Below are 72,089 nucleotides of genomic sequence, written 5' to 3'. Positions count from 1 at the left end.
ACATTTCCATCTGGATAATTTTATTCTAACCCGCTACAGTGCAGTAATCATTTATTACCGAGGTGCCCCCGCCATCTTAAAATTTGGGCGCCATCTTAAAATCGTGTAATAATGTAGCTAGAAAAGCGGGAAAAAATCCAAAATTCATCAAAAAAATCACTCATTAACTTACATATTGATTCGATTCGCTCCAGTACTTGGTTCGATACTCGATCGATGCAATAATGTTTAATTTTATAAAAAAAATATAAATTTCAATAAACCACGTTCAACAATCTTAAAGAGACTTTAAATCCTCTACTACCATCATCCTATCAGACATCAAGCCCAACATATTGGAAAATTCGTAATAATTAACCTAGAAATTCAGGAAAAAGTTAAAAATGCATTAAATAAATTTGGAAACAATATACTGATTAATTAGGTCGACTAAGGTCCTTAGCACGATCCTGGACGAAGCTAAAATAAATTTAATTTAAATACCAGAAAAGTGTAAGGTCCGAGAAATAAAACACCACAAAGTCTATTACAAACATAATATTTATTACACAATATATATCCTACTACAGGATCACTTGCGAAAGCCAGCATTCTTATAAACATTTAGCCCTGCATAGACGTGCAATGACTACTTTTTAGCTCCAACAGCTCCAAATGATCCAATGTCTCCAACAGCTCCAAATGCTACAACAGCCTCCAAATGCTCCAAAGGCTCCAAATGCTTCAAAAGGCTCCAAATGCTCCAACAGCTCCAAATGTCTCCAACAGCTCCAAATAGGCTCCAAATGCTCCAACAGCCTCCAAATGCTTAACACAACTCCAAATGCTTCAATAGGCTCCAAATTCTCCAACAGACTCCAAATGCTTAAGACAGCTCGAAATGCTCCAAATGGCTCCAACAGCTCCAAATGACTACAAATGCTCCAAAAGGCTCCAAATGCTACAACAGCCTCCGAATGCTCCAAAGGTTCCAAATGCTCCAAATGGCTCCAACAGCTCCATCTTCAATTGGTTCCAACTGATTCCAATTACTTTTCTTATCGAACTTGGCATGATTACTGACATGATTTTATTAGTATACATTTTGACTGGCAGTGGTAACGTTTTTTACACATTTCAGTTATAAGTTCTATTTAGAAATCAGATTTCGATAAATGGTAGATACCATCTTGAAGAAAATATATTAATTTATCTTCAAGTTTATACACATACATTTAATTCAAGCCATTATTGTATGAAGCCAGCTTCCCTCAGTTCTTTGAGTATGAAGGATATTTATTTAATGTTCGAATAGTTTCCTGCACAAAGCGATCCATGTAGTAGTCGTAGCCTGTCAACCAATATGTTAGGATCTTCCCATGAGGTATAATCAATCTCTTCTGCTGCGTTCATCATCCTTGCATGTTTATAATAAATGTTATCTCTGGTGTCTATCGTTTCAACACCAACCACGAGGTCACTTTTGTCATCTTGCCAGTGATTATCACAAGCTTGATCAGGATAATTTATTTTATTACGACGTTTCCATCGTTTTTGTCTCAAGCCACCATCACAGTCTTCGCTCTTGCATGATTTTGGTGCTTCAGCACAGTACTCAATCATGTCAGCCTTAGATGTGTCACCACAATCTTCAATCATGCCAGCTTCAGATGACTCATCAAAGTCTTCGACCTTGTAAGCTTCAGGTGGTTCTCCATCTTTCACATTTTCATGGAGACGACTAGATAATGGAGTAAATATCTTTTCATTTCTAATGTGGTTACAACTTCTTTCGTTTGTTTTAAATTTTAAATTATTATCTTGATCTAGATCAGTAATTTTAGCATTAGCTTTTTCGCCTTCGTTCCTCTTCCGCGATGTTGTTGCCCAGTCTTCGTTATCTTTATTCATCTTAATTGTACAGGTCTTGTAATGTCTATCCAAGTAATATCTTCTACCAAAGGATTTCTGACACTGACTGCAATATAATGGTTTTTGACAAGGACACACATTACACTCGCTTCTCTCATGTCGTTTAGCATTTTTTCTCAAGGTAAACACTTTGCTACAGTATCTACAGTGATGACGTTTTGATACAGCAACAAATCCCGAATCAGGACTCATATAAGTTACTGAAACTAATGCCAGATGCAAACTAAGAGTTTAAATTAGATATATTACTTAAATAGAACATTTTAATTATTTATTCAGCGAGAATTAACTTATCTCATTCTAAGGTACTTATTGCAAGTAGTTCTGCTTTTTAACAACAGATGTCGCCACATGTTACTTGCAGGTAAATAATATTTAGTTCTTTTATGAGGGATGCGGGATGCTCACTAACGATCGCAAAAGAAGGATGGTTTGCTAGGCTCCAAGGAGAAGGAAGTTCGTCCTTCCTGTTAGTGCTTCTTAGATTTCTCAGAGATTATAATTATTATTTGACTGAGTAATGATTTTTTTTTAAAGTTCCACCTGATAAAAATATTACAAGTGGTGATTAAGTTGCAGAAGTTCACTAATTAAATGCAAATTTGAATAAAAATGACATGCCTCATTAAGTAAAAAAATCCTTCATGCAGAGATCAATTTCTCATCAGTAACCAGAAGCACTCGGAGAAAACCATCAGATGTCTAGTCAGGAATAATCAGAAGCACCCAAAAAAAGCCATCAAAATATTGTCAAGAATAATCAGGAGCAACGGAGATAACCACCATAATATTGTCAAGAATAATCGGAAGCACCCAGAGAAAACCATCAAAATATTGTCAAGAATAATCAGGAGCACACGGAGAAAACCACCATAATATTGTCAAAAATAATCGGAAGCACTCGGAGAAAACCATCAGATGTCTAGGCGGGAATAATCAGAAGCACCCAGTTAAAACCATCAAAATATTGTCAAGAATAATCAGGAGCACTCGGAGAAATCCACCATAATATTGTCAAGAATAATCGGAAGCACTCGGAGAAAACCATCAGATGTCTAGTCAGGAATAATCAGAAACACCCAGAGAAAACCATCAAAATATTGTCAAGAATAATCAGGAGCACCTGGAGAAAACTACCATAATATTGACAAGAATAAAACTGATTCTGGCTTGTACTAGAACTCTAACTTTGCACATCAATGAGAAGTTCACAAGCTAGCAGAATGTTTGAAATTTTTCGTTTTTATTTTTAATTTTTTATTAATTCTTTTTTTTTTTTTGTATTTTATGATATCAAAGAAAACTTGTGGTGTTTATCTCCGTTGCTCCTGATTATTCTTGACAATATTTTGATGGTTTTCTCCTAGTGCTTCTGGTTACTGATGAGAAATTGATCTCTGCATGAAGGATTTTTTTACTTAATGAGGCATGTCATTTTTATTCAAGGTTGCATTTAATTAGTGAACTTCTGCTACTTAATCAACACTTGTAATATTTTTAGCAGGTGGAAATTTTTAAAAAAAAATCATTACTCAGTCGAATAATAATAATAATCTCTGAGAAATCTAAGAAGCACTAACAGGAAGGACGAACTTCCTTCTCCTTGGAGTCTAGCGAAGCCATCCTTCTTTTGCGATCGTTAGTGAGCATCCCGCATCCCGCATAAAAGAACTAAATATTATTTACGTGCAAGTAACATGTGGCGACATCTGTTGTTGAAAAGCAGAACTACTTGCAACAAGTACCTTTGAATGAGATAAATTAATTCTCGCTGATTAAATAATTAAAAAATTCTATTTAAGTAATATATCTAAATTAAAACTCTTAGTTTGCATCTGGCATTAGTTTCAGTAACTAATATGAGTACTGATTCGGGATTTGTTGCTGTATCAAAACGTCATCACTGTATATACTGTAGCAAAGTGTTTACCTTGAGAAAGAATGTTAAACGACATAAGAGAAGCGAGTGTAATGTGTGTCCTTGTAAAAACCATTTCATTGCAGTCAGTATCAGAAATCCTTTGGTAGAAGATATTACTTGGATAGACATTACAAGACCTGTACAATTAAGATGAATAAAGATAACGAAGACTGGGCTACAAGATCGCGGAAGAGGAATGAAGGCGAAAAAGCTAATGCTAAAATTACTGATCTAGATCAAGATAATAATTTAAAATTTAAAACAAACGAAGGAAGTTGTAAACACATTAGAAATGAAAAGATATTTACTCCAATATCTAGTCGTCTCCATGAAAATGTGAAAGATGGAGAACCACCTGAAGCTTACAAGGTCGAAGACTTTGATGAGTTATCTGAAGCTTGCATGATTGAAGATTGTGGTGACACATCTGAGGCTGACATGATTGAGTACTGTACTGAAGCACCTACAGCAGGCAAGATCGAAGACTGTGATGGCGGTCTGAGACCAAAACGATGGAAACGGCGTAATAAAATAAATTATCCTAATCTAGTTTGTGATGATGACATGATTGAAGTCTGTGGTGACACATTAGAAGCTGGCATGAACGAAGACTGTGGTGACACATCTTAGGCTGACATGATTGAGTACTGTGCTGAAGCACCAAAAGCATGCAAGAGCGAAGACTGTGATGGTGGCTTGAGACCAAAACGATGGAAACGTCGTAATAAAATAAATTATCCTGATCAAGCTTGTGATAATCACTGGCAAGATGACAAAATTGACCTCGTGGTTGGTGTTGAAACGATAGACACCAGAGATAATAATATTTATTATAAACATGCAAGGATGATGAACGCAGCAGAAGAGATTGATTATACCTCATGGGAAGATCCTAACATATTGGTTGACAGGCTACGACTACTACATGGATCGCTTTGTGCAGGAAACTATTCGAACATTAAAGAAATATCTTTTATACTCAAAGAACTGAGGGAAGCTGGCTACATACAATAATGGCTTAAATTAAATGTATGTGTATAAACTTGAAGATAAATTAATATATTTTCTTTCCAGATGGTATCACCCATTTATCGAAATCTGATTTCTAAATAGAACTTATAACTGAAAGGTGTAAAAAACGTTACCACTGCCAGTCAAAATGTATACTGATAAAGTCATGTCAGTAATCATGCCAAGTTCGATAAGAAAAGTAATTGGAATCAGTTGGAAACAATTGAAGATGGAGCTGTTGGAGCCATTTGGAGCATTTGGAGCTTTTGGGACATTTGGAGGCTGTTGTAGCATTTGGAGCCTTTTGGAGCATTTGTAGTCATTTGGAGCTGTTGGAGCCATTTAAAGCATTTCGAGCTGTCTTAAGCATTTGGAGGCTGTAGGAGCATTTGGAGCCTTTTTGGAGCTGTTGGAGCCATTTGGAGCATTTTGAGCCATTTGGAGCATTTGGAGCTGTTGGAGCATTTGAAGCCTTTTGAAGCATATGGAGCCTTTTGTAGCATTTAGGAGCTGTTTGAGCCATTTAGAGTATTTGGAGCTGTTAGAGCCATTTGGAGCTTTTGGAGCCATTTGGTGTCATTTGGAGCATTTGGAGCTGTTGGAGCCATATTGAGCATTTGGAGCTGTTGGAGACATTTGGAGCATTTGGAGATGTTGAAGCTAAGAAGTAGTCATTGCACGTCTATGCAGGGCTAAATGTTTATAAGAATGCTTGTTTTCGCAAGTGATCCTGTAGTAGGATAGATATTTGTAATAAATATTATGTTTGTAAAAGACTTTATGGTGTTTTATTTCTCGAACCTTACTCTGTTTTGGTATTTAAATTAAATTTATTTTAGCTTCGTCCAGGATCGTGCTAAGGACCTTAGTCGACCTAATTAATCAGTATATTGTTTGCAAATTTATTTAATGCATTTTTAACTTTTTCCTGAATTTCTAGGTTAATTATTACGAATTTTCCAATATGTTAAGCTTGATGTCTGATAGGATGATGGTAGTAGAGGATTTAAAGTCTTTTTAAGATTGTTGAACGTGGTTTATTGAAATTTATATTTTTTTCATAAAATTAAACATTATTGCATCGATCGAGTATCGAACCAAGTACTGGAGCGAATCGAATCAATATGTAAGTTAATAAGTGATTTTTTTGATGAATTTTGGATTTTTTCCCGCTTTTCTAGCTACATTATTACACGATTTCAAGATGGCGCCCAAATTTCAAGATAGTAGGGGCGCCTCGGTAATAAATGATTACAGCACTGTAGCGGGTTAGAATAAAATTATCCAGATGGAAATGTACTCTATAATACGAGTACACACACAAGATGGTGTACTCCAGCAGGTGGTAGCTCCTGGTAGCATGTACTGAACATAAAATGTTGTATCCATGATGGTCGACAATGACAAAGTTAAATTTCAAGGACAAAGTCAAATTTTAAGGTCAAGGTCAAATTTCAAGTTCAAGGTCAAAGTTCAAGGCCAAGGTTAAAGTTCAAGGTTAAAGTCAAGGTCAAGGTCAAATTTCAAGGTTAAGGGCTAATTGCAATGTCAAGGCCAAGGTTAAGGTCAAGGTCAAATTTCAAGGTCAAGGTCAAAGGTGTGGTGACCAGATAATTATACTAACAAGGTATCAGCACATTATAGCAGACGAAAACAAGATGTTGATCTCCATCGGGTGATTTCAAGATGGCGGCCGTCACGAAAAGTGCAACGGTGGTTTTAAAGATTTTTATATTATTTAATTAGTTTGATTAATTTTTTTAATGATTTTTAAATTTTTTCCCGAATCTCTAGCATTAAAATTACGCATTTTCAAGATGGCGGACATGATGTCATTCAAGGTGAAGATATATATACTTTGACATAAGTGGTGGGAGTCAGTCTGCTAGCAGCCACCATGGGGGGAAGGATCGGTCGTCATTTTTATTTTTTGCCCTCGTTGGGTTCGAACCGAGGACTCCGAGCTCCGTGTCGTAAATGTATGTTTATAAAATATTTTTATTAAAATTTAATAATTGAATTTTTTTTTAAATTTAAAAAAAAATCATTAAAATCGGATAATAAATTAAAAAGTTAAAGATGGTGGTCGTAACGGAAATTGCAACGGTGACGTCATAATCCACGATGACGTCAGAGGCTTATCTGAGGCTGTAGACATGGATGCTTAAGCCTCTATATGTACATTTTTAGCTGCTGGTATTTTTAAGGAATAAAATGGGAAATTTTTCTCTCGAAAATGGGAATTTTTAATTTATCAAAATTTTTGAGATTTTTTGGCGGAATTGTTTTCCACAAAAATGTAGATTTTGGCGATTTTTGAGTAATTTTGGGCAATTTTTGCCCAATTTTGACTAGTTTTGAGGGTCAAAGGTCAATGTCCTACTTGTTCTGTTACGCTGTGTCCCGTTACGCTCATTCAAGATGGCCGTCATGGCGTCAGAAACAGAGATGTGGCTTGGCACCTCTGGCACCTCCTGCGAAATCCTGTGCCAGGAAATACATTCCTATACTACTTGCGAGCGAAAGCATCTACTTGACAAACCGAGAAGAAGCTTGTGAATGTTGTCGAAGGTGGCCATGCCACTCTGTCCGCTGCTTTCTATGGATTGAAATACACTCGTCCGTTTTCTAGATGTACTGCCAAATGTACAATTGTGGGGTGTCCTTCGTAGATCGCAAAGTAAAATATGTGCCAATTCGCCTCGTTGCTGCTGACATAGAAACCCATCTGATACCGAGATACTTCGTCGTTTGCATTTGTTACAGCGAATATAGCCATATCGCTGCCTTTATTCACATATTTACATATGCACGGGATCGACTTGACGGAGTTACAGTATTCCGCATAGATGTGAGCCTCAAAAGCCTTGGACAATATAGGCGAATATGGAACAATCCAACGATTGTCCACTTTAGCATCTTGCCCTTTGACCTTTACAACTGCAAATCGCTCATTGTTGGTAACTGATCGCCAACGATACAGGGGGTATCCGTCATTGCCTGTGATAATATCATCAATCAGGTCTCTCGGGTATCGCTTGGAACACTTACCATCGATCATACAGGGCGAGTCGTAGTTGAAAACTCCGCAAGGTCCATGGACCATATTCTTAGTCACCACTGCATGAAATTTCGGATCAACAGCTTCATCCGGAATTTAGTCTGAGATGATTGAATCGATTTCATTCGGTATAATTTGTTCTACAAACCAAACCAAAATGTGCTCATGAGGCAGACCACGCTTTTGCCATTCAATGGAGTACATCCAGCAACGAACTTGAACATACACACGGTTCTTTATGATGAAATCCACCAGAGATTTTAATTTTTGTTTAAAAACTCTGGCAGTAATGTCATGTCTATCAACTTAAGTTTGGCTGGGTAGCAGTTCATTCTTGATTTGTATCCACTGGGGGGTCTCATGTGAATGTTATAATTAGGTCTGGGCGGCCATATTGTCTAAAGCCTCAATTCCACTGAGGCAACATTTTGGCAACATGAAGCATGCGGCTGACGACAGCTGTCGCCGTGTAGAGCATGCGGCTTGTCGTCTGCGGGAGGGTACGGTGCCGCATGCTACATGTGTTGCCGTGTGTCGCATGCGCTCCTTGTCGAATCGTGTAGCATGTCACAAACGCAATTACACTGAATCGACAGTTTCCTGGCAGATTCCGGTCAACAAGGATGTCTGTACAGACTATTGCGGCTGCAGCTTATATCGTGATTGCGAATGTTTGCAGGAGGAAACGGCCCTGGTGGTGGAGGCGCGAATTATACATTAGACCACAAGAGAGACCGAACGAATTTTATGACAAATTGTGCGCTGACGACAACGCACACTTCAGAAATTTTGTGAGGATGAGTCAGGAAGACTTCGACATTTTGCTACAGAAGATTATTATAACAAAGTGCGACACCAACTTCCGTGAAGAAATTCCAACAAAAGTGCTATTAACGATAACACTCAGATTTTTCGCAAGTGGGGACAGTTACGCGTCTCTGATGTACTTGTTTCGTGTTTCGGAACCCAGCATCTCACGAATCGTACCAGAAGTCTGCAGGGCTCTTACAGAGGTGATGAAACATGTGAAAGTAAGTAAACAAAAATATACGCGTTAGTTTACATTACCATTTATATGTATATATATCAATTTGTACTTTTGCGATGAAAGTGACAATCACATTATACACAATATTACATATGAATACCTGAAAATAATTTATGGACACTAAAGAGTAAAGAGTAAACTAACATTTCACACAAACACGTTTATGTAAAGGAAAAAGGAGTTATATGTTTAAAATACAACCTCTGCAAATCACAATATAGTTGAAACCTATATAAGAGAATGGAAATGTTTACAAAACATTTATTATGAATAGAAGTAAACCTGTAAACTGTACATGAAAGGAGCTGACATTACAATACAATAAATATCTGGATATATGACTTACTCTTCAAAATGTTTTTGTTACGAATGTGCTTTATTACTGCTTTCCAGATTACAAACAGTCCTGAAGATTGGAAAACTTTAGCACAAGAATTCCACACTGCATGGAACTATTCGCACTGCATAGGCGCCGTGGATGGCAAACATGTACCTACTTATTCGTTGCCCAAACAACACTGACAGTCAGTTTTATAATTATAAGTGAACCTTCAGCATGGATTTGATGGCAGTTGTCGATGCCATAAAAATAAATAAATAAATAAATAAATATATACATACACACACACACACACACACACATATATATATATATATATATATATATATATATATATATATATATATATATATGCAAACATCGGATGTCAGGGTAGGATATCAGACGGTGGTGTTTTCCGACAAAATGATTTCTACAAGAATCTTTCCAAGAAAGAATTGTCTCTTCCACTTCCTGTGGCTCTTTCAGGTAGGACAAAACCATCACCCTATGTCCTCGTTACTGACGATGCATTCCCCTTGTAAGTGCACATTATGAAACCATATGCTGGTTGCCACGACAAAGGTTCACCCCAAAGAATCTACAATTACAAACATTCACGTGCACGTCGGATAGTAGAACACTGCTTTGGATTGATGTCGAGTGTTTTCCGAGTGTTTCTAAAGCCAATGGAGATAAGTGTAGAAAATGCAGTTACTGTAACCACGACCTGTATATATCTGCACAACTTTCTTCGGAATAGTGAAACCTCAAGACACCTTTACTCGCCTCAGGGAACATTCAACATCGATACTCAAGATGATAGAACCATTCCAGGTTCGTGGCGCAGTGTAATCGAAGGCGATACAGGAATGACGCCCGTGAAAAACATACGACGACGGAATACTCAAGAGGCAAAAGACATTAGGGATGAGTTCATGGAGTACTTCATGACAGTTGAGGGCCGTGTACCATGGCAGGACAGGTATGCTAAAGGTACATGTGTGTGAACGCCATCACAAGAAGAAGTAATCGTAATTGTTATAATTGTGGTTTGTTTTCTTTTTTTGTTTTGCATTTAATCCTTTCAAAAATGTGTGCTCTGTATTGACAATTTCCATGCCTTGAAGCGTTTTTGTACATATTTACGCATAATAATACTACACAATTACTGACCAAATATGTTTACTATGTTTCTGTTGTTTCATTCATTAAAATTCTCAGAAAAATAACCCAAGGATACGTACAAATATCTACATGTATTTTTTTCACACCATAGCGCCGACGGTACTTCGGTTATGTAAACTGTGTTCCGTGCATTGTTGCATGTACAGGTTCACCCAGCCTTAGCTATTTAAAACATTTAGGGCTTCTTTCAATATGCTTCGATCACAGACACTTTACAACTGTATAACCAAGGGCGTAGGAGGTGGGGTGTTTTGTGGGGGTGTTGGCCTCACAAAACATTAAACATATTAAATCTAAACATTTAAGGTACATTTCCTTGTAGAAAATACAGTGTTTAGGTTGCAACATCTGCTGAAATAGCCCATTTTTACAACCTGGAAATTAACAATTTTTGGGGACCAGGGGGGTGTGTGCCACGACTTACGTATCTTCCTTATTTTTATCTTTTAAAGGAGAGGTCTCTGTTATGCATATATTCCTAGGTTAAAACCCCTCTCCACATGCACAACTCCTGGCTACGCCAATGTAACTCTACACTACTGGCTAGAGGAAGACCTCAGGCTCTGCACCGTCACATGCCGTGGATATGGTTTGTCTTGGAACATCGGTGTCGAGAAGGTGAGCAGATCATACCCGAACCACACTTTTTCTTTCACTGGTGATCCGCCACTTCCCTTTTGCAGTCTTTTGCGCTCTCGATGGAAGGCTGAACGCAGGTTTTTAATATTATTTTTCACTTCCTCAACACTGCACTCGTACTGATTTGCAAACTGCTTAAAAGTATACATTTTCAGTTTATTGTTTTTGTACTCTCCTAAAGTTACATTCCATAGTTCAGGGGCATTACGATAGTCTTCTATAAACTGCACTTTTTTTTCGTTGGGCCATTCCATCTTGTCGCCCAAAATTTGCCGCACCGATCCACACACTGCCGGATCGAGGGCGACACTGTTCGACAGCCCGATTTTTGTGGCATGCGGCAATATTGTCGGCCCGACAGGGGGCGACATGTGGCATGCGTCACTGTCGCATGCCACATGACGCACTGTGTTGCCTCAGTTGAAAGCCAACAGCCTGTGCGTCATTGTCGTATGTCGCATGTCGCCCAAAATGTTGCCTTAATGGAATTGAGGCTTAACATACGACATAGCATCTTGTGCGTATTCGTGCATGTGGCATGGGCTTCCAATGTAAGTGGCCGGTAAAATTGTCATTCTTCCTACGTTGTTTGCATCGCCGTCGTAATTAATCGCATCGCGGAGATGAATGTATTCTTCAGATCGGAGCTGCTTTTGGTTCAAACGAATATATGTCAATCGCTCAGTCTCAACTTTTACATACATGTCAACTGCGAACTGGTGGAAAATATGGCGATACTTCAAAATGTGATTTATTTTGCCTTCACGAATCATAAGTCTGTATGAATAAAAATTCATAGCACTTACTTTTTTATTGGTTTCAGCGCCTGTTCGTTGATTAACCATTTTTATGTTGAAATGGTATCCGTCCTCGCCCTGCCAAAAGATCAATGAATATTGTAGCACATCGTAAGTCCTGTGCGTTTCTAACACGTCAATCAATTCATTGTTCCGACGATGTAGCATGATATCTCTAGATTTCACATTTTCTCCGACAATAACAACATCCACTTCATCGATTGTCGGCGAATTGAACCTTCTTGCGTGTTCACCCAAAGGCTATTTGTCAGCCCTGATTACAATATTATTCCAGTCGGACGACATCCGATCCAATGCAATTTTGAACAATTTGATCAATTCGTTGTTCTGATGAAGAAACGTTTGCAATTCTCTGACAATTACTTGCTTAATTACCGGATTGTGAACACAACGCTAATTACTTCCGCATCCAAATTTTCCATAAAATTAATTTGAAAGAATTGATGGTCCACATCCGGTGGTGGTACGGGCGCTCCTACTAAATGATATATTTGCCCTTGAATCTTGAAAGTGGACATGAAATTGTCTCATACAATGTGTGTTGCGCCAAAATACGTAATTTGAAAACAACTATTGTATTTTTGGATGTTGGCCAGAAAATGGTTAGAATCACTTCCCGTTCCAGAAACTAATGAGTGCAATGGCTCTGGTGGCGGGATCAATTGAGGCAATTTCACTTTTCCATCCGCACAACATAACCCAGAAGATTCACCACTTTACTTCAACGCCTTGCAATGCGGACAAACGACTGACATTTCTCCAATAGTTACTGACATGTACGCACCGTAATCGATTTAGGGATCGTAATGGAATGCAGCTCGTTCCAGGTTCACAGGAGCACCGAATTTTGTCGTGCTCGCTGGCGTTGTGTTTTATGTGCACGAATTCGTTGCATTCTTAATCTATTCGCTTGTCGTTCATTTTCAGTCGCTCTCGAACGTAATTCGGACATGCCAATATGACTATTTTCATTATCCGTCTCTCGCTTGTCATCGGTATGGTTTGCACGTGAAGTAGCTCGCTGCGCATTTGACTGACTTCGACGACCTATGTCAGCTCGTCCTCTCCTTGGCATTGTAATGAACCCTGTCAAACGACACGGAATTGTTTTCACAGTCACTCAAATCTGTCGATCTTAGGGCTACCTTGAGATATTTACAATATTGACATTCCTAAACTAATTTCTCGAGTCTCGCTAAAACACATTTTAATGAATTAGGGCCTAGTGATTATGTCTAAGCATGCAAAGTCAATTAACCTAAATAGTAAAAAAAACGTATTAACCTTATTAACCAAATAAATAAAACCTAAATAAACAAGTTAAACCTTACTATTCAAAAAATCTTAAAAAAACAATAAAAACTTACTAACCAAAAGCCTTGATGTAATGATTGATCAAAATGAATGTTCGCAAAATGTAATTATATTCGCTTTAACCAAATCTATTCTCAAAATCCGCCACTTTTTTTTTAAAAAAACAATTTTTTAAATGTAATAGAATCCACACAACTGCATGAAATGAATAACAGTTATGCATGGAGCAGCGAACTTACCTTGAAATCATCACAATATTGAAATCATTAAACAAATTCCTCGAATCTCGTTAAAACTCATTTGAATTTATTTGTGGTTTTGTCTAAGCCTGCAAAGTTAATTTGCCTTAAAAGAATGGCTGATCAAAATGTATGGTTTCAAATTTTAATTAAATTCGCTGTAACCAAATATGTTCTTAAAATCCACTACCATTTTTACGAAGAAAATAGAAAGATTTTAAATGTAATAGATTTCACACAACCACAGGGAATGAATAACAGATATTTTTACACTATTTCCACAAATACTTACCAATGAAATATTCACAATTTATATCAAACTTCGCTAAGCGGACGGGTCTCGCCAAGGAGAAGGATAAGAAGTTGACAAATCTATGACGGCCAAGGAGAAATGACACCAACACGCCAAAAATCGACAAGCGGCAAGTTTGGTTTTATATTAAAGTGTTTATTAATATATTTTAAACAATTAATTATTTCTGGATAAAATATACCCTATGTCCTTTACTGTACCCCTGACAACGTGTATGCAAAATTTCATGATGATGGTTCTGTAGTTAAGGCGCGAAAGAGTAACAAAAAAAAACAAAAAAAATGGGTTTTTCTAGTTTTCCCCCCTAAACCACTCCTGAATTAAGGCGAACAAAACAAAACAAAAATTATTAAAATCGGTCCAACCGTTTTCGAGTTTTAGCCAGACTAACGCACTGCGATTCATTTTTATATATGAGATTGGTAATTTTATTTATTTATTTTTTATTTTTCTGTGATTTTTCGGATAGGAAGGAAAACTTGCGTTTGTTTTCTCCGTGTGCTCCTGATTAATCCTGCCAATATATTGTTGGTTTTATCCGAGTGCTCCTGATTATACCTGGCTAGATATCTGTTGATGATCTCCGAGTAAATTTGGTTTTTTGTGAGAAATCGATCTCTGCATGAAATATTTTTTACTTAATGTTTCATGCAATTTTATTCAGAGTTACATTTAATTAGTGAATTTCTGCTACTTGATCAGCACTTACAATATTTTTATCAGGTGGAGTTCGAACCAATAATATCATTACTGAATCCAATAATGCGTGATAAGACGGTTAAGAAACACTATAATACAGGACGAACTTCCTTCTCCTTGATGTCTAGCAAAGCCCTCCTTCACTCGCGATCGCGAAAGAGCATCCCGCATCCCACATAAGAAAGAATAATATTTGCCACAACGCAACAGGTGACGTCATCTGTTGTTCAAAGGCAGAATTACTTGCGACAAGTTTCTTGTATGAGATAAATAACTGTCGATGATGAAATATTTATAAAATTGCATTTAGATAATTCTTCAAATTGAGAACATTCAGTTTGCATCTAACATTTGTCACAGAAGCTACAATGGATCCTGGTTTGTTGTCTGCGGCTGAATCGGAAGGACGCCGCTGTAGATACTGCAGCAAGAATTTTTACCTGAGAAGGAATTCTAGTTGTCACGAGAAGAATGATTGTGTTAAAAACCCACAACGATAAAGGTTAAGCTGTAATCGGTGTAGCAGGTTGTTAACACGAATTGAGAGCTTAAAAAGACACGGTAGAACATGTAAATCCCAGCCCACTAACGGGATAGAGAAGATTGTTAAATACACTACATGAAGGAAGACCGATATAGGGAGCTCACCCGATCGCGACGAAGAACTTAAATTGAAGGATTTGATGGTTTAAGGAAGACTGAAACTAATGGAAGTATCATAACCGTGAAAAGTGAAAATACAATCAAGCCCATATTCAGTAGACCCTTCATACTTTTTGAATAATGATGAACACTTAAAAATGAAGATTTTAGACGATAAAGAATTTTCTACGTAAACGATTTCGAGTTCTTAAAGTAATTCTATGGAAATTTCGACAGTGACTCTGAAGCTGGTGACGCAATCAAAGACTGTGCTGAAGCATCTAAAGCATGCAATATTTAAGACTGTGATGAAGCCATGAGACCAAAACGATGGAAAGGTTGTAATAAAATATATTATTCTGATAAAGCTTACTTTGATCGCTGGGACAAAAGTGATATTAAAAGTATTTATAATAAACATGCAAGGTATATGGCAGTGGAAGAGATTAATTACTAATCATGGGAATATCCTAACATATAGTTTGACATGTTAATATTTCTACTTGCTTCGCTTTGTGCTGGAAACTATTCGCACATCAAAGAAGTAGCCCTAATACTCAAATAACTGAGAGAAGCTGGTTTCATACTGTAATGAGTTTTTTACCTGCATTTTTATAAATAAAAAAAAAATTTATTTTGAAGATTTTAAAACTGATTGTTGTTTGTAGCAAGGTTCTGACCGTGCTAACTGCTATTATTTTTGTAGCAGCAAACCACGGTCTGATTACCATCTTTGCCTTGCTGGGTGGATCTTTAGGTTTCACCAGTTTATTAGAAATGAACAAAAACAAGGTGTGATTCCGTCTGAAATATAATTACTCCATACGGTGGAAACTTATAACAGATACAAGAAAATATTAACGTACAATATTAATTACATTCTTAAACAGCTCTCAGGTATATTGAAAAAAATTATAGGCCGGCCGTACATGGAATTATCAAAGTTTCATTTACTAAAAATACACAAACCAATAAAAAAGTACAAATATGTTTAAATAATCCCAGTATATATACTTAAAGTCCAGAAATTATGTTTATCTAATTAACTGCATCTGACGACGTAATTTAAAGAAAGTTCAGAAAAGGGCCAAAAGATACAAAAGCACCGGAGGTCGTGGCTTAGTTTCCCGGAGATCACGCGGGTACATGATGCCAGGGCGCTTTTGTCCTGTTGTGGAAAGGAGATGAAAATGCCAATTCGGCGTCCGGTTCTCGGACCCTGTCTGGAACTGTCCGAATCAAAACTGATCAGAACTTGTACACAGACAGTATACGGGGCAGAAAATGCCCGGAAAAGTTAAGGGGAGGTTGGGGAAAGTCGCGGATTGTCACTCACCAGACAGGGGAGTTGGCTTCTATTTACAGATGCGTCGCCCTCCAGGAACTGGATCCCGCGAATACGCGGCTGGGCGCGGTTGATTTCTTCATTTCAAAAGAAATAAATTTAAAAGAAAAATAACTATTACACTTGTACTATGCAGACGGACTAAACTACATAAAGAAGATTATAGGGATAGCATCCCTTATTTAAGCGACTACATAGTCGGTTGCGGCCGGATGTAAGTCTTGCAGTGTCTCGTCGACTCACCGATAATCGCAAAAAGGTCCGTCTGCAGTCGCGACACGAAGTGTCCCGCGGAGAACCGCGTCTCGTAATTAAAAGTAAATCTTGATTCATTTTGGGGGGGAGGGGGCTGGGAGTCTGGACCGAAAGGTCCCGAAGTTCCCCGAGTGGCCGTCATAAAAAAACTCTGACTGATGTCTCGAAGTTGGTAGCACTGGCCGACTTTAGCGCTACCTGTTGAGAGGTGTCTGAAATAAAAAAGAATCGACTCGCCCAAGGCGTCTGCTTTACCAAGGGAATAAAGGGCGCAGTCTAGTGCTACACTCTGGCGGCCTACAGGGTAAGTTGGCTGGGCGGTTAGCGAGTTTGCCGCTAGATATCGGGTGCGGTCCATCTTGGCACACACATTTTTTATGCGAGGCGTCCTTGGAGACGGTCGCTGTCTGCTGGGGTGTATGACCGGTCATTGGTCTTAGGCGAATTCTTAGAACTCAAGAAGGGGGGGGGGGGGGGTAAACGCAACTACGCTGGGAACAAGCGTCCATGACGTGCTTCCAGGGGAGTGAACCTAATACGTATTCGTGACAGTAAAGGCTATGGTCAGCTTGCCTCTGAGAAATGGTAACAGCTCGTCCAGAGCTGCTGTAGGCGGTTTTAGTCATGAAGTGAAGTAACGTTACAGGCCTGGGACGTGCCTGTAAGCGAGGGAAATTTTAAACGAGCTGCCAACAAAGTATTAGATCTGCAAAATATCAGATACGTCTCTGGGAAAGGTGCTTCAGACTACTGGCACAAAGTTTAACTTAGGAGAGTACACCAGACTAACAAAGTGTAAATCGCCCTTTAGTAACGAAATTATAAAGAAAAATAAAATTTCCAAATATAATTTAAAATTATAGAAAAATATAGAAAAAATTGTCGAAATGCCTTATTTCCGGCACAGTTATTTCACGAATTTTGATTTCAATGCCTGAGTTCACACTACTGCTTGTTCTATGTCTGCATTGCATGCCCATGTGTGTGTAATGTGGGTCCAAGTGTGTAATGTGGGTTAATTTCGTTCCTTTGTGTACTGTATCTAATGTGTGTTCATTTCGTTTCTACTGTGTGTAATATGTTTTCATTCTGTTTCCTGTGTGTATTGTGTGTTCATTCCGTTTGCTGTTTGTACAGTATGTTAATTCCGTTTCCTGTGCGTACTGTGTTTTCATTCCGTGTGTACTGTATCTAACGAGTGTTCATTCCGTGTATACTGTATCTAACGAGTGTTCATTCCGTGTATACTGTATCTAACGAGTGTTCATTCCGTGTATACTGTGTGTCATTCCGTGTAGTATACTGTATGTTCATTCTGTGAATACTGTGTGTTAGTTACATTTCCTGTGTGCACTGTGTGTTCATCCTGTGTCCCGTGTGTGTACTGTGTGTTCTGTATGTTCAGTGTGTGCTTTTTTTGTTGAAGGTGTGTCTTTTCGTTAAATGAGCGTAGTCAAATCTGTAGTAGCTCTGTAGTAGCTCTGAATATTTACTTGTCCAAAACCTCTTTGTCTTGATAAAATATTTTTCAAGGATTCGTGGACCTTTTGTAGCATAAAAACCTGATCCGTCGGTCTAAATTCTTGTTATTGATTTTATAGATACTTAAGGTATGACAGTTCGAAGTCTTTGTATTTACTAGCTGAAATATGTTATATTAGCAATCGACGAAGATGGTCATGAGGTTAGGAAATATTTGTTCTATACGACTGACACTGTTCATGTCCTGGTCTCGCGGTCCGAAGACACTTGGCCTAAATGTATAGCATTTTACATGAACTGGTCGGAATGCATTCTAAGTATCAAAAAATTATACTTACATGTTAGGCATAGCGACACAGTATTTAATTTGTTGGACACGTATTTTGTATAGAGTTGTTTCTTTTGGAGTGAATGATTAATAAACTCCACGAAAGGTAGTGAGAAACAGAATATAAAATTTATTTTAAGGTTTAGTTTGGCTTTTTATTGACCAATAATCAAACCAAGGACGAAAATCCATCGCGCCAATCATTATTTAAATAATGGAATTTCTGGATGAATTTTGAAAATTTCTCCGAATTTCTAGGTCAATAATTACGATTTTTACAATATGGCTTACATAACGACAGAAGGCTGGTAGGTAAGGAACCTAAGTTGCTTTTAGGATTTTGAAAACGTTTTATTTAATTAGAATTTTTTTTATAGTATTACAATATTTGCATCGGTCAAGGATCGAAGTAACGACAGGAATCCATCAAATCAATCAGTAAATAAATGAGTTATTTTTTAAATGAATTTTGTACTTTTTCCCGAATTTCTAGGTAAATCATTACTAGTTTGAACAAAACCGGACATATTGGCTTTTAGGAGGCTGTTTGTCTAGGAAACTAAGCTTATTTGAGGACTTTCCATAGTATTTTATTGAATGAGAGTATTTTTTGCATAAAATAATTTTTTTTGCGTCGCTCAGGGATCGAACCAAGGATAGCAACTATACATATTAATCAGTATATTAACTGCAAATTTAAATGAATTTTGGACTTTTTCGCGAATTTATAGCTAAATAATTACGAATTTCCAAGATGGCACCCAAATGTCAAAATGGTGGATGCCACAGTTGCAATAAATGATTAAAGCACTCTAGTGGACCAAAATTAAACTAATATGATGGTAATGCACTCTTGCAGATGGCATGTTTACTTAATGACACTTGCACTCATTATATCGATTACTGAAAACAAGATGGCGACAGCACTATCTAGCATACGCCATGTGTACTAAATAGCGCTCCTGGTAGCAAGTATTGAAAAAAAATATGTCGGCTTTGTCTAGAAACAGGAATTGCAATTATTCCTTCAAATTAAAAAAAAAATACAAGTCCGAATATGTGTTATTTTTATATACCATATTTAATTCTCAGTCTGGCAACTGTCTCGATGGTCGAGTGGTTAAACCGTACCTAGAGGTTAGATATGCAAGGGTTCTAATCACAGTGCTTTCAGTGTATTGTAAAAAATTAAATTCAATATGTCAATAAGGACCATATTAGCTCTTGTAGGTAATGAAACTTTGACACTATGTCATGAGACAGAGCAATGCTGGCGCTCGCTAGGAGCAAACAGAGGAAACAAAGCTGTCGGTATCCAAGATGGCGGCCACCAGCAGAACAGAAAAAAACCAAGATGGTGAACATGTCATCATCCAATATGGCGGCCTCCAGCAGATGAAAACCAAATGGAGGACGTTATATCAGTATAAAAAAAATGGCTTAAAAAAATACCCAAGAATGGAACATTTTGTTAAAATTCAATATGGCGACTTAAACGAAAATTGCAATGTTCTATCATCCAATATGGTGACCGTAACGAAAAGTTCAACTGTGATGTCATAATTAAAAATGGCAGAAATTTATAGAAAACTAAATGGCGGAATTTAAATTGATAGAAAAATCGAGAAAACATAATTGCAGATCCTAGATGGTGGATCCAAAATGGCTGCCGTAGTCAAGGTCAAGGTCATCCAAGATGGCCACCGTGACGTCAGAATCCCAGATCGCGGACCCCAGCACCGGAACCAAACCCTTCATCATGGGCTCGGAAATACTATTGTACACTACTTATGACATAATATTATTTTCATATAGCATACAATTTGAAAATACGTTCACGAGAATAGATTACGAATTTATTTCAGAATATGTAATATTTGACTACGCGACCTTTATACAAAACATTAAAATAAATTCATACGACTTTTTAGTTACAGTGTTACAATTAGTTTGCAGTTTTTCCATGGTCAGTATTGTTCGCCGAACGTCAACATTTGTAAAAAAAAAATTCGTTAAATTCGTGCCAATTTTTAACAGATGGATTAAATGCATCGTCAAGGTGGAAATATGTAATAAGAGAAAAGCTTATATGATAAAACACAAAAATACAAAAAATTCTTAATCGCTGTTTGTGAAACATGAAGTTTAGAACAGCTGCCTTTAAAAATAAGCTCCTCGACCTCAGTAGCGAAGTTGGATGCACACCGGCTTTTAGTGCGAGGGGTACAGGGGTTCGAGGCTAGGGTAAGACATGGATGTGAATTTGTATTCGTCACAACTATTATCATGGAGTCAATAAATTGTCTAATAAAAATTAAATACAACCCTGTTAAAAAAAGAGTCATTTAAATTTCAACATTAAATATATTAAAATATGAATACTAAATAAGTCATGTTTTGAGACAGGAACATGAATTACACCTCAAACGGTACCCTTTTTAAGTCGATAATGTGCTAAGCCCGAGGATTCGCTCTGCGGGCGACTAGGGCCCCGCCTGCCCGACTTAGCCGCTTTATGTACATCTGCACCACACCTTACCACCATTCATAAATTTTTGAGGTTATGAATAGAGGCAGGCGGATGCTGAAAGCTCGTGGATCAAGGCTCATGAAATGTTTCGATGTGCGGAGGGGTTAGTTAGAGTATCAACAGGGCTGACTGGTCATGCACACTCACAATAAACTATAAGAGTATTATTCAATGATTAAATAAAAAAAAGGACAATTTCAGATAGATAATTTATTTATATAAATAAAGTTTAAATACACCCTGACTTTCTTTTTTGTAATAATATCTCTGGGATTTTAAATTATTTCTAACATGATATTGATTTTATTATGTTTAAGTTTTATCTTATCTGGGGCCCCAAGCACGAAAGAAAAAAAAAATTTCTTTACAATATTACATGACGCATTTCTTACACAACATATTTTCTTTTTTGATTATCAAAAATATCTTTAGTCCATGTTACATTATATCGTTGCTTGTAAATTATATGTTAAATAAGACGTTACATTGGTTCAACAAAAAAATTTCTTTAAGATAGAAGAGAAGAGAAAGTTTGACGAGAAGTCTGATGAGGTTAAGTCCACGAAATTTTCACATTATGTAGAGTTGATAAAATAGGTTAGTAGTTCATGCCAAAAATAATGAAATAGTCGTCGGCTTTCCTGAATTAGGTGCGGTCACATCATTTTGCTTCCGGGCTGCCGGGGACAGGCCCCCAACACCACAGCACAAGTTGGTTCAAGTGTACCGCATGGCCGGTATCGTGGAACCGCTAATTAACATAAAAATAACAAAGAATATTAACACGCCCGGTGTTACAAACATTTCCCTACGTTCTTGAGAAATAAGACAACAAAACTTACCACTTAGTGCGGTTGTAGATGCTTAATGCATCTTGAAAACTTTAAATCACACAAGAACGAATTTTTTGAGTTACTACATCATGGCGTCAAAGTGCTGGAAAAGACCGTTTGTGATCTGTAAGTGCAAGACGAAGAAGGACATTGAACATGGCACTCGTAGAGAGTACTTTTTTTTTTAAACAACAACATATCGATTATTAATGGAGCATTAATTCTATTACAAAAAGATTGACTTATAATGTCTTATATACCTTCACATATTTACCATAATAATTAAATTGTAAACACATTATTCATAATAGATTCAAAAAAAAAAATACATTGACACAATAAAAAAACTTGATGTTCAAACATTTAAATTACACATAATTAAAATTATTACAACTTCGTTCAAAATTAACCTTTAAATCTTTAAATGACATATTACCATTAACAAATACCAATATAGAACACTGAAAACGTGTGGAAACCAGTTCGCCCAAAAAAAAATAATAAAAAAAATAATTATAAATAAATAAGTTGAGCAAGTGCCACCAACATTACAACGGCACATACTCCCCCCCTCAAAGCAGACGCTACCGGGAGACAACAACAAGACTACACCATTTATCCCATAAAAATTAAAACTAAATCCTTGACCACAAAAAAAAACCATTACATACATATCATAATAAAAAAAAAATTACAAACTACTCCACATTGGAGGATGAAGCTACGGGTATTAAGATGGTTCCCGAAGGGATAGGAGGTGAGGGATTAGAAGGGGTGGTCGAGATGGACCTAAACTTGAACCATAGAGTAATACATAGGATAAAAATGCAAAGAAAAACGAAGACTGACAAAATCAAAGCAATGACATTAAAATGAGAATTAGTTTCAACATACTGGTGAGGACGTAAAAGCTTAACAATGTCGTGGAATGGAGCACCACTAGGCTGAGAAATCAAAAGTTTGTTAATATCTTCCACAATTGAAGAATTGAAGGATACATTTGGTAACTTGGAAAATGTCAGCTGACTTAAATTGACATTAAATTTAGGTACATGTACAATAGGTAGAGACATATTAAAAGTGATAGAGGAACTGACTGAACCAAAGGTTTTAAAGAAAGGACTAACAATGTCACCCCGTACGGCGAACAAGTGGTAAAGACGGAGTTAGTGGTAGAAACGAATAACCACGAATATGTTTTTGTCAACCAGATTATGGCAGACCTTGCAAATTGTGTGTGTGTAAATTTAAAGGGTACTTTTTTTTTTTTTTTTTTTTGCCAAGATTTTGAACTGGATGCTAGAAGACCAGGAAAATGTTTTGGTGCAGTTCATAGATTATAGTAGACCTTGATTTTGTTTTGCGAAAAGTATGAGTAAAAGTACTCTTTTTGTTCCTAGGAATTTTTTGAAGAACTACAGAATCAAATTTCCTGCCTGGTGTCAAGAAACAGCGCTGGAACAACAGTCAGAGATTTATCCAATTGATACTGTTTCCACCTTGACACTACTTAGGCGAGCGTACGATGACCACATACCTCCGAGAAACCAAACTCGAAGCTAAAGTGGGAATTAAACCCGACGACGAAGACGAAGAAGACGAATACGAAGACGAATAAGACGACGAATGAATGAATAATTGTTTCTGATCAGTAGGCTACAAAACTTTCCTTGAGTTGATGAATGACGACGAAGACGAAGAAGAATACGAAGGTGAATGATTGATTTCAAGAGCTGTTTTCACTGAGAATGACATTGTTGACCTGAATTACCTTATTTAAATCTGATTCTAAGTCCTTGTTTGCATGTTCCAACTGAAGCAAATTGAAATTCAATACAATAGAATAAAAATTGTCTGAAAACAGAAGATCATCTTCTTTTTCAAAGAGAACACCAGTATGAGTTGTTGTTACCGTAATGTTAGCTGAAGTTAAGGTGAAGACACAGAGAAGAATACCAAGTGGTCCAAACATGGCGTACAGACATCAATCAACGGAGTGGACCAAGAGAGCGGACCGCTGCACTAAAACATAAAACATAAAGAACAAGTGCGGATAGCATTGCATTAGGACAAAAAATTCTAACATCCTCCTCTACCAATGATTCAAAATAGAAACCTATAAACAAATGAATACTTGAACATAACACTTCTAACTAGGAAAACCCTACAACCAAACTTATTCCCCAAAACTAACATACAAACAATTAAGACTTGTCATGACAACTTAAAACTAGGTACCATGGTTTTTTATATTTTTATATTTTATGTGCACATACATGTTATTACATTACTTTTACTTTTCTTTATTCATTTTCTTGTGTAGTTATGTATATTATGTATATATAGATATATAGATATAGATATATTGATATAGTGATATATAGGCCTATATTGATTTATTAAAAAAAAAAGAAAGTTTCTTGGGACTCAAAGACTAGGATCGGTGGGTGATCAGGCCACGATCGACTGAGCCAAAGGCCCAAACAAAACTGGGGTGCAATTTCCCCTAACTTACTGAAGACGATGAATGATATTTCTTCAAATGAGAAATGTGGGCTCTAGTAACATAGGATCCAGTGTCTGGATCGCACAAACTTGCCGTAACTGGGGTTAGAAAACGCTGTATCTGGTAAGGACCTGACCAGCGAAACGATAACTTTGCCATTCTTTTATCTACTTTTTTACTGATTGGGTGTGCTCTGCACAAGACGAGATCACCTCGTCGAAAAGGATTATCAATTCTTTTCCTGTTATATTTGACTCTATATCTCTCATGAGAGCGCTTGAGATTTCTAAGGGCGGCTGCCCAAACTTCCTTTATGTTTTTTGGGTCATCTGGTAACAATTCATTTAAAGACCAAAGATTTGCTAATGGATTATTAGGAGTGAAAGTGAACATCAAATTATATGGTGTAGACTTATGTGATTCATGTCGTGAGTAATTAAAAGCCATCTGAAGCCAAACTAAATGTTTGTCCCAACTATTCTGATCTTCGGCATGAAAAGCGATTAACGCAGATCGGAGGTTTCGATTAAACCTTTCCGCATGCGAAGGTGGCGGATAGTACGGAGACAGACAAATGTGACGTATACCATGGGTGAAACACATATTCTTAAATGCTTTAGAAGTGAATTGAGATCCGTTGTCTGAAACAATTGAAACATGTATACCAAAATTTTGAAAGATATTGGTTTGAAGAGCTTGTATTGTTGAGGGTGCATCAGTTTTCTTTAACGGGATCAACCAAACAAATTTTGAAAATGCATCTACACAAACTAGCAACATATTATTTCATTTTCTACTTCTTGGTAATGGTCCCACAAAATCAATGAATAATTTCTGCATTGGTTTATCCGAAACTTCTGAAGACAACAAACCTTAATGTATATTTTGAGCTGGCTTACTAAGGGCACAAAGTTGGCACTGCTTAACTCTCTCTGCAATTTCACCATACATGCCTTTCCAAACAAATTTTCTTCTGATAGCCTCAATTGTTTTATAGGTACCCAAATGTGCACCAATGGGTGATGAATGAAAATACTGGAAAACAACAGGTTTCAAGACTTGAGGTAACACAATACGTTTCTGATGATTTCGAATTCTAGAATATAAGACACCATTAGATAAAAAATAAGATTTTTGGGGTATTCCAGATTTTAAATTTTGAACAATCTTCCGTAATTCTTGATCCTCTTCTTGATGCAATTGAATGTTTTTGAATGTTAAAGGAAAATCTGTTAGAAGAACTTTACATTTGTTTTCCTCCAATAAGGGATTATGTTGTGTCTTATCAAACATACGTGAGAGAGCATCTGCAACAACATTTTGAGATCCTCGGATATGTTGAACCTTAAATTTTAGTGAAGAAATCCTCATTACCCAACGACCAATTTTGCCTAACTGGCGGGGATGTGCAAGAAGCCATGATAATGCCTGATTGTCCGTTTCTAAAAGAAATTCAGCATGTTCTAGATAGGGCCTAAACTTGTCAATACCGAAAACTACTGCCAAACATTCTAATTCATAAATTGATGATTTCTGTTCTTGCTGAGTGAGAGTTCTAGATGCGAACGCTATAGGTTGTCTAACACCGTCAAATTCCTGGGCCAAAACGGCTCCTATTGCTGAACCAGATGCATCTGTTTGCAAAATGAAAGTTTTAGAAAAATCCGCCATACGAAGAACTGGTGGACTTATTATGTCTTGTTTTAATGATTCAAAAGCCCTTTGTTGGTCATCACCCCATTAAAACTTTGTGTTTTTCTTACGTAGCTTATTAAGTGGAATTGCTTTTTCCGCTAGGTTAGGAATGAATTTGCCAAAAAAATGTATCATACCAATAAATCGTGCAACACCTTTTACATCTCGTGGAGGAGGAAACTCTCTAATAGCTTTTGTTCGTTCAGGATCAATGGATATTCCACGTGAAGAAATTTTATGTCCTAAAAATGAGATTTCTTGTACTGCAAACTTAACTTTCTGTGGATTAACAGTAAGACCAGCTTTTTCAAGTCGAGACAGAACTTCCTTTATGTGTTGGAGATGGTCATCAAAATTTTCAGAGTAGATGACGAGATCGTCTAGATAATTATATACGAACTTGAATTTAACGTCATGAAAAATTTGGTCGAGTAAACGGGTGAGAACTTGTGCGCCTGTTGCAAGACCAAAGGGCACACGAGTGAACTGATATAGGTTCCATGGTACACAGAAACTTGTAATAGGTTTAGATTCATGTTTTAGAGGTATTTGGTGATAAGCTGAATTTAAGTCTATAGTAGTGAAGAATTTGGCCTTGGAAAACCAGTGAAAGGCTGAATGTAAATCTGGTAATGGAACTGATTCAATTTCGATTTTTTGATTCACACGGCGGAAATCAACTACCATGCGTTGTTTACCATTGGGTTTTGGTACTAAAAATGCAGGACTTGCATACTGAGATGTAGATTGTTCAATTACTCCTTTATCTAACAATTGTTGTACCTCTTTTCGTAGAAGGTTCATCTGGGGTGGTGCTAAACGATAAGGATGACTTTTAACGTATCCATTGTCATGGAGTTTAATTTCATACTCGAGAAGATTTGTAAGTCCTAAATCAGAAGTGAGAACTTTAGGAAATTTTTCACACAAATTTTTGATTGCATTACGTTGATACTCAGGTAGATGACTCAAAGACTCAGAATTTTCATCAGAACTTTGTTTAACACTAATTTCAGCAAGGCTATTATCCAAATGGGATACACCTACAAAAGGCACTTTGAGGTTAGGTTGAAATTTAAAGAAAATATGTTTCTCCTGCATATCAAGAATAAGACCGGATTTTGTCATGAAGTCAGCGCCGAGGATGAAGTCCAAACCAACATTTTTTGAAACTAAACAAGGGAACATCCACGTGAAATGTGCTATTTTCAACTTTATGACAGCACAACAAACGATAGGCAAAATTTCATTAGATGCAGTGTAACACTTAAATTGACCATTGTCGATAGATTTAACAAGATTAGCTTCTTTCAGTTTATTCAACAATTGATAAGAGATAATAGACCGTGTGGAACCTGAATCCACAAGAGCTTGTTCTACAAACGTACCAAAAGAAACACTGACACGAGGAACTGGAACAACATTGGATCCTACTAAATTAGGTGAACTAGAATGATTAACCTGATCTGGAACTTTTCTCCTTTTTATCGGTATACCAAAATACTTTTGAAAATAACGTGCTACTTTCATCTGCTGAAAAATGTGAGCATTATATTGAGAATTTTTGGGTTGGCCAAATTTGCAGGGGGAACTGCTCATCTTGAATCCCTGCTCCAGGCATTTTTTTGTTGCAAAAATCTACAATTACTAACAACATGATTATTTCTTTTACAATTTGTGCAAAACAAGTTCTGAGGTGAACCTCTTGAGTTTGCTGGCAACTGAGCTCTGTTATGTGAATTCACATTACTGTTAGGGTAGTATCGGTTAGGTTGTGTGGTGTTGCAGGTATTAGTGAAATGTCTAACTGGATTGTAACCTGAAAAATGGGGAGATTGCTTATCTCTGTTTCTGTCAGCAAATCTTATGTTCTGTGAGTGAATACACATCCTGTCAAGTTCAGCGAAAGAACATGGCTTATTCAAAAAAACTAAACGCGATCTTTCTTCAGGGGAAATTCCATCAAGGATATTGTTTACTATTTCTTGTTCAGTGACTTTAAGGCGAAAAATAGCCGCGGCTTCTTAACATCATTAACATAAACAGAAAGAGTTTCACCAGTCTTCTGTAGACGACTGAAATGTGTTTGTTGAAGTTGTGTGAGCAATCGTGATGGAATGAAGAATGTAAGAATGTCATCATGATAACTATCAAACGAAAGATTTTGAGAAATAGCCGCTCGAGTTCGTTCGGCCAAGGGACCCAATGTAAAAGGGTAAATTACCTCCAAAAGTTGTGTTTCGTGCACACAATGAATCTGTCGCAACCTGACAATGTTCTTTAGAAAATTTAACAGGGGTGGAATATTAAGACCGTCTGTGACTGGTAGTTCCTTCAACATATTTTCAAGAGGGTGAGTAATCTTGCCAAAAACATTAGGAAGAGAAAAGCTACTTGGTGTCGTTACCGGCTGTGACGTTCCAGGTGCTGTACAAAATACTACACGAGAATTAGAGCTCGTGGGTGGTAATGATGTTGTGTTGGTTAGGTTCGTGAAATCCACAACTTGATTAGTGGTACTTGGAACAGGATCCAAATTCAACATGGAAGGCCCTGGGTTGGGTTTGTAAGGAAGGTTTTCATTATTGGGCGTGGGCAATGCTAAACCCGCGAATTGGTCACAAACTTGTGCCATAGTGGCTGAAGGGGTAAGATCTCGCAATAGTAAAAATTCTGTTTCTGACTTGTTTACAATATCTAACAGTCTCTTAACCTCAATTATAACATTTTGTAAGGAGGCAACTTGGACCTCAGACAATACAGAGGCATGAACCTCTAAAAGTAATTGAATGCGTCTGTGCAAATGAGCTAAACGATTTCTGACTATGGGCAAGGTAAGGGCAAAGTTTTCATCATCAGTCAAATTAGTGACTATCTCCTGTAAAACTAGAATTTTACTCGAGCACACATTGAATTCATGATTGGGGTCAATACCCTTTAAATTGTCTTGAACAATAGGTACATCATTATTGATTGCTGTGCGAAGTTTCTTACGCAAAACAGCTGCTGTGGTTTCTTGGTGCTAAACACCACGCAACTGACACTCAAATGTCAACTCATCCTTTAAAAGGAATTCTGGTACTACCGTCGAAGGCATGATTAAAAAAATACAAAATATAAACAAACAACAAAATAAAACAAATTAACCCGAAATTGTTGTCACCTCCAGAATAGCACCGCTGTTGAGGTAGGGGCACATGCAAGACAAAATCTACACATGCACAAATGCACATCAAAACAACTTCAGAACCATGCTCTGCTACCATTACTGCACCACACCTTACCTCCATTCATAAATTTTTGAGGTTATGAATAGAGGCAGGCGGATGCTGAACGCTCGTGGATCAAGGCTCATGAAATGTTTCGATGTGCGGAGGGGTTAGTTAGAGTATCAACAGGGCTTAATGGTCATGCACACTCACAATAAACTATAAGAGTATTATTCAATGATTAAATAAAAAAAAGGACAATTTCAGATAGATAATTTATTTATATAAATAAATTTTAAATACACCCTGACTTTCTTTTTTGTAATAATATCTCTGGGATTTTAAATTATTTCTAACATGATATTGATTTATTATGTTTAAGTTTTATCTTATCTGGGGCCCCAAGCACGAAAGAAAAAAAAAATTTCTTTACAATATTACATGACGCATTTCTTACACAACATATTTTCTTTTTTGATTATCAAAAATATCTTTAGTCCATGTTACATTATATCGTTGCTTGTAAATTATATGTTAAATAAGACGTTACATTGGTTCAACAAAAAAATTTCTTTAAGATAGAAGAGAAGAGAAAGTTTGACGAGAAGTCTGATGAGGTTAAGTCCACGAAATTTTCACATTATATAGAGTTGATAAAAGAGGTTAGTAGTTCATGCCAAAAATAATGAAATAGTCGTCGGCTTTCCTGAATTAGGTGCGGTCACATCATTTTGCTTCCGGGCTGCCGGGGACAGGCCCCCAACACCACAGCACAAGTTGGTTCAAGTGTACCGCATGGCCGGTATCGTGGAACCGCTAATTAACATAAAAATAACAAAGAATATTAACACGCCCGGTGTTACAAACATTTCCCTACGTTCTTGAGAAATAAGACAACAAAACTTACCACTTAGTGCGGTTGTAGATGCTTAATGCATCTTGAAAACTTTAAATCACACAAGAACGAATTTTTTGAGTTACTACATCATGGCGTCAAAGTGCTGGAAAAGACCGTTTGTGATCTGTAAGTGCAAGACGAAGAAGGACATTGAACATGGCACTCGTAGAGAGTACTTTTTTTTTAAACAACAACATATCGATTATTAATGGAGCATTAATTCTATTACAAAAAGATTGACTTATAATGTCTTATATACCTTCACATATTTACCATAATAATTAAATTGTAAACACATTATTCATAATAGATTAAAAAAAAAAAATACATTGACACAATAAAAAAAACTTGATGTTCAAACATTTAAATTACACATAATTAAAATTATTACAACTTCGTTCAAAATTAACCTTTAAATCTTTAAATGACATATTACCATTAACAAATACCAATATAGAACACTGAAAATGTGTGGAAACCAGTTCGCCCAAAAAAAAAGAAAAAAAATAATTATAAATAAATAAGTTGAGCAAGTGCCACCAACATTACAACGGCACACATCATTGGAAGAGTGGTTTTAGTTTCGGTAGCCCCCTCCCAATGTGATAACTGATATCACTGTATGGTGGCCAATCTGCAATTGTAGGATTGGCTGTCAACGAGAAGGCAGGGAGGAGCAAGGTTGACAGAGTGGGAGACATCATCCGCCCCTCAAAGCTTGTAGTGATGGACGCTTGGAGAAGTGGTTACTCGGACAAGTGGTCCTTCGAACAAAGGAGCTCGGAGAAGTGGTTTTTCGGACAAGTGGACATTCGCAAAAATGGTAGGCGCCCGTATACCGAGAGGTAAGATGTTACATATAAAAAAATGTCTGGGAATGTAAACTATGCTACCAGTTTACTTACAAACCATCAAAATTCACGGTAAGTTTTGAACGCATACCATGTTTCCATTGAACTACTATCAAATTGTCCCCTAGAGTCGGTTTGACACGCTCTGATGGAAAACAAAACCAATTAAAAAAAATTCTAAGATTCAAATACTCCAATAACACGCCATCTGGCTCTATAGGAAAATGTGACCAAGTTATTCGCACACAGAAAAAAAAATATTTACTTTCTGACATTGAAGCATATTTTTGAACCATGAAAAATTTAATCGAATATTCAATAATTTGACTTCATGTAATTTTATTATGCTCATTAATATGCGCACTTAATAGTGGAATATTTTCAGGAAAAGGTTTATAAATAACTTTATTAGTTGAGGTACTGGGATTACTCCCGTGTAATAAACCTAACCCGGTATTACTGCGAATCCTGTTATGTGGTGATAGTGTTGTTTTTTAATGAAAATGTTCAAATTTACACATATCTGTAGTTTTGCAAGAATATTGCTGTTCTATTTATTACAAAAAAAATACAGTGGGGAACGCGAAAAATAATGCCGGTCTCTTAATATCCTTCGGAAATTTTATATGAATAATTATTGACAGTTTATTGACGTGTTATTGATCGCCAGGGGAGCGGCGACTTACTTCTCCGTGGATAAAGTTATCTCAGTTTACCCAGGAGCGCGTCGTGACCCTTTGTTCGCAGCTGCCTTGTGTACTTTCAATTCGAACGGTGGAACCTCCGCTGGGAGCGCTCGTGTGCACTTCAGGGAGGTCCAGCCCAACAACTTTACAGAAAAAAAATAGAGAAATACGTATCAAGTTTGGCCTTAGGTAGGAGATATTGATTTTAATAATTATTTTGTACATACGCCCCTGCTAGTTTTGCACTGTACGTCAAAAAGAAAACCCTAAAAACAAAGAATAATAATAAAACATACAGAAAACAGGTCATAATCAGACGATGTCATATGTTAAATATAAAGACTGTACTGAGAATCCCGTGGAAAGAATTAGAATTAGTCCGAACAACATCACTGCACTGACGGAAACAGTGGGCTAACGACAAGATTGTTGCAACAAAAAACAAAATACATATAAACAACAACTTTGATAACATCGTGACAGAAGGAGGAACCCAACGATTGATTATCTAAAGTTGTTGTTTGTGTTTTCAGTTTTTGGTTGCAATTTTCTCATCGTTGTCAGCCCACTGTGTTCGTCTGTGCTGTGATATTTTACTGACCAATTTCTTCCACGTAAGTCTCTGTTTTATCTTTACATTTAACATTTGACTTTGGCTAATCTTTGGCTTGTTTTTGTATTCATCTTTCTTTGTCTGTTCATCGGGTTTTCGCTGTGACATGGAGTGTAAACTAGTATTGGCATGTGTCCAAATTAATTACTTCATCTGCTTTAGATCACTTAACGCCAATGGATCAATGAGTGAATGGTCCGCTTGGCATGCTGCTTTTGTTACCAGAAAAGCATTTGATTGTGAGAAGTTTAGTCTCCTTGTCATCCACAGTGTTGGATTATTAAAATTCCACATCATTATTGGTATTTAGTTGAAGACATTTTCTACGTACTTATATTACGTATATATAGTCGCCAAATTATTCGCAGAGACCTGCCAAATTACCGTTACTATAGGAAGAGAGGCTGGAATGCATAAAATGTCACACTTTAACAGCGCACTCAATGGAACACAATACGTGTTGACGAGCCACCAAGGAGAACAAACCAGTAACGCCATAAGGAAATTCAAATGATCCGTCCACAAGCAAACGGCCAGAAGGAGATGTGCCGGCCGCCTATTGTACGATAGGCACCGACTTAATAGCGTACGAGAGGGTGGAGTTCATTGATCCAGAAAAAAACGCCAACGGTTGCAGGATTCAACCCATGCTATTTATTCCATTTATTAACTTTCAGGCTTTTTTTATAAGGATTTTTTTAACTATCTGACGTGTGGTCTCTCATAAGAAGTTCATATAATGCGTTTCTAAAGTTGATTAACGAAAACTATTACACTATTTTAATTTTTTTTTTTAAATACGTGTCTTTATGCATCTATATTTTGCAAAATACCAAAATCTTACGTAACAAGTAAGACGAGTTTTGTGTTCAAAAATACTAATTGCAGTTTTTGTCAATAAAACTGTATTGTACCAATTAGTGTTACCACTTGCGTTTCAGTTTAAATATTATTTACTTAGCCAAGGCGACATTTGATTTTTTGGGAAAATGGAGGATTAAAGCTTTAATGGTGTGTGGTACATATATATTTATGAATTTGTGCCAAGGAACGATTTTGTACTTGCCTATTTACATTTTACTAACGTAAATTGTATTTATTAAAACATATCACTTTTACTATTATTTCAAAAATTTTTGATGCCAGTGTATTTTTTTTACTACTGTATGCTTAAAGATAATAAATAATAATTACATCTATTTTTTTTAAATTATGTGTCTATATTACTGGCTTACTAAAACCACGAAAACCGATTAAATTTTCTTTTACATTTGAGATCCTGTTGGAAATGTAAAATTTCGGTTACTAAATATATATGTTCGGTGCATAGGCCTAAGTGTTTCAAAATTTTTAAACATATCAATTCGACACTTTTTTATATGCATAGATAAACAATTTTGAACGATAAAAAACTATTTTCCCATGTTAAGTAGATTTTGAATAAATATTGCCTATTGTAGCCGTTACCATGGTGCAACTTCCGGAAAGTAATCATGTAGTTTTTTTGTTTATGAAATGTTTATATATATATCACTATTTTGTGGACGCCAATTTGCAGTAATTTTTGACAAATCACTTTCAAACTGATACATAAAATATAAACATAGAAAATATCCGTTGAGTTTGTTAATGGGCAATATCCGACCAATGATGTAGAATTGAGGAAAGTTTTTTGAAAAACAGAAAAATCGATATAACTCCCAAAATATGACGAATATCACATTTTTTGTACGCATTATAACACGTAAGAGTTATACCAAAAACCGTTGTAAAAAACTTTTTTGATACGACAAACCATTATTGCAAGGGGTGGATAAAACAAGGGTTGGAAGAAAAAAATCGTAACTCCCTTACTAAAGACACAATTGAATCCATTAAAATAGTTTGTTTGTTAATGCTATAATTTTTTCTAAAACTTTTTTCTGAAATAATATTTACACGACTTGCCATGACTGCAAGGTGTGTAACAAACAGGGATTGTATAACAAAACAATTTCTTACTCTCTTAGTAGGCACACTATCAAATTCGTTAAAATAGTATGTACATCTAATAATTTTTATATAAAACTTTTGTCTGAAACAATTATTAAAAAATCAAACCAATATTTCAAGGTGATAAATAAACCTGGGGTTGGAATAAGAAAATAAACAAAACTTACCTACCATGTACACTATCGAATACATTCTTATTTTTCTTTAACTGTATAAATATTTTCTTAAACAACTGTTGAAATTACTTTTTATCTAACCAAACATTAGGCTACTGCAAAGGGCGGAATAACAAGGTTTGAAAGTAAAAAATTATATATACTTTATATTTATATTAGCAGAACCCGGCAGACATTTTCCTACCAGTGGTCATTTATTCACTTCTATATATCTAAAATTGATGGTATGTATGTAATTGAGACAATTTAAAGCATTTCACTTGAAATAGTATTTTATTTTAAACTCAGTCACCAAATACTAATCACAGTCACAGTCATAATTTGTTTTTATTGAATATCAAGGACTAAAAATCACAATATATAATTTTCATGGTGATCAGATGAAAGGGATGGAAGTTGATGCGCTGCAGCGCCATCCAGTGGCGAGTTAAGGTGAAATGGATATCGTGAAAATATTCTCAATATTCAAATATGTATGTATACCAGTTTTCATGCCGATTGGTTGGACGGTATGGAAGATGATTCGCTGCTGCGCCATCTAGTGAATAGTTACAAAAAATGGATACCATAGAACCCTTCTTCATGAAAAAAACACTTCTATACGCCAACTTTCAAGGCGATCGGTCAAACGATGTCTAAGTTTATCAAACATCATACACACAAACATCGTATTATATATATATATATATATATATATATATATATATATATATATATATATATTCCATAAAATCCGGTATAATTTATTGTAGGAATATTAAAATTAATCTAAAACGTTGTCTGAAACAGTTTTTGATGAAACGAACTATTACATTAAAAACAGGGGTTGCTATTAAAATAAATTAAAAAATAAAGATACAAAAAATTAATTTCGTTCAACTTTATTTGAAAGCATCTTAATCCTATCTTACACTTTGGCGAAAAGCCAATTTTCATAAGACCACGTTATTAGTACTAGTGATGAAAAATAGTGTTTGAAATTCAAAAGAATTTTAAAACTACGTTAGTTGGCATATAATAAGAAATTCGTTCTAAGCTAATCAATGCTTGATACAGTGAGTCAAATTTATTCGTAATATTTACGCTTAATTTTTTAGCAATTCAATTACTACTCATTTTCTAGTAGACTGCTGTGGACGAAGCAACCAACATAAACATTTTATCTTCTAGTTTATTATTAAATGATAAGCTTAAATACTGACTTGTTCTGACAAAGCGTTAGATGTTCCATGGGATATAGTGGAAAATTTGCTTTGTTTAATTTTTAGATTTCTTAGAAAAACTGAGGAGCTAGTTCCCAATAAATTTTGTGGCAAAATTAAGGAAATATTTTACAGTGTAGCAATCTTCTCTTCTTTCCAATTCCCTGTTGCAATGGACTTTTGGAGTTCGTCGGTTCCCGCAGGAGCGCTAAGTCAGTCTATCTCGTGTTTCTCTTCCTTTCCGCTTGCTTCCCCCTTTTTTTTTTCTATTAATGTGAGCTGGCTGCGAGCGGCTCTCTCGTTCTCATTTCCTTCTTCTTTTTGATTTAGTTAACTGTTTTCAATTAGTCTCACAGTTGTGTCGTTGATCGAGTAGTGTCATAAGCTTCAGCATAAGCTTAGCCGTTTTCACACATTTTTTCGTTTGTGCGACAAGAACGATGCTTAGCATGAATCGCAAGTTTGTGTAAGTGACTATTGGTTTTTTGTGTTCAGGTGTACGAAAGCCACACTATTAAAGTTAGTGTTTAATGTCAGAGCACCAATTAAAAAGAGTTTTCGTTCTCTGTCTTAAAAACTATGTTTGCCTCTGTTGTGTTTTGATGGTGCCTGTGAGATTGAACTGTAAGTAAACCATGTTAAGTGTGCCGTGTCTCGTTCGCCGGTTAGGTTTGTGTGTTTGTCTGTATTTTCAATCTTTTATGTTAATTTTAGTGCTTCTGTAATGCTGAAAATAATTTTTGTCCTCCCTTGACTGCCACCTCCGGGCTTTTCATTTACAGTTGTCATTTTATAGTATGCCAATGATTAACTGCTTGTTAAAGTCCGTCATGCGCTGCGTGGAAAAGAATTTGCTAATGCTCAGTTTGAAGTTGAAGCATTTTGTCTTCCAGTCTTATGTTTCAGCATCATGTACTATGGGCTGTGTGCGAGCATGTCACGGCAGTGTTGAATTGCTAGTACCTGTTTAATTTCTACTTGTGTGGCCTGCCGCTCATTCACTCTTGCGTAACTGCGTATTTTGCCTGGATGAAAACCACACGGTATTTCCCCTGGGCTTATGCCGTGTAATAAAATAATTAAATTTGTAATCTTGATGTTTAACTTTTAATCCCAGAACGTATATGTTAAGAGTCGTGTTAATAATGTTGTCGTTGAATTTATACCTCATTATATTGCGTTAGTATTGCATTATCATTAGAATGATGTGTCAAATTTTATATTTATATTTATCATAGCACATTTGTCTGAATATCTTTGCGCAGAATACTTTCTCCATCAAACTTTTCGTGCGATGTGACTTACTGTTACGTCTTATTACTTATAATATTTTTTATACTTTGTTCTAATTAAAATATTGTATCTATTAAAACTTGTAAGACTATGATAATTTACCGTTAGAATTAGTGAATTAACGTACATTGCAACGAAAAATTTACTTCAAAAAATCGAAGGAGTCTTCGAAGTCCCAGATAATTCGATCTAAGTTGAAGCAATGCATATTCTGTGTTCATTTGTAAACAACATTAGCATGGACGTTAAATGAAAAATGGCTTTTTCGCAACAGAGTTAACAAATTATTTGAAGATTCTAGGTATACTCCGTCATTATTCTTATCAGATCTATTTCAAAGATAATTAAACTCGGCGCCCCTTTGTGAAGACCCCTGGATAAATATTAACCAGAGTTCTTCGTAAGTTAACGATGAAAACGTGTAACAATGCAGTTTGTTTGGACACATCTTTAGTTTTATATATTTCACGAAGATGAATCTTGCATTTAAGACTGTACAAGAAAATATTCATATTATTGATTTATGGATAAATTCATCGTAAAATTACAATTTATTTAGGTGTTTGTGCAATTAAAAAAATTATCTTAATAAATTTACGCATTATTTACTAAATTTGGGGAAAGGAGATAACTTGCATTGAGCATCAATTCAAAACAATTATTTTGGTTAATACACAACACCTTCCAAAACAAGCAAAGATACACTCTTCACTTTTTAACGGCAGGAACACAGAACTCGGTAGTCGTAGTATTGCGTAGTTTTCACGAACAGTGGTGGTCATAGACTTTGCGAGGCCGTGGGCCATTTATTTATGTGGAGGCTTTATATTCTAAAGAGAGACCTTACTAGGGAAGGGTATCTGGTGGTAAAGAATACACTGTAAGAAATTTTTGTACTTTTTACAAGGTAAATCCTTGGAAACTCACTTGCCAACGACATCACTTGTAAAATTGCAAGGCAGAGCTTTGTACCATTTGCAATTTAACAACGCTCTGACTTGCAGTTTTACAATTGATATAATTTGAAACAAGGGTTTCCAAGGACTATCCTTGTTAAAATACAAAATATTTTTACAGTGTTTTACCCTTGAAAGGAATAGGAGGTTGCGAGCCCTCCTATGAAAAGTTTTATAAAATAAATTCTGAAAATAACGTTATTAAGCCAACCTGAAACTGGAATTTCGATGGTCTTTTCCTAAATTTTTCTTTAAATATTTTTTTTTCAAAACATTGAAATAAATTACATTAACTTCATATAATAAATATTAATTTTAAATTTATTAAAAACACCTGACATTAAAAGAGCTATGGTAACAAAGGGGTTGGCGTGGGGCCCTGGGCGATTGCCCTGCTTGCCCTGCCCATGAGCCGACCGTCTCCAGAGATCCAGTTTTTTTCAACAACGAGGAACAGCGTGTTGATTAAAGGTGCATTCTCCACTGCACGGTTCGTTTAACAACTGTAACTCCTCGCAGTGGCGCCAGGCGTCGTCGAGGTCACCCAGCCCTCCGAGCGATAACTCAGCGCCTAGATTGAAGTCGCCCTAATCGCGCGTCGCGGCAGGACGGATGGAGGAGACTCAGGACTTAATAAGCGCCGCGCCCTCCGCAGCCGGAAATGCTGATAAATTCCCGCCCGCGGAAAGGCAACCAGCCGGGGGTGGGGGGAGAGTAGCCATTTTTCAACGCTCCTTCCTCCCCCTACCCTCCAACGAGGGTGTGTCACCTCCGTGATTAGGAAATATGTCCTGGGCTCCAGGCACGTGAGCTGCGAGGGTTTCGATATTCTGTTCCTAGGAGTCATAAGACACTTTGTCCCAAAACCCATTTTTTTCATTTTAAAGCTTTTAAAATAGTCTTTCACTTATTTACTCAACTAATTTTTACTAAAAATTTGTGCATTTCTGATAAATCGTAGACATTTCTTAGAGTTGTATGCCAATAGAGAGAACCTCAAACAGTGATCAAGTACGGTAAAAAAGTATTTTTTGCCAAAAAGTGGACATAGTGTCTTATGCCTCTAAGGTACAGCCATATTTTCGCTATAAAACAAGGAACGGGAGAGCAGCGGGTAGTTCAGAGACCCTTCTCTCCCCCACCGCCCTGAACTATACTATGATGAAGAATTATAGTTTCGCCTCTATCTAGCGAGGCGGCTTTCGTTCGTGCCCGGAGGGAGGACCCAGGTGAAGGGTGGAACTCAATTTTTATTTTTTAATTCCCCACCCAACTCCCACGGTCAAACATACCCTCTGTCGATTATGGGAATGTCATGTTTTTGGGGACCTTTATTTATGATCCTCGCCCAGGCTGTTCATAACTCTCCGCGCATCCACCCAAGTCCTCTTAACCTCCGTTGGTCGAACATTTCAACTGGTGTCCCCGTGTACATCCCTCCCCTCTCCGATCAGAAAGCCTTCTCTGCACCCCTGAAAACATTCCCCTACCTCACTTCCACGTCAAACGTGGAAAAAGAGATGCCACCCCCGCCAAACAAGGTGTGAAGTATGATCCAGTAATGGCGAGAAATATCACAGTGGGGTGGCGCTTTTTTATTTTAATGAAAAGGTTTTTTTTTTAAGCTGTTAATGGAGTAGATGGAGGAGACCTCACTTCTGTCATGCTAGGGTGAAATATCACCGCCTGCGCGTGGAGGTATGTTACGAAAAGTTGCATCAAGTGTCATTCATGCAGATGGCATTGAAAGCGGTATTTTGACGGTTTTTCATCTGAATGTAATGGAAAAATGCGAGTTTATGTATTTGCAAGTAACTACTTTATTAACAACGAAGTCATGTATGAAACAAACTTCTTTAAAATCATTTATTAGCATATATTACTACGTGTTCGCTGCATGAAGTCGAATTTTTTTTCCAGCTGATAATCTGCACCGTGTTTGTGACACACCGGAATAGTTTTTCAAGGACTTCGTTTTATGTAAGTGATAATTAAACTATGGAAATTGTAATTTACCTTATGTTTAAGATGTTGTAATATGGCGTTCGTGAGGTATAAATAGACTACAACTGCGTCACAGAATTCCATTCCCTGACCATTCAAGTCTCCATGTTTAAAGCTGTCGTCTTGGGAGTAAGTTGAGAATTACTTCTGATGGACAGCAACTGCGCGTATGTATTCCCGAAAAATGTCCTCACAACTTGGCAAAGTCAAAAAGACCTTGCCCGCTCCATTGATCATGGCTTTACTTCTTCAATGTTGCAGGAACTCAACTCCAGTCACATTCTGAGATCGTTTCTTACCGACGTCACAGCTGATTTCTTCCCCATTGTTCGAGCACCTTGCCGTCCTTGAGTGCCCTCGCTGATAAGAGACGTAAAGCCATAGGTAAATTTTAAAAAAAGGTGAGCGAGTCTTTTAGTAATCGCAATAAATTGTATAACGTCTAACCAAATAATGATCAAATTCATATAATCTCGTGTTGTAAATATACTTATAATACGATATTAAAACTCAAAATGTAATGTAGAATTATTCAAAATAATGCTGATCGTGATTTCAACTACATTTCTTGACGTAAATCACGCGCAGTTTTTTCACTCACCACTTAGAATCGCTGCCGTAGTAGCTATGTTGACTATAAAAACATTTGATTAGCAGCCCGAAATTTTAAACTATAGAACGAAACTGCTTCGATAAAAAGGAAAACGTTTTGAAAAAATAATAAACTCTTAATTATTGACCTGATTTTCGACAAGGAATTTTATTTAAATACTACCCATCTTAAAATTCATTAAACAATTAATACTATGAAATTTACATTTTGGCTTTTTGAAATTTGGTTCGCGCCATCCGCCACAGATGGCACCATCGTGGTTACATATTTCCGTTTCATGCGATTTCTGTTCCATTCACGAAATTACTCCTACCAAATGCTGTATACCAAGTGCTAAGATGTTACACATTAAAAAAAAAGAGTACTTTGTTGCTTCATGATGCTGCAGGAATGAGAACTGTTGTTACTGCAAACACTGGCAGTTGGCAGCTCTCATCGCACAGAGCACGTCCAGAAGCGTCCCCTCCCCACTGAAGGGCGGACGCAGAAGCGGCGACACAGCTCGGGTGGCTGGATGCACCTCGGCCACATCACAGGCTCTCTGGACTGTCTGAGGAGTACCAGAGATGTCACAGACTTGGTTAAGCGCCGTGTGATACACTTAGGTTGGGGTCCATCATAACTCCTTGCCGAACAACTCCAGGTCGCGAGGAAATAGCGTATCCACTACCATATATCTTGGGAGTCCGTGTCGTTGGTGTTCCAACCCGAAAGGGAGTAAATACCATTACATCCGGCACATTAAACGAGTGTGCAACTTGTTCGTTGAACAATCTGTAACAATCATAGCGATGAAAAACCTGCAAAATGTTTTACAGTTGTCGTACTCTTTACTTAATTTGCTGTTTTCCGCTTCACGCCTTCATTTTAATACTCTGCCTTATCGAGCAATATTTATTTAACTCCGTCACCAGTACTTACTTCCATTACCCTTCCATGATTCATCGCTAATTTACACTACCATCTTGAGGCATTTAAGGGGGCATTAATATCGTACCGAGTCAGAAGTGGCAGTCGTAGTTACTAAAACCCAAATTTATGCGCAGAATAAAATAAAACAAACCATGTAAGGCATCTTACATGAAAGACTTAAAGAATTAAAAGCCAACAATTAATACTGAAGGGCAAAATTAGTACAAAATACAACACCAGCCTGCATTAATCTTGGGTATAAATGCAACCTAAGGCTAGAAATTACATTTACGTTAATAGCATAAAAGTTGCTCAAAATTTTTATTTGCTAGACTGATTTAAACAGTACGTTATATAGTTTTAGAGCACTTTGCACATGCCTCTTAAAGGTTTAAATAATTTACAAACGATACCTACGGAAAATATAAGTACATTAACACAGGCAAACAATAGTTTTGGTTCCGGGGTATTTGGAGATTATTTCATATGAATTTGGTGCCCTGAATTAAAATATGGCATTATTTGTTTACTAGGAGGTCAAATTTCTAAGATATAAAGTTTGAGTGAAATTTAGATTTTACATTATTTAAGGTTAAATCTATTAATCAAATCTAAAAATAAATAAGAAATTCTTATTATTAAATTACACAAATGGTATTATATTCTACAAAAATTATTATATTGTTACCATTTATGAAAAAAAAACAATCAATCTTCGTGGGAAAAGTACTGGGTTCGTAAATGGATATCCCAATTAAAGATTTTACTACACTGATTTATTGATTGCCAATATTTACATCACTAACAAATAATCTTCTAAAAATGCCTAATAATCAGTTACACTTAAAAATGTTTATTCCCCAGTCACTCGGTTTTTACACACCGCATACCTCGCTGGGCCACACCTCTGGCGCAACTCTCGCCGCAGCTCCCCTTGTGGACCACCATCGCGGGACTCCGTCGCCGCACTCCACCGCCACCGTCGCACTTTCCTTCGCCGAGGATTCCACTCGACGCTTTGCTCAGAACTTCACTCGGGACTCTCGCCACACCCACGGTACTATCGCCACCTAACTATCGCCGAGAAACTCGCTTGCCGAGGAACTCCTCACACAGGAACTGAAATGCACTCGTCGAGGAACTCCGAAGCACCCGCGACACTATCGCCCCGTATCTCCGCCGCACCCACGGCATAATCGCCCGGATCAACACCACTCAACTCCCAACTTCTCACTGATGCCGGCGTCCTGGGCTTATATAGGTCCAGGCGCCACTTCTAAAATTCACGAGCGCGGCTGGGGCTAGTCGGGTCATTCCGCGCCGACCCCACGCCAGAATTATCGAGACGCGTCGGTAGCTCGCGGAACTCTCCAGCTGCAAGTTGTCAGATAACGCCGCAAAGCAGAGCGTCGCTAAAGGAGCGGTGGCAAGGAGTGGGGAAGCGACGACCCTTGTAATCAACCAGGCGCGCGTGGCACATCTCACGTTGTGGTGGCCACGTGACATCAGTGGCCGTGCGGGGCCGCCAGCCAGCTCCGAACCTGCACGTGCCGTGGCCCTGCTCACGTTCGTAACAATATATACAAGTATAGCACCAAGACATCGATGAAACCAACTAGTCACTTAACACTTCGGAAGCTTCTTTTTCGTAAACTTCTTCCATATACCTTGGAGCAGTACCTTTTTGAAACTCCAGCAATAATCTGCTATCATGTGAATATTCCATCTTCCTTGATAGCGGTCCTCCATAATTTTAATATCTTGATGAAATGTTTCACATTACTCCTCACTGCTGTCTCCTATATGATCAGGAAAACGGTCCAGGTAGCTGTGTAAATAGTGCACTTTAATACTCATGTTGCACCCAAGGTATTTGATATTTTTTAAGCATATCCTTTACCAGTTCAAAATGGTTTTCTGCATTTCGTTGGCCCAGAAAATTTTGAACCACCGCAACAAATTAAGTCCAGGATTTTCGCTCAGCTTCATTCATGGAATTTACGAAGGCTTGGTCCTTAATGAATTTTAATATTTCTGGGTAAATAAATATTCCTGCTTTAATTTTTTCTTACTCAAGTGAGGTATTTTTTCCCCTACATTTCAAAGTTCAAATCCTCTGTCACTTCCACATAAATAACATTATAATTCAATTGAAATGCCATAGTCATGCGGTGTCAACTACATAAAGCAAGCATTTTATTAGTAGTTGACAACGCACCACTACGGCATTTTAATTGAATTATAATGTCATTAATTTGGAAGTGACGGAGGATTTCAATATAACTAAATAAATAGGAATATCTAACATATCACAAGATTGTTTTACTCAATAAGACGATGATATCAAAAAGCACCTACCTTCTTTCTTAACTTTTAGTGTTTTTCTCCGTAGTCCAGTTACAGTTTTTTAAACTTTTTTATTTTATTATTATCCTTTTTAACCTGTGAGCGACAACAAAAAGACGATGATAGTGTGACTAATACATACTTAATAATAAAACATTATAGACCAGGACATTCATGATAAAACAAATGCTCATTATACGGAATAGGATAAAGTAAACCACCTTCTTTATCCGCGCGTACCGGCAACGCTGCGAGATACAGCATAGCCGTAGTTAATATGAGTATGTGTGAAATTTAAGCTTAGTCGTAAATGTGAAAGTTTGTAAGAAAATGTTAGGATTAGAGAGAGGTGTGTGAGAGTTTGTAGTGTAGATAAGATGAATGTAATCTTGCTGTACTTAATTTTTTTTTAAATTGTATTCTACTATTAATTAACAGATGATTATACATATCAAAAAAAGATACAAGAAGTTAACTGGGTATTTACTTATTATCGAGCAGTCAATAAATCTCAGCCTTTTCAACTCCATCAAAGATGCTGAATATGAGGGTTGCATAGATGTTTTCGCGGGTCCAGATCGCTAGTAAATAAACCCTCCAATGTTCTTACCCTAATTAATGCATTGTAAACTTGGCCTTTTCCAAAATACATTTTCCAATATAAAAAAAGGAATGAAATCTGTTAAAATCGGGGTATACAAGGTAAAATCGACACCTCCGATTGTTAGGACGGTTAAAATGTAACATATGTTACTAGCAGCATAATAACAAATCGAATAACACCTTATTCATCAAAATCGGATGAATAGTTTAGATGCTACGGAGGAACACATGTAAATATAAACATACATACAAACACACATACATACATACACTGCTAAAATCATAACCCTTATTTTGGGCTTCACCGTAGTCGGGTAAAAAAAATCTTTCTAACATGCAGTGAAAATATCGACTTTACGAAACCTGCGACAATAGGTACGATGTATTATGTATGTATGTACGATGTAGGTGTATTATGTAGGAAGAACTTACGAATCTACAAGTGCAGTAAACATATTGCATTTGTGAATGCATTTGTAAATGTCATTTGAATAAATTTTAATTTGGCAAGTGGAAGACTTCTCAATGGAAGTCTAAACAACATGCTGCCCAAGTTTACGCCAATGGTCCCGCGAGGATATAAACTGGTCGAAGTACCGCACAGTATATTTTACATTCCAGTCGTCGTGAAATGTGCACACAAAGTCGTCGTCAGAATCGTTGATCAGCGAGGAGGCTTGATGAATTTTCAAGACAAAGAAATTACATTACGTCTGCACTTAAAGCGATGGGCATAAAGTTTGTAACATCGAACAAAGTTATAAAAGAAATGGCATTGACGTAAAAAAGATAAGTTCTCTACCAGACATTGGTGCATTAACACCTGACAGAATAATGTTTCTTCTTTGTATAAAAAAGTGCCGAATAAATACTGAAGCTGAAATCCTCAACGTAGAAGTCCCGGTCATTTTTGATGACAGCATTACGCAAATGGAACTGCACTAGTACCAGCGTTTTCTGCTCGTGCCATACGCCCAGTCTTCAGAATAACGCATTGCTGTAGAGCACCAGTACATATTTAAGTTACCTTCGCAGTAATTTCTACGTATTTGAGTCATGCTGACAAAAGCAGATGACTTTCATCACACAATGTAATGGTATTCTTCACCAAATCGATAACAATATGTATATAATCAATGGCGTCGAGGTAGACCAGACGAGAGATGTAGGCATAACATCTACTATGAAAAATTACTTTTCTCTCACGCCAAATGAACTGTCTGCTGCGAAGATGGCTAGTTGGGCTCTCGAGGATGATAAGCCTCCTGTTTATGCCGAAGGAAAGTTCGAAGTTTGCGGTCCTCTGTACATGCTTCTTGGATTCGCTGAGGACCACAAACATATAATCATTAATTCGAATCAAGAGCTTGCACTGCTTCTAGACAATACACATATTAATGTAATTGTCGCTGCTGCAGAAAAACCACAGGAGGTCTCAATAATACTGCAGTCTATAGAGTGGATGCTGCCTCACATAAAAATGAGCAAGGTTGAACGATTAAAGATCCTGATCAAGGTAGAAAATGATAAGAACATTGATTTATCATTTTTATCCCGGAGCCTGGAAACTTAACCTGGGTTACCTCATAGTCAGCGTATCAATATAATAGTAAAGCCCAGCTTCGCTATGGAAAAACCAAGCTACAACTTCATCGGCTTCAGACCGGAAGACAGCTCATTGCAAGAGTGAGCTGCTCTGTATTCGGTAGCTTTCAAATATGTAATGTAAAAATATTTTGATATAGCGAAAGCTACCCGTATGTTCATATGAACATTGACTTCGAAAATGGAAGATTTATTCTCGCATATAAAATATAAGTATGTTAAGTTTCAGCAAGTGCGCCGCCAATTAATATTTTTTGGCACAATTCTAAATTTGAATTTTTTTAAAAATCTGTCGCCCGTTATTTTCTTTTGATGCAAAAACTTAAACTTTATCCGTCTCCTGTACACTTTCGTTTAATCTTTGTCAGACCTGTCTCCCCAATCGTTCCCAGCATAAGTATAAATTTGCCTACCATATAATGACCCAGCAAGTGTTATCGTCTTATCCCCGCCTTTGACGCATGTATGTCGCCTGTAATTCTGCTCCCAACCGTGACAAGAAGTTCTATGTTCTGCAGTTATTAGTTCAGCTAGGTTCTGAGAGCCAGCATTACGCGGACGATTTCAGGCACACCTGCCGCTCGTCTTAACTTACATTTCAGCACGTCGCTAGCTTAATTTTCCCTAGCAGCGCAATTCCAACCTTCCACGATCCTACAGCCTTTCCAGGGAACCCGGGGCCAGTTCACTGGCCGGTCATCAACCCCAACCTGTCTCAAGGCCACGACTCCAGTTACAGAATGCCCCTGCCCTCTAGTGGCAGAGTTGCGAGTTATTTCCCCTGGGTGTTTGAATGCCCGCTTAATGCCTGCCCCCTGGCACCTCATGAAACAAACAGTGCCCTGTAGTTAATTTCTAAGCCACCAGAGTGCTGCACTTGTCCCCTCCATAAGCCCAATGCTTTAGCAGTCGCCTCGTGTGATTCGATCTATCCTTGTTTCGCACACCCCTAAGTAGGTCGTGCTGACATCAGCCAGTACCACCAACTTCGAGATATCTAAATCAGTATTTCTCGACAACTCTCTCGGAAATCTTCGGAACCTTTCGTTCCAGAAGCCGAAGCCTCCCCCATTTCTATTGATTGACTTCGTTTTTCAATTACGAGTCGTTGCCATTCCAAACATTTCGCGCCGCGACAGCAGACTGACCACACCGCATCATCGGTGAGCCGCACATCAAGACTTCACTCTGGTCGTTGTTTAAAGATGTAAGCAGCTAGGCAAGGGATGTGATCCCCACAATTAGTCAGTCTGTGTACCTCGTAGAAGTAGTCAAGCTTCGTTAATTATACTTCATTATAAGTAGTATATAATAGGGCATACTGGCACAGGCTTCCAGGCTGTGGTGCCTGTGGTGACACCCGCCATCTTGGATTGTGACGTCACGGCGGCCATCTTGGATGACCTTGACCTTGACCTTGACCTTTGACCTTGACCTTTAATTTGATCCTCAAAAATCGCCAAAATCCGCCAAAATTGGGCAAAATTTGCCCAAAATTCCTCAAAATTCGCCAAAATTTCCATTTATGTGGAAAAAAATCCCGCCAAAAAATCTCAAATAATTCCACAGTTCAAAAATTAGGATTTCGAAAATCCTCAAAAGTCGCTTTGCCCTAGAAAAAACGAAAACTCCTAAAAGCGGCTTAAAACTCCTAAGAGCTAGCCGCTTATAAGCAACCGACCTTGAAAATAAGGATGTCATGGCAGCCATATTGGATGATGATGTCACCGTTGCAAATTTTGTTACGGCCGCCATCTTTAACTTTTTTATTTATTATCCGATTTTAATGAAAAAAAATTTAAAAATTATAAAAAAAATCCATTTAATAAAATTTTAATAAAAGATTTATAAAAATTATATTTTTACGACACAGAGTTCGGAGTCCTCGGTTCGAACCCGGTGAGGGCAAAAAAATTAAAAATGGCGACCGATCCTTCCCCCCGTGGTGTGTGCTAGCAGACTGACTCCCACCACATTTTTTCAAAGCATATAGATCGTCATCTAGTATGACGTCATGTCCGCCATCTTGTCTTTGATGCTGGAAGCCATCATCAATGTATCGTCGGCGAGAGTGCGCTCACGCCATGTTAGTTTAGTTCTTATCCGATAGAGTGCAGTAATCATTTATTACTGTGACACCCGCCATCTTGAAATTTGGCCGCCATCTTGAAAATCCGTGATTATTTAGCTAGAAATTCGGGAAAAGTTCCAAAATTCATTAAATAAATCACTCATTAATTTACATATTGATTCGATCGATTCACGTCCTCGGTTCGATACCCGATCGATGCAATAATGTTTAATTTTATGAAAAAATAATAATTTCAATAAACCATGTTAAACTTTCGTAAAGAGACTTTAAATCCTCTACTACCATCATCCTATCAGACGTCAAGACTACCATATTGGAAATTCGTAATTTTAATGCTAGAGATTCGGGAAAAAGTTTAAAATTCATTAAATAAATTTGTAATCGATATACTGATTGATTGGATCGACTAAGGTCCATGGTTCGATCCCTTGTCGCAACAAAACAACATTAATATTTTAAAAAAGTACCACTAAAGTGTAAGGTTTGAGAAAATAAAAAACACCGCAAGTTCTTTTAAAAAAACTTTTATTTCATACATACTACACTACTACAAGTACAAAAAAAAACACTGACAAATTACTAAAGTTTTGTGGATTTCTCGATTCAAACAGTCTTCTTATTTTACGGACTAAGCCTTTTACATGACTTTAAATGTCTATACGATCCGTTCATCACCACAGCCAGGGACGGACTCAAGTTCATATCACTTATATAGTCTCATTAGCCGGTACAACACATGAGTCGAAACAATAACCATGTTCATTATACGTCTCGGAGCATTTTTTATAATGACGATGTAAGCTATCGAGACGTGAAATTAGTTTATTACATTTTATACACTGAAATTGTATTCTTTGAACATTATTAGAACAACCGCTCCTTTCATGTCTGCGCGCATTTGAAGTTCTAGTAAATGATGCGTCACAATATTTGCACTGATGCGATGCACGCTCTTCATGAATTGAAGTCTGGAATACAGATAGTGAAACTTCAGCTGATGGTGGAACAGCACATATCGAAGTCTCCTCCAGCGTTGTCAGAGGCGTTGCCAACGGGATCTGCTCCAACATCGTCGGCGCCGACGTCATGGTTCTCGTAGTCGATGGTACATCCTCCATCGAGTACGACGTTAAAGTCGGTAAAAATGCCATCGAAGTCTCAAGAACAGGCAATTACGCGACTTATACACCAGAAGAAACAAACTAGGTGATCCGTACACCGTCAACGGCAGTAACAAACTAAGCGTCCTGCTGTATAGGACTCGTTTATATACATTAACCGGTTTGAATAATACGCTAGTCAAATCAAGAACAATTTACTAAAATACTAGAGTCAAAACAACATTAAAAAAATAGAAGCACCATCAACAAAAAAGGAAGCACATTTGGAAGCACCTTCAAAGAAGGAAAAACAATAGGAAGCACCGACTACGAAAAAACAGCACATTTGGAAGCACCGACAACGAAAAGGCAGCACATTTGGAAGCACCGTCATCGAAAAGGCAGCACATTTGGAAGCACCGACCACCAAAAGGCAGCACATTTGTAAGCACCGACTACGAACAGACAGCACATTTGACAGCACCGACAACGAAAAGGCAGCACATTTGGAAGCACCGACTACGAAAAGGCAGCACATTTGACAGCACCGACAACGAAAAGGCAGCACATTTGGAAGCACCAACTACGAAAAGGCAGCACATTTGGAAGCACCGACAACGAAAAGGCAGCACATTTGGAAGCATCGACTACGAAAAGGCAGCACATTTGGAAGCACCGACTACGAAAAGGCAGCACATTTGACAGCACCGACAACGAAAAGGCAGCACATTTGGAAGCACCAACTACGAAAAGGCAGCACATTTGGAAGCACCGACAACGAAAAGGCAGCACATTTGGAAGCACCGACTACGAAAAGGCAGCACATTTGGCAGCACCGACAACGAAAAGTCAGCACATTTGGAAGCACCGACTACGAAAAGGCAGCACATTTGGAAGCACCGACTACGAAAAGGCAGCACATTTGGCAGCACCGACAACGAAAAGGCAGCACATTTGGAAGCACCGACTACGAAAAGGCAGCACATTCTTAAGCACCGACTACGAAAAGGCAGCACATTTGGAAGCACCGACAACGAAAAGGCAGCACATTTGGAAGCACCGAAAACGAAAAGGCAGCACATTTGGTAGCACCGACAACGAAAAGGCAGCACATTTGGAAGCACCGACAACGAAAAGGCAGCTCATTTTGGATGCACTATCATAATGGCAGCACATTTTGGAAGCACCATCGAATAAGGAAGCACATTTGGAAGCTCCATCAACAAAAAAAAAAGGGCAAAAAGGATGTAAAATTTACGAGATCTAAGTCTTAGTTAGAAATCAGAATACAAGAAATAAAAACATTAAATTCTTATAATTTAAATTATTTCTTTTATTTCTTTACATTATACAAATGCAAGTAAAACAAGCCATTATTGTATGTAGCCAGCTTCCCTCAGTTCCTTGAGTATGAAGGATATTTCTTTGATGCACGAATAGTTTCCTGCACAAAGCGAACCATGTAGAAGTCTTAACCGGTCAACCAATATGTTTGGATCTTTCCATGATGTGTAATCATTCTCTTCTACCACCATCTTCCTTGCACCTTTATAATAAATATTATGATCTCTGGTGTCTTCCGTTTTACCACCAACCTCAGGGTAACTTTCATGTTTGAGACGGTGATCATCACAAGCTTGATCAGATTTATTTAATATATCACGTCGTTTCCAACGTTTCGGTCTCAGGACACCGCCATATTCTTTGATCTTGGCAGCTTTAGGTGCTTCATCATAGGCTATGTCTTTGTCTGCAGCCTCAGAGTCACTGTAACAATCACCGTAGAAGGAATCGTCTTCACCCAATTTACCATAATAATTCGATGTTGATGATGTTGAAGTGTCTTCATCGTCTTCATGCTTCCTTTTTAGGAGTCCATCATTTTTACAAAGTAGGAAAGAACTACTTGAATTCGGCTGGAATATATTCTCACTTTTCACGTTAAGGATTCTTCCATTGTCTTCATTCTTCCGTAAATCATCATCCTCCTTCAATTTTAGTTCTTTGTCGAGATCGGAAGAGCCAAGAAAATTATTGTCGTAATGCAGATCACTCTTCCTTAGGCTAGTAGATTCATCGTTGTCCTCTAGCTTGTACGCAGGCTTGGCGCTACAAGTTCTGCCATGTCTTTTTAGGCTCTCTCTCCGCGTAAACGACTTGCTACATCGAACACAACTTATCATATTGCGCAGTGGATTTTTAACACAGTCATTCTTCTCGTGTTGTCTTTTATTCTTTCTCAAGATAAACTCTTTACTGCAAAACTTACACCTATGTTCTTTCGATACAGCGTCAGATCCCAAATCGGAATTCATATTAGTTACTGAAACTAATGTCAGATGCAAACTAAGAGTTTTAAATTAGATATATTACTTAGATATAATTTTTTAATTATTTCATCAGCGATAATTAATATATCTCATGCAAAAGTACTTTATGCATGTAGTTCTGCTTTTCAACAACAGATGTCGACACATGTTGCTTGCAGGTAAATAATATTTAGTTCTTTTATGCGGGATGCGGGATGCTCACTAACGATCGCAAAAGAAGGATGGCTTCGATAGACTCCAAGGAAAAGGAAGTTCGTCTTGCATGTTGGTGCTCCACAGATGTCTCATGGCGTAATATTAATTTGACTGAGTAACGATATTTGTCAATTCCACCTGATAAAAAAAAATTGCAAGTTTTGATTTAGTAGCAGACATTATCGAATTAAATGTAACTCCAATTAAAATGACATGTCTCATTAGACAAAAAAAAATCCATGCAGAGAGCGGTTCCTCAGAATAGTCAGAAACACTTGAAGAAACCACAGGAATGATTGCAAGAACACGGGAAAAACCATCAAAATATTGACATTAATAATCAGGAGCACACGGAGAAAACCATCATAATATTGGCAAGAATAATCAGGAGCACACGGAGAAAACCATCATAATATTGACCAGATTAATCAGAAGTACTCGGAGAAAACCACCACATGTTTTCCTTGATATCATAAAATTACAGGAAAAAATATTTAAAAATAAAAATAAATTTAAAAAAAAATAAAAAAATGCATTAACAGTTTCTGATAGCTTGTAAACTTATCATTGTTGAGCAAAGATAGAGTTCTTGTACAAGCCAGATATTTATGCATTTTTTTATTTTTTTTTTAAATTTATTTTTATTTTTAAATTTTTTTTTCTGTAATTTTATGATATCAAGGAAAACATGTGGTGGTTTTCTCCGAGTACTTCTAAATTATCTGGTCAATATTATGATGGTTTTCTCCGTGTGCTCCTGATTATTCTTGCCAATATTATGATGGTTTTCTCCGTGTGCTCCTGATTATTAATGTCAATATTTTGATGGTTTTTCCCGTGTTCTTGCAATCATTCCTGTGGTTTCTTCAAGTGTTTCTGACTATTCTGAGGAACCGCTCTCTGCATGGATTTTTTTTTGTCTAATGAGACATGTCATTTTAATTGGAGTTACATTTAATTCGATAATGTCTGCTACTAAATCAAAACTTGCAATTTTTTTTTATCAGGTGGAATTGACAAATATCGTTACTCAGTCAAATTAATATTACGCCATGAGACATCTGTGGAGCACCAACATGCAAGACGAACTTCCTTTTCCTTGGAGTCTATCGAAGCCATCCTTCTTTTGCGATCGTTAGTGAGCATCCCGCATCCCGCATAAAAGAACTAAATATTATTTACCTGCAAGCAACATGTGTCGACATCTGTTGTTGAAAAGCAGAACTACATGCATAAAGTACTTTTGCATGAGATATATTAATTATCGCTGATGAAATAATTAAAAAATTATATCTAAGTAATATATCTAATTTAAAACTCTTAGTTTGCATCTGACATTAGTCTCAGTAACTAATATGAATTCCGATTTGGGATCTGACGCTGTATCGAAAGAACATAGGTGTAAGTTTTGCAGTAAAGAGTTTATCTTGAGAAAGAATAAAAGACAACACGAGAAGAATGACTGTGTTAAAAATCCACTGCGCAATATGATAAGTTGTGTTCGATGTAGCAAGTCGTTTACGCGGAGAGAGAGCCTAAAAAGACATGGCAGAACTTGTAGCGCCAAGCCTGCGTACAAGCTAGAGGACAACGATGAATCTACTAGCCTAAGGAAGAGTGATCTGCATTACGACAATAATTTTCTTGGCTCTTCCGATCTCGACAAAGAACTAAAATTGAAGGAGGATGATGATTTACGGAAGAATGAAGACAATGGAAGAATCCTTAACGTGAAAAGTGAGAATATATTCCAGCCGAATTCAAGTAGTTCTTTCCTACTTTGTAAAAATGATGGACTCCTAAAAAGGAAGCATGAAGACGATGAAGACACTTCAACATCATCAACATCGAATTATTATGGTTAATTGGGTGAAGACGATTCCTTCTACGGTGATTGTTACAGTGACTCTGAGGCTGCAGACAAAGACATAGCCTATGATGAAGCACCTAAAGCTGCCAAGATCGAAGAATGTGGCTGTGTCCTGAGACCGAAACGTTGGAAACGACGTGATATATTAAATAAATCTGATCAAGCTTGTGATGATCACCGTCTCAAACATGAAAGTTACCCTGAGGTTGGTGGTAAAACGGAAGACACCAGAGATCATAATATTTATTATAAAGGTGCAAGGAAGATGGTGGTAGAAGAGAATGATTACACATCATGGAAAGATCCAAACATATTGGTTGACCGGTTAAGACTTCTACATGGTTCGCTTTGTGCAGGAAACTATTCGTGCATCAAAGAAATATCCTTCATACTCAAGGAACTGAGGGAAGCTGGCTACATACAATAATGGCTTGTTTTACTTGCATTTGTATAATGTAAAGAAATAAAAGAAATAATTTAAATTATAAGACTTTAATGTTTTTATTTCTTGTATTCTGATTTCTAACTAAGACTTAGATCTCGTAAATTTTCCATCCTTTTTGCCCTTTTTTTTTTGTTGATGGAGCTTCCAAATGTGCTTCCTTATTCGATGGTGCTTCCAAAATGTGCTGCCTTTATGATAGTGCATCCAAAATGAGCTGCCTTTTCGTTGTCGGTGCTTCCAAATGTGCTGCCTTTTCGTTGTAGGTGCTACCAAATGTGCTGCCTTTTCGTTTTCGGTGCTTCCAAATGTGCTGCCTTTTCGTTGTCGGTGCTTCCAAATGTGCTGCCTTTTCGTAGTCGGTGCTTCCAAATGTGCTGCCTTTTCGTAGTCGGTGCTTCCAAATGTGCTGACTTTTCGTTGTCGGTGCTGCCAAATGTGCTGCCTTTTCGTAGTCGGTGCTTCCAAATGTGCTGCCTTTTCGTTGTCGGTGCTTCCAAATGTGCTGCCTTTTCGTAGTTGGTGCTTCCAAATGTGCTGCCTTTTCGTTGTCGGTGCTGTCAAATGTGCTGCCTTTTCGTAGTCGGTGCTTCCAAATGTGCTGCCTTTTCGTAGTCGGTGCTTCCAAATGTGCTGCCTTTTCGTTGTCGGTGCTTCCAAATGTGCTGCCTTTTCGTAGTTGGTGCTTCCAAATGTGCTGCCTTTTCGTTGTCGGTGCTGTCAAATGTGCTGCCTTTTCGTAGTCGGTGCTTCCAAATGTGCTGCCTTTTCGTTGTCAGTGCTGTCAAATGTGCTGTCTGTTCGTAGTCGGTGCTTACAAATGTGCTGCCTTTTGGTAGTCGGTGCTTCCAAATGTGCTGCCTTTTCGATGACGGTGCTTCCAAATGTGCTGCCTTTTCGTTGTCGGTGCTTCCAAATGTGCTGTTTTTTCGTAGTCGGTGCTTCCTATTGTTTTTCCTTCTTTGAAGGTGCTTCCAAATGTGCTTCCTTTTTTGTTGATGGTGCTTCTATTTTTTTAATGTTGTTTTGACTCTAGTATTTTAGTAAATTGTTCTTGATTTGACTAGCGTATTATTCAAACCGGTTAATGTATATAAACGAGTCCTATACAGCAGGACGCTTAGTTTGTTACTGCCGTTGACGGTGTACGGATCACCTAGTTTGTTTCTTCTGGTGTATAAGTCGCGTAATTGCCTGTTCTTGAGACTTCGATGGCATCTTTACCGACTTTAACGTCATACTCGATGGAGGATGTACCATCGACTACGAGAACCATGACGTCGGCGCTGACGATGTTGGAGCAGATCCCGTTGGCAACGCCTCTGACAACGCTGGAGGAGACTTCGATATGTGCTGTTCCACCATCAGCTGAAGTTTCACCATCTGTATTCCAGACTTCAATTCATGAAGAGCGTGCATCGCATCAGTGCAAATATTGTGACGCATCATTTACTAGAACTTCAAATGCGCGCAGACATGAAAGGAGCGGTTGTTCTAATAATGTTCAAAGAATACAATTTCAGTGTATAAAATGTAATAAACTAATTTCACGTCTCGATAGCTTACATCGTCATTATAAAAAATGCTCCGAGACGTATAATGAACATGGTTATTGTTTCGACTCATGTGTTGTACCGGCTAATGAGACTATATAAGTGATATGAACTTCAGTCCGTCTCTGGCTGTGGTGATGAACGGATCGTATAGACATTTAAAGTCATGTAAAAGGCTTAGTCCGTACAATAAGAAGACTGTTTGTATCGAGAAATCCACAAAACTTTAGTAATTTGTCAATGTTTTTTTGTACTTGTAGTAGTGTAGTATGTATGAAATAAAAGTTTTTTTTAAAAGAACTTGCGGTGTTTTTTATTTTCTCAAACCTTACACTTTAGTGGTACTTTTTTAAAATATTAATGTTGTTTTGTTGCGACAAGGGATCGAACCATGGACCTTAGTCGATCCAATCAATCAGTATATTGATTACAAATTTATTTAATGAATTTTGAACTTTTTCCCGAATCTCTAGCATTAAAATTACGAATTTCCAATATGGTAGTCTTGACGTCTGATAGGATGATGGTAGTAGAGGATTTAAAGTCTCTTTACGAAAGTTTAACATGGTTTATTGAAATTATTATTTTTTCATAAAATTAAACATTATTGCATCGATCGGGTATCGAACCGAGGACGTGAATCGATCGAATCAATATGTAAATTAATGAGTGATTTATTTAATGTATTTTGGAACTTTTCCCGAATTTCTAGCTAAATAATTACGGATTTTCAAGATGGCGGCCAAATTTCAAGATGGCGGGTGTCACAGTAATAAATGATTACTGCACTCTATCGGATAAGAACTAAACTAACATGGCGTGAGCGCACTCTCGCCGACGATACATTGATGATGGCTTCCAGCATCAAAGACAAGATGGCGGACATGACGTCATACTAGATGACGATCTATATGCTTTGAAAAAATGTGGTGGGAGTCAGTCTGCTAGCACACACCACGGGGGGAAGGATCGGTCGCCATTTTTAATTTTTTTGCCCTCACCGGGTTCGAACCGAGGACTCTGAACTCCGTGTCGTAAAAATATAATTTTTATAAATCTTTTATTAAAATTTTATTAAATGGATTTATTTTTATAATTTTTAAATTTTTTTTCATTAAAATCGGATAATAAATAAAAAAAGTTAAAGATGGCGGCCGTAACAAAATTTGCAACGGTGACGTCATCATTCAATATGGCTGCCATGACATCCTTATTTTCAAGGTCGGCAGCTTATAAGCGGCTAGCTCTTAGGAGTTTTAAGCCGCTTTTAGGAGTTTTCGTTTTTTCTAGGGCAAAGCGACTTTTGAGGATTTTCGAAATCCTAATTTTTGAACTGTGGAATTATTTGAGATTTTTTGGCGGAATTTTTTTCCACATAAATGGAAATTTTGGCGAATTTTGAGGAATTTTGGGCAAATTTTGCCCAATTTTGGCGGATTTTGGCGATTTTTGAGGATCAAATTAAAGGTCAAGGTCAAAGGTCAAGGTCAAGGTCATCCAAGATGGCCGCCGTGACGTCACAATCCAAGATGGCGGGTGTCACCACAGGCACCACAGCCTGGAAGCCTGTGCCAGTATGCCCTATTATATACTACTATTATATTTTATATCTTTGGAATCATGGAAACATCGGCGACAATCGCGTGTTCACAAGCTCCATACCCTGGCTAACACTAGAAGCCATCTCCTTGTATGGTTAGTTTATGTCAAACCTCATTCCCCAACACAATCATTTTTGTTAGTAGGCATTTTCTGCATATTTTGTTAACTGTCTGTGATCATGTTCTGATCATGTTTGACTCGGACCTGTTAACATAGAGGGTCCAAGGGCCGGATGCGGACATAATAAAACCACCCTCGAGTCCTTCCTCCAGCAAGCAGGACGACTAAGGCGCCCTGATGCCTCATTAGCAGCTCAACTTCGGCCAGCGAATGTCAACCCTCCAGTCCTTAAATTTTTTTATATCTTCAGAATAACATTAAATCACGACGTTGAAAAGATCGGAACACCAGAAACTTTTCTTTCGAGTCTTTAATTACTCTAAGTGTACTGGGATTCTATAAAAAACTTAACCTGTTTATTGTATCTAATTATATTTTAATTAGGTCCAATGATTAATGGTAATTTTCCAATAAGGGCCGGCCCATTCTTTAGATAATGTAATTTTAAATACATTTTAATATAATTTAATAATTTTAAAAAAATTTGTCAATAAATTTATCAAGTTTATTATTCTATGTGAAAGTAATAAAAATTTAATAAACATAGAGGTACTTATAACTATTTTGCCTTTTGAAACTAAAATATCCACCAGTTACACAAGTCATCAAGAGGGAGTTGAGTGTAACAAAATGATAGCAAAGCTTAGGTTTACTGTTTACTCTGTTATTACTATGTTCGACACAAGCATACTATCATCGAGGACAGTCACCGATACTGAGTCCCGAAAGAATTAAGAACAAGGCTTCGTTAATGGTGTTTGACATTTCCAAAAAGGATAATAGAATAAATTCAAGCATCATCGACTGTAGGTTCGAGATATCGTCGAGTGAAAATATTCCACCAAATATATATGCCTTTTTTCTGATACTTCACCTTATCTCATTGAGAGGCGACCTTGTTTGGCCCACCCATTCCCCCGATTTGGCTCCGTGTGACATTTTTTATGGATATATCTGAAATTAGTCATTTACAATAACCATCCAAGAACCCTACCTTATCTGAAAAACAACATACGCCAAGCTTTCGCCAACATACCCATCGATATGCCTGAAAGAGTTGCACAGAAATTCAGAAATCGGGTAACTCAATGCATTGAAAATGGGGGCCAACATTTGATGGATGTCATCTTTTAAACTATATAATGGACAAATTTCAGGTGATATATATATATTATAATAAAAATTAAATTATAATGATATCCCTACTACTTTATTTTTTAATTGTCATTTCAAAACCATACCTACGAGGACGATGGCAGGACTCGAAACCGCTCCTTCTGGCTGGCCTCTACATCCCTGGAAATTATTGGACAAAAAACGTAAACTTTCTAACGAATGGCTATGCATATACTTTCATGGCCTTCTGTGGTACGAAGTTAAAATTCCATACCCTCAAGTGAAAAAAAAAACTCTATGCGATTTGCTACTGCAGAATTCATGTGGTATCATTTAGTTGCCAGACCTGAGCAGTAGAATTGGCTGTGCGAGTTGTGTGAAGCAACAGTTGAACTTGTAGATCTACAGACCGACAAGAGCTATCCTTTCCTATGCAAGCTTAGTGCAATGCATAGCTACATGTTTGCACGATTATGTACCTGTACGAACACACAGCTAATGCAGAAATGTCACTTACATGTTCAGTAGGAGCCTGCATATATAAAAAGTGTGCAACCTTTCGTGCATTCAGTATTGGTCTGGCATGCAAAAATATGTTATCATTTCATCCTGCGTAAGATCTAGCTTCAGCAGTTTCGAGTACAGCTACTGGGATGCTGGGTATCTGCACACTTATACGAAAACCTGTGAAGGAGCGCTCAGCACTGGCAGTTTTCGCACTTATCTGTGTCCTACGAACCGGCTCAGCAGCTACTAGATTACTGTGAACCTGGAAACGGTGCTGTCTTTCACACGAGACTGCACACAATCTTTCCTGCTAGCATCGCTGAGGTAGTCGCATCGTCTGCACATGCAACACCAAACTTGGACATGATGCAACAGTTTGTGACCTGCGATGCATCTACGCAGACGTCCAAATGATGTGCACCTCATCGTAGTTCAGGTGGTGAACCTGTCCCAACTAGCAAGCGTGTCAAAACCCAATCGCAGCTGAGCTCAAAGACGTCTTCGTCCACGTCTCACCGAAGCAGTCGTTGTCGAAGAAGATGTCCCGTCGGTAACCTGTGTTCCTGGGCCCGCGACCTGCGAACCATTTCGAACTGGAATCGATTAACCAGTTGGAACCAGAGAAGACGAAACAGTTTTCGTAGTCGACGAGAAATTTCCTGCAATGTTAAAGACTTTCCTTATGAAAATGCCGAATTAGGTACTGAAACTAATATGCATTTGAATAATTTTTCTAAACAAATATGTTTTAACTTGAACTTGGGTGTTTTTATTTCTATAATTTTATGTTATCTGTATATTAACCTGATAAAAAATAATTTTTAAATAAAGTCAATATCTTGACTCATATAGTATTACTGTAGGTCACTGGTATATAAGTTAGGTTCAAATAACAGTACCCCACCTATGGCCGTGGTGCAATACAGATAGGCTTTCTTCAGTAAGTTACGTGAGATATAGTTACTGTTCTATTGTCGACCTTGATGGGCGATCTAATATCAACATCAAGGATCCTGATGGCACTAACGATGACTACAGCTACGTCGACAAGTTATTTCTCCTGGGTGTTTGAACGCCTGCTAAACGCCTGCCCCCTGGCGATTCACGCCACAAGCTGTGCCCTGATTTTCTTCTGCTAGCCACCAGAGCACTGCAAATGTCTCCTCCATAAGCCCAATGCTTTCGAAGTCGCCTCGTGCGAAAGATGCATTGTCGATTTCTTCTTCATTTGGACACCCCTCAGTAGGTCGCGCTGCGATCGGCCACTAACATCAACGCCGAGATATCGAAGTCAGTATTTTTCGACCACCCCCTCGGAAATCTTCGGAACCTTTCGGTCCGTACGCCGAAGTCCCCCCCCCCCCCCTTCTTTCTAAAGCAAGCACCTGTTTTTAATTAAGAGTCGCTGCCGCCACAAAGAGACTCCGCACCGCGCTAGCAGACTGACGACCTCGGAACCTCGGCCAGCTTTCGTCGGTCGTCGTACGAAAATGTAGTGGGCTAGTTATGGGATGTTTTCCATAATTTTTATCATCTTAACCAGTAATTAGTACATGTGCCTAGTTGAAATTAAAATTCTTAGCTAAATTATTAATTATCCTAGTTTATGGAAGTATCCGCAGCAGTCGCACGTGTTCGGCGCTTGTCTTCGCCTCGCATCATGGCAGGCTACCTTCCTGAGCGCTACCAGCTACTCCCTGTTTGGTGAGTTTTTGCCAACTTTTTTATTTCCCGATTATCACCATTTTTGGTGGGCATTTGTGCCCATTAACTGACTGTCTGTGAAACAGTTCTGACCATGTTAGATTTGGGCCTGTTTACAGACATGGTTCAAGAGCCTGGAGCAGGCATGACGACTGCATCCTCATTCCCTTCCTCGGGTACCCAGCACGGTTAAAGCGCCCTGGTAGTCCGTAACACATCACCTTCGGCCAGCTAATTTCAAATCTCAATACCTCCAAATTCTCATTGATGTATACACCTTGATAATTAAACTAAAACTTTTAAAATACTGGAATATCCGGGAATATTACTTACTGGACTTTAAATAACTATAAGCACTAAAAATATATCTCTGGGAATGTTTATTTTGACCTTTTTTGTTTCTTATTGTGTTTAACTATGCCAAATGAAACCTAATAATACTCTAATTAGGGAAGGTCTTTATAGCAAATGTTATGATTTTAATATATTTGGCAAAACATATATGTAAGTTATGTTCCTTTTTAATCTGTTTACTGAGATAATGTTTTCTTGATTTATGTTCACTTAACTAAAAGTAAAATAAATTTAGAGGCACAGATATATGGACTAAATCGTAAATTGTTATTTTATGTATTTGAAACTAAGAAATCCACCAGTCTCCTAAGTTTTTTTCAAGGGGACATTTACATTACACCAGGAACAGAGTATGTGACAGTTTCAATGCAACAAGTGTAATAAACAATATGGACGACATGATTACTTTAAAACACATCTTATAACCTGCAGGAGGAATCTTAAATTATTTCAGATGACATATAAGTGTGACAAATGTGATAAGGTTGTTTTACATTGTAACAGTCTTGGTAGTCACAAGAAGAAGTTAAAAGGAGTACAAACAAGTGCTAGTATGCTTCCATACTATCAAGCATCGTCATTTATTGCTTTACCTGAGTCGATATTAAAAAAAGAGCAGTAGTCAATTGCATAAACTTGAAAGATCAGTTTGGTTTTAAATGAAGTATTTTGACCAGATCCGTCGAGGAAAGTCATATAAACCATATTGATAAGAGGTATTATGCCTTGGAGAATAATACGACTTGTTGGTCTGTACTATCCACCATCATTAAATCAGATAAATATTTTGAGAAAAATAACCCTGAAGTAACAGTTAAGGTTTATGCACTAAATGGGAATAATAAGGTATGCCCAATAAGGTAACTAAACAGGAAAGAAAAATTCATTTAGATTTGTTTCTTGTGACAAATGAAAGCAATGCTGCACACTACTCTTACATCAAAAATATTTCCCGATATGTGAGACCTCAGTAGTATACGAATGGGCATACTGGGACAGGGTTCAGGGTGTGGATTGTGATTGTCGGTCCGCCATCTTGGATTGTGACGTCACGGCGGCCAACTTGGATGGTAGTGACCTTGACCTTTGACCTTGACCTTGAATTTGATCCTCAAAAATCGCCAAAATCCGTCAAAATTGGGCAAAATTTGCCCAAAATTCCTCAAAAATCGCCAAAATTTCCATTTCTGTGGAAAAAAGTTCCGCCAAAAAATCTCAAAAAATTCCACAAATTAAAAATTTCTCATTTCGAGGGAAAAATTTCCCGTTTCGAGGGAAAAATTCCCGTTTTTAGTCCTTAAAAATCCCAGTGGCTGAAAATTCCTAAAACTGGCTTAAGCATCCTTAACTCAAGCCTCAGTTAAGCCATTTATAGGAATAAGGATACCATGACCGCCATCTTGAATTATGACGTCATCGTTGCAATTTCCGTTACGGCCGCCATCTTTAAATTTATTATCCGATTTTAATGAAAAAAAATTTAAAATTCATAAAACAAATTAAATAATAAAATTTTTAATAAAATATTTAAAAAACAAACATTTACGACACGGAGCTCGGAGTCCTCGGTTCGAACCCGACGAGTGCAAAAAAAATAAAAATGGCGACCGATCCTTCCCCCGAGGTGGCTGCAGGCATACTGACTCCCACCACTTTTTATCATCATCTAGTATGACGTCATGGCCGCCATCTTGTCTTCGATGCTGGAAGCCATCATCATTGTATCGTCGGCTAGAGTGCGCCGATGACATGTTAGTTTAATTCGTATCCGCTAGAGTGCAGTAATCATTTATTACTGTGACATCCGCCATCTTGTCATTTGGCCGCCATCTTGAAAATCCGTAATTATTAAGCTAGAAATTCGGGAAAAGTTCCAAAATTCATTAAATAAATCACTCATTAATTTACATATTGATTCGATCGATTCCCGTCCTCGGTTCGATACCCGATCGTTGCAATAATGTTTAATCTTATGTAAAAAAAATAATTTAAATAAACCATGTTCAACATTCTTAAAGAGACTTTAAATCCTCTACTACCACCATCCTATCAGACATCAAGACCACCATATTGGAAATGTGTAATTTTAATGCTAGAGATCCGGGAAAAAGTTCAGAAATCATTAAATAAATTTCCGATCAATATACTGATTAATTAGATCGACTAAGGTCCTTGGTACGATCTAGGATGATGCAAAAAAAATTAAATATATCATCAATTTAACATAATAGTAACAGGTTCGAGGAATTAAACACCGCAAGTTCTTTTACAAACATAATATTTATTACATAATTTCTATTCTACTACAGGATCACTTACGAAAGCCAACAATCTTATAATCATTTAGTTCCGCAGCGGTGTGAAATGACTAATTCTTAGCTCCAATCGGTTTATACTAGACAGAGTCCAGCCAGAACCTTTACAGACATAGTCCACCTCTTCTTGACAGAGTTTCTGGATACCGTTTTTAACAGTTTGCTTCACATCGTCAGAACTGTAAATTACTGCAGAAGATGTCTTGAATGCACACTTCTTCACTTCGTCATCGAACGGATATGGCTTTCCATATATACAGTCCAACCACAAGTTATATTTCAAAGGTCCGTTTGTTGCTACATCATCAGTAAGCTGATTGATTATCTTCTGTCTGATATCGTCAAGAAAATTACAAATGTCCTTCGACTCACCGAACGTATTTAGATAATAGTAATCTTTCAACGTTCCACGAAATGCAGACTGCGCCAAGTAGAAGCCATTATCGTTCACTTGTAATGCTACGAACACAGTCTTAGGTTTAGTTCCATGTTCAGACGTCATAACAATCGGTTGCTGGGCATCTGTTTTTTTGGTTGTACGCTTTCGTGTCTCCAATCTAAAGCGAGGAGTCGAAATGTCGGCAGGTAGTTCAGCAGTAGGAGCACAGACTCCACCTTTACATTTTTTCGCATGATGTCGCAAACTGTCAATTCGAGTAAACCATTTAAGGCACTCATCACATCGAAACTTCATGCGAGAAGGATTCTTCGCGCATTTGCTCCGCTCATGTCTTCGTGCATCATGGGAAAATGCGAACGACGTATCACAGTAGCTGCAAGGATACCGTGGTGATGAAGACGATCCTTTCAGACCCGATCCAGATACAGGCGTTGCAACAGTAGTACCATTTCCAGGCATTCTCTTATGCACATCGATGCATCGTTGTTGCGCCGAAACCTTTACTTTCTGCCGCACAGCAGGACCTTTGCATGCCTTCATGTGCGTTTTCATATTATCTTTTCTTGCAAACTGCTTATGACATTTCTCACAAACAAACATTTTACGATATAGGTTCTTGGCACATTCGCTCCTCTCGTGTCGCCGAGCATTGCTGTTGTTTGAGAAAATCTTGTCGCAGTAACAGCACCGATGTTCGCTAGTTGTCAAATCAGCATCCATTGAAGTCTCCATCGAGGTCGTATCGTCGATCGTCGTGGTTTCCTGCACATCCAGCTCAGTAGTCATTAAGCTATCTTCTGCTGGTGGTATCACATCTGTTGAAATCTCCTCCAATGTTGACATCGTCGTCGTTGCCAACGGGATCTGCTCCACCATTGTCGTCGCTGTCGTCAAGGTTCCCGTAGACGATGATACAACGTCCATCGAGTTCGGCGTTAAAGTCAGTAAATATGCCATCGAGTTCTCAAGAACAGGTAATTACGCGACTTATTCACCAGATGAAATAATCTAGGTGATCTTTACACCGTCGACGACAGTAAAAAACTGAGCGACCTGCTGTCTAGGACTCGCTTATATACATGCACCGGATGGAATAATACGCAAGTCAAATCAAGATCCACTTACTATAATACCAGAGTCAAAACAACATTAAAAATAGAAGGACCATCAACGAAAAGGCAGCACATTTGGAAGCACCGACAACGAAAAGGCAGCACCGACAACGAAAAGGCAGCACCGACAACAAAAAGGCAGCACATTTGGAAGCACCGACAACGAAAAGGCAGCAGCGACAACGAAAAGGCAGCACATTTGGAAGCACCGACAACGAAAAGGCAGCACCGTCAACGAAAAGGCAGCACATTTGGAAGCACCGACAACGAAAAGGCAGCACCGACAACGAAAAGGCAACACATTTGGAAGCACCGACAAAGAAAAGGCAGCACCGCCAACGAAAAGGAAGCACATTTGGAAGCACCGACAAAGAAAAGGCAGCACCGCCAACGAAAAGGAAGCACATTTGGAAGCACCGACAACGAAAAGGCAGCACCGCCAAAGAAAAGACAGCACATTTGGAAGCACCGACAACGAAAAGGAAGCACCATCAACGAAAAGGCCGCACCGCCAACGAAAAGGAAGCACATTTGGAAGCACCGGCAAAGAAAAGGCAGCACCGCCCACGAAAAGGAAGCACATTTGGAAGCACCGACAAAGAAAAGGCAGCACCATCGACGAAAAGGAAGCACATTAATTTGTCATTGACTGCAATATTCATTGGTTCCAATATTCATTGGCTCCAATATTCATTGGCTCCAATATTCAATGGCTCCAATATTCATTGACTCCAATATTCATTGACTCCATCAGTCATTGACACCTACAGTCTTTTGGTTCCAAAAGTCTTTTGGCCCCAAATATATTAGGCTAGAATTCTTCGAGTCTAAGAGACTATGAGACCACATGGCTACGAGTCTAAAATGATCTAGCTGGTTACGAGTTATACATGGCTTGCGAGGCTACAGAGCTACGAAGTTTCTAGTACACAGGTTTACATGACTGCGAGGATACAGGACTACAAGACTGCAAGAATACTTGACTACGAAGGTACTCATCTACATGACTCCAGTTACCGCATCTGTCTTCGACAGAATTTTCTCTTTTGCTCCAACTGCTCCATCAGCATTATGTTATAAGATTACAAGGCCTCTTGCTTACGTAGCTTCAAGTCTACGAGCCTCCAATGCATCATGACTACGAGACTACGAGCCATGAGGTTACGAGTCTATGCGATTGCGAGTCTTCTAGGTTACGTGATCGCGAGGCTATAGGACTACGAAGCTTCCAGAACGCATGGTTACGAGACTGCGAGGCTACAATTCTACGAGGTCCCAAGACATCCTGGCTACGCGACTACGAGCCATGAGGTTACGAGACTACGTGACTACGAATCTTCAAGTTTACGAGACTGCGAGGCTACAGAGCTACGAAGCCTCTAGTACACAGGTTTACGTGACTGTGAGGATACAGGACTACCAGTCTGCATGAGTACTTGACTACGAAGCTACTCGTCTACAAGGCTACAATTACAGCATCTGTTTTCGTCAGAATTTTCTCTTTTGCTCCAACTGCACCACCAGCATTATGTTATAAGATTACAAGGCCGCTTGCTTATGTAGCTTCAAGTCTACGAGGATACTTGGATACGTAGCTTCAATTCTACGAGGTCCTAAGACTTCATGACTACGCGACTTCGAGCCATGAGGTTACGAGATTACGTGACTACGAATCTTCATGTTTACGAGACTGTGAGGCTACAGAGCTACGAAGCCTCTAGAAAACGAGTTTACGTGACTGCGTGGATACAGGAATACAAGTTTGCATGAGTTCTTGACTACGAAGCTACTCGTCTACAAGGCTCCAATTGACACATCTGTCTTCGATGGAATTTTCTCTTTTGCTACATCTACGCCATCAGCATTATGTTATAAGATTACAAAGCTACTTGCTTACGTAGCTTCAAGTCTACGAGGCTCCAATACATCATGACTAAGAGACTACGAGCCATGAGGTTACGAGACTATCCGATTGCAAGTCTTCAAGGTTACGTCATCGCGAGGCTATAGGACTACGAAGCTTCCAGAACGCATGGTTACGAGAATGCATGACTAATTGGCCGCATGGCTACGAAACTTTATGTCTCTAACTGACTACAATAGCACTATTCAGTGGTGAGAGTTAATTTATTTCATGCAAAGGTACTTGCTGCAAGCAGTTCCGCTTTTCAACATCAGATGACGTCACGTTTTGCTTGCAGGTAAAATAATATTTATTTATTTTATGCGGGATGCGGGTTGTTCACTATCGATCGCATAAGAAGAATGGCATCGATAGTCTTCAAGGAGAAGGAATTTCGTCCTTCCTGCTAGTGCTTCTCAGATTTCTCACGGTCCGCCATATTGGATTGCGACGTCACGGCTGCCATCTTGGATGGGTGTGACTTTGACCTTTGACCGAAACCGCAGGAATGATCGCAAGCACTCGGATTAATCATCAAAATATTGATAAGAATAATCAGGAGTACACGGAGAAAACCATCATAATATTGGCAAGAATAATCAGGAGCACACAGAGAAAAACGACACACGTTTTCTTTGATATCATAAAATTACAGAAAAAAATATTTAAAAATAAAAATAAATTAATAAAAAATTTAAAATAAAAACAAAAAATACATAAACAGATTCTGCAAGCTTGTAAACTTATCATTGTTGAGCAAAGATAGAGTTCTAGTACAAGCCAGAATTTTATGTATTTTTTGTTTTTATTTTAAATTTTTTATTAATTTATTTTTATTTTTAAATATTTTTTTCTGTAATTTTATGATATCAAAGAAAACGTGTGTCGTTTTTCTCTGTGTGCTCCTGATTATTCTTGCCAATATTATGATGGTTTTCTCCGTGTACTCCTGATTATTCTTATCAATATTTTGATGATTAATCCGAGTGCTTGAGATCATTCCTGCGGTTTCGGTCAAAGGTCAAAGTCACACCCATCCAAGATGGCAGCCGTGACGTCGCAATCCAATATGGCGGACCGTGAGAAATCTGAGAAGCACTAGCAGGAAGGACGAACTTCCTTCTCCTTGAAGACTATCGATGCCATTCTTCTTATGCGATCGATAGTGAACAACCCGCATCCCGCATAAAATAAATAAATATTATTTTACCTGCAAGCAAAACGTGACGTCATCTGATGTTGAAAAGCGGAACTGCTTGCAGCAAGTACCTTTGCATGAAATAAATTAACTTTCACCACTGAATAGTGCTATTGTAGTCAGTTAGAGACATAAAGTTTCGTAGCCATGCGGCTAATTAGTCATGCATTCTCGTAACCATGCGTTCTGGAAGCTTCGTAGTCCTATAGCCTCGCGATGACGTAACCTTGAAGACTTGCAATCGCATAGTCTCGTAACCTCATGGCTCGTAGTCTCTTAGTCATGATGTATTGGAGCCTCGTAGACTTGAAGCTACGTAAGCAAGTAGCTTTGTAATCTTATAACATAATGCTTATGGCGTAGATGTAGCAAAAGAGAAAATTCCATCGAAGACAGATGTGTCAATTGGAGCCTTGTAGACGAGTAGCTTCGTAGTCAAGAACTCATGCAAACTTGTATTCCTGTATCCACGCAGTCACGTAAACTCGTTTTCTAGAGGCTTCGTAGCTCTGTAGCCTCACAGTCTCGTAAACATGAAGATTCGTAGTCACGTAATCTCGTAACCTCATGGCTCGAAGTCGCGTAGTCATGAAGTCTTAGGACCTCGTAGAATTGAAGCTACGTATCCAAGTATCCTCGTAGACTTGAAGCTACATAAGCAAGCGGCCTTGTAATCTTATAACATAATGCTGGTGGTGCAGTTGGAGCAAAAGACAAAATTCTGACGAAAACAGATGCTGTAATTGTAGCCTTGTAGGCGAGTAGCTTCGTAGTCAAGTACTCATGCAGACTGGTAGTCCTGTATCCTCACAGTCACGTAAACCTGTGTACTAGAGGCTTCGTAGCTCTGTAGCCTCGCAGTCTCGTAAACTTGAAGATTCGTAGTCACGTAGTCTCGTAACCTCATGGCTCGCAGATCCCGTTGGCAACGACGACGATGTCAACATTGGAGGAGATTTCAACAGATGTGATACCACCAGCAGAAGATAGCTTAATGACTACTGAGCTGGATGTGCAGGAAACCACGACGATCGACGATACGACCTCGATTAAGACTTCAATGGATGCTGATTTGACAACTAGCGAACATCGGTGCTGTTACTGTGACAAGATTTTCTCAAACAACAACAATGCTCGGCGACACGAGAGGAGCGAATGTGCCAAGAACCTATATCGTAAAATGTTTGTTTGTGAGAAATGTCATAAGCAGTTTGCAAGAAAAGATAATATGAAAACGCACATGAAGGCATGCAAAGGTCCTGCTGTGCGGCAGAAAGTAAAGGTTTCGGCGCAACAACGATGCATCGATGTGCATAAGAGAATGCCTGGAAATGGTACTACTGTTGCAACGCCTGTATCTGGATCGGGTCTGAAAGGATCGTCTTCATCACCACGGTATCCTTGCAGCTACTGTGATACGTCGTTCGCATTTTCCCATGATGAACGAAGACATGAGCGGAGCAAATGCGCGAAGAATCCTTCTCGCATGAAGTTTCGATGTGATGAGTGCCTTAAATGGTTTACTCGAATTGACAGTTTGCGACATCATGCGAAAAAATGTAAAGGTGGAGTCTGTGCTCCTACTGCTGAACTACCTGCCGACATTTCGACTCCTCGCTTTAGATTGGAGACACGAAAGCGTACAACCAAAAAAACAGATGCCCAGCAACCGATTGTTATGACGTCTGAACATGGAACTAAACCTAAGACTGTGTTCGTAGCATTACAAGTGAACGATAATGGCTTCTACTTGGCGCAGTCTGCATTTCGTGGAACGTTGAAAGACTACTATTATCTAAATACGTTCGGTGAGTCGAAGGACATTTGTAATTTTCTTGACGATATCAGACAGAAGATAATCAATCAGCTTACTGATGATGTAGCAACAAACGGACCTTTGAAATATAACTTGTGGTTGGACTGTATATATGGAAAGCCATATCCGTTCGATGACGAAGTGAAGAAGTGTGCATTCAAGACATCTTCTGCAGTAATTTACAGTTCTGACGATGTGAAGCAAACTGTTAAAAACGGTATCCAGAAACTCTGTCAAGAAGAGGTGGACTATGTCTGTAAAGGTTCTGGCTGGACTCTGTCTAGTATAAACCGATTGGAGCTAAGAATTAGTCATTTCACACCGCTGCGGAACTAAATGATTATAAGATTGTTGGCTTTCGTAAGTGATCCTGTAGTAGAATAGAAATTATGTAATAAATATTATGTTTGTAAAAGAACTTGCGGTGTTTAATTCCTCGAACCTGTTACTATTATGTTAAATTGATGATATATTTAATTTTTTTTGCATCATCCTAGATCGTACCAAGGACCTTAGTCGATCTAATTAATCAGTATATTGATCGGAAATTTATTTAATGATTTCTGAACTTTTTCCCGGATCTCTAGCATTAAAATTACACATTTCCAATATGGTGGTCTTGATGTCTGATAGGATGGTGGTAGTAGAGGATTTAAAGTCTCTTTAAGAATGTTGAACATGGTTTATTTAAATTATTTTTTTTACATAAGATTAAACATTATTGCAACGATCGGGTATCGAACCGAGGACGGGAATCGATCGAATCAATATGTAAATTAATGAGTGATTTATTTAATGAATTTTGGAACTTTTCCCGAATTTCTAGCTAAATAATTACGGATTTTCAAGATGGCGGCCAAATGACAAGATGGCGGATGTCACAGTAATAAATGATTACTGCACTCTAGCGGATACGAATTAAACTAACATGTCATCGGCGCACTCTAGCCGACGATACAATGATGATGGCTTCCAGCATCGAAGACAAGATGGCGGCCATGACGTCATACTAGATGATGATAAAAAGTGGTGGGAGTCAGTATGCCTGCAGCCACCTCGGGGGAAGGATCGGTCGCCATTTTTATTTGTTTTGCACTCGTCGGGTTCGAACCGAGGACTCCGAGCTCCGTGTCGTAAATGTTTGTTTTTTAAATATTTTATTAAAAATTTTATTATTTAATTTGTTTTATGAATTTTAAATTTTTTTTCATTAAAATCGGATAATAAATTTAAAGATGGCGGCCGTAACGGAAATTGCAACGATGACGTCATAATTCAAGATGGCGGTCATGGTATCCTTATTCCTATAAATGGCTTAACTGAGGCTTGAGTTAAGGATGCTTAAGCCAGTTTTAGGAATTTTCAGCCGCTGGGATTTTTAAGGACTAAAAACGGGAATTTTTCCCTCGAAACGGGAAATTTTTCCCTCGAAATGAGAAATTTTTAATTTGTGGAATTTTTTGAGATTTTTTGGCGGAACTTTTTTCCACAGAAATGGAAATTTTGGCGATTTTTGAGGAATTTTGGGCAAATTTTGCCCAATTTTGACGGATTTTGGCGATTTTTGAGGATCAAATTCAAGGTCAAGGTCAAAGGTCAAGGTCACTACCATCCATGATGGCCGCCGTGACGTCACAATCCAAGATGGCGGACCGACAATCACAATCCACACCCTGAACCCTGTCCCAGTATGCCCATTCGTATACTACTGACCTCAGGTTACAAAAAATCAGTGCAAGATTAATATGTGTAACACGTGCTTAAAGTATTTCGCAAATCATCGTCGAAAATCGGGTCGAACAGCTATAGAGCGTCATCAACAGCACAAAATTAAATGTGAAAATAAACCTTGAACAGGATTTTTTTAGGCAATCTACTTTTTAAATACTTTGCATTTTTGTACTTGTAGAAGTGTAGAATTAATTTCATCAAATTTGTGTTTGTAAAAGAACTTGCGGTGTTTTATTCATCGAACCGGTTACTTTTGTGAAATTTTAAATTAAATTACCTATTTTGCATTGACCAATTATCAAACCAAGTTTCGATTCAATCAGTAAATTGATGAGTAAGTTTTTTGATGAATTTTGTAATTCATCCTGATTTTATTGGTCAACAAATACAAATTTAAAATATGACTGTCATAACGGCTAAATGAAGGCTATTGGACTAGAGACTAGAGCCTCTTTTAGGATTTTGAACATGATTTATTAAAATTGTTACTTTATACATAAAATTAAAAAATTTTCATACCATAGGGATTGAGTCAAGGGCAGGAACTAATCGAATCAATAATTATATTAATTG

This window comes from Bacillus rossius, chromosome 1 (assembly GCF_032445375.1).
Source record: "Bacillus rossius redtenbacheri isolate Brsri chromosome 1, Brsri_v3, whole genome shotgun sequence".
NCBI lineage: Eukaryota > Metazoa > Arthropoda > Insecta > Phasmatodea > Bacillidae > Bacillus > Bacillus rossius.
The sequence above is the reverse complement of the archived record's forward strand: the minus strand, read 5'-3'. Positions refer to the sequence as shown.